Source organism: Grampus griseus (genome assembly GCF_964374135.1).
Source record: "Grampus griseus genome assembly, chromosome: 15".
NCBI lineage: Eukaryota > Metazoa > Chordata > Mammalia > Artiodactyla > Delphinidae > Grampus > Grampus griseus.
In genome coordinates, this window is record NC_139009.1 from 70,815,056 (window position 1) to 70,887,144 (window position 72,089).

Here is a 72,089-nt window from a genome sequence, read left to right on the forward strand (position 1 = left end):
AACAAGATATAGTTTGGTATTTTTATTTGAATTCATTCTAACAACCTCTGTCTTTTGATTGGTGCATTTAGACAATTCTCATTAAAATTGATTATTCATGTACTTGGATTGTATCTAGCATGTTTGTAACTGTTTTCTGTTCACTGAACTTGTTCTTTGCTTCCTTTTTCTTCTTTTCCTTTTTTTATTCCTGCTGTTCTCTGGTTTTAGTTGAGAACTGTATTCGATTCCATTTTCTCTCACTTATCAGTGTATCAATTTCCTGTCTTTAAATATTGTTTTTTAGTGATTGCCCTGGATTTTGCAACATATATTTACAGCTGGCCTAACTCTCCAATCAAATAAAACTACTATATATAAGTGTTAGTGTAAATATTGTATCATATAGGAGAGTTTCTTATTTTTTTCTCAGTCATCACTTAAAACATTTCTACCATTTATTTCACCTATACATTGTTAAGAGAACTGAGGCATTTTTTTCCTTGTTATTTACTGTGGGAGCCTTGTGAGATTTATGGAGATAAAAAAGACCCATAAAATTGTGCAGAATGTTCTAAACTTCTGTGAGGAGTGGTTTCTTACTACCATAGTAATCTACACTCAGCCTCCAGGACTTTGCAAAAATTATTATTTATATGCTCCTACCAGTTTTAATCCAGGTAAGATTATCTCAGTTGTGACTGTCTGTATTTGTCTGTCTCTCCAGGTTTGAAGGTGTTGGTTCACCCTGCAACTTCAGTCTCTGACGGATCCAAGAAAATTCATTGATTTTTAGTTTGTTCTGTATTTTTCTTGTTGTGAGGACAGGAGTGATGACTTCTTAGTTCTTTTCATGGCAAAGCTGAAACCAAATGTTCCCTAAATATTATTTTTATAGATAATTTTTTTCATTTTAATAAATTCCATAAAATAAATGTATCACCATTATGAAAATTGGTAAATATATGTATTATAAAAAACAAAATTAAAAAATCTGCCATCACATCATTTAAAAATAACCGATGTTTTCTAAGGGTGGATTAGATTGTTAGAGGTCACCTGTCTACTAAAAACAATTTTTTTGATTGTTTATTTGTCTTAATTGTTTGAAGGAATAAAGAGATACATAGGTAGTGAGAATTTTGGGCATTAAAACCTCAGAGAAAGAAGAAGGTCAAGACAGGTGTGGCAGGCATTTGGGAATGCATTTCACATCCCCAGAGAACAGCAGAAAAAAAAAAAGAAAAAAGAACAAGTTCAGTGAACAGAAAACAGTTGCAAACCTGGTAGGTACAATCCAAGTATACAAATAATCACTTTTAATGTGAATTGTCTAAGTGCACCAATTAAAAGACAGAGATTATCAGAGTGAATTCAAATAAAAATACCCAACTATATTTTATTGACTAAAAAACACCTATAAATTTATAAATACTCAGGTTAAAGTAAAGAGATGGTGAAAGATATAACATATTAACACTAATAAAATAAATAAATAAATAACAACTGGAGTGGTTAGATTAAAAACAAAACAGATTTCAGAATAAGTTAAAGAACCAAGGATAATAAGGACAAAATACAATGATAAAGGATAAATTATTCTAGAAGACATGGCAATCCTTAACGTGTTTGCAACTGAAAATAATGTTTCAAAATATATGACACGAAAACTGACAGAACGGCAGGAAGAAATATACAAATCTGGTGTTATAGTTAGAAACTTCAATACCCTTCTTTCAATAACTGATAGTTCAAGAAAGCAATGTATTACTGAGAGTATATTTGAACAGCAGTATTAATCAGCTTGATCTAATTGGTAGTTATAGAATACTCCATCCAACAACATCAGATTACATATCTTCAAGCTTACATGGAGTGCTCACCAAAAGCAGTCACATTCTAGGGCATAAAGCATACTTTAATCAATTTAAAATAATAAAAATCATATAAAATCTGTCCCATACCACAATGAAATTAAACTAGATATGATAATAAGAAGATATTATGAAAAAATTCAAAATTTTTGGAGATTAAACAATATACTTCTGAAAAACAAATGGGACAAAGAATTCTCAACTGAAATTTAAAATACAGTTTAAATGAATATGAAAATACAACCAATCAAAATTTGTGGACTGCAAGTAATTCAATGTTTAGAGGAAAATGAATAGCATGAAATGCATATATTAGATGCACATTATCAATTTTATTCAAAAACTTCAAGGAAATAGAAGCAGATGGAATACTTCCTAATTTCTTCTCTGAGTCCAGGTGTATATTAATACTAAAACCAGATGAAGACATTATATGAAAGGAAAACTAAAACCACTCTCTCTCATGAGCACCAATGTAAATATTTCCAAAACAATATTAACAAATCAATCTAAAAATGTTTAAAAAGAAATATATTCCACAACAAAATGGAATTTTTTTCATGTATATAAGTCTTTCAAATTTTGAAAATCAATAAATGTAATTTACCACAATAATAAGCTAAATAATAAAAATCCTATGATTATACCAATTGATACAGATAAAGCATTTGAAAAACACATTTTATAAAATATCTCTGCAAACTAGGGATAGAGGGAACTTCCTCAACTTGATAAAGAACATCTAAAATACCTACATTTAACACTATACTTAATGGTGAAGAAATAAAATCTTTCCCCTGAGACTGGACAGTTGTCCAATCTCACAGAAAGGATATCCCCTCTCACCACTCATATTCAACACCTGATAGGAACTTCTAGCTAGTGTAACAAAGCAAGAAAATGAAATAAAAGCGATATAGATTTGGAAGGAATAAAAAAGGATTGTCTTTGCAGAAGACATGATTTTCTATGTAAAATAATCACAAAGGGAAAAAAAAAAACCTCCTGGAACTTATAAGTGATTATAGCAAAGTTTCAGGATACAATGTTAATATACAAATATTAATTGTTTTCCTATATATGCACAATAAACAATTGTAATTTGATTTTTTTTTTAAATTTAATACTATTTATGTAACACCAAAAAACCCCACAATGCAATATTTGGGTATAATTCTAACAAAGAATGTACAGGATGTAATGTAGAAAACTGAAAAATTATTAGGAAATATATCAAAGATGATCTAGATACATGGAAAAATTTTCCACATCCATGGATTTGCAGACTCAAAATTGAGATCTAAATTTTTCCAATTTGATCTATAGATTCAACACAACCACAGTAAAAATCCTAATGAGTTATTTTGTAACTATTAGTAAATTGACTCTCAAATTTATATGGAAAGGCAAAAGACCCAAAATAGTCAACACAATACCAAAGAAGAAAAATACCATTTCAGGACTGACATTACCTGACTTCAAGACTTACTCTAATGCTCTAGAAATCAAGACAGAATGGAATTAGTGAAAAGATAGATATAAAGATCAGTGGAACAGAATAGAGAGCACCTTTGCAAAATATTAGCCCCAAATGTAACATAGGCCTAAATATAATATAAAATGTAAAACTATAGATCCTCTAGAAAATAATAAAAGAGAAAATCTGTGTCACCTTAAGTTTGGAGATAAGTTTTAAAATTCAATGCCATGAAAATTTTAAAAATGTTAAACTTTATTAGAATTTTCCTTTCTGGAAAAGATATTTTTAAGAGAATGAAAATATAAGCCATGGTCTGGGATAAAATATTGACAAAACATATATCTGAAAAATATACAAAGAATGCTTAAACCTCAACAACAACAAAACAAATAATCAAATTAAAAGAATGGGTAAAATTCTGAATAGACACTTCTTCAAAGAAGATATACAGATGACAAATAAGCTTATTATGAAAAGATGCTTATTATGAAAAGTCAGGTAACGTCAGATGGATATCATCTGTCATTAGAGAAGTGCCAATTAAAAGAACAGTAATGTACCACTACCCATTCATCACAATGTTCAAATCCCACAACTTACAACACCAACTGCTGGCAAGAATGTGGTATCTCATTGAAATCTCATTTCTTTGTTGGCACAATTACTAAATGATACATCCGTTGCAGGTGACTGTTTGATATGTTCTTTATAAAAATCAAGGCTTGTCTTACCATATGATCTAGCAATCACACTACTAGGTATTTTATCCAACTGACATAAAAACTTATGCCCACAAAAAATGCATGTGAATATTTAAAGCAGCTTTATTTATAAGTTCCAAATACTAGATGTAACTAAGATGTACTTCAATAGGTGAATGGATGAACAAAGTGTGGTACATCCATTCAATGGACTATTATTCTACAATTAAAAGAAATAAGCTAGGAAGCAAAGAAAAAAAAAAAGAATGACTCAAATGCATATTGATAAGTAAAACAAGCCAGTCTTAAAAGGCTACATACTCTATGATTTCAATTATATGATATTCTGGCAAAGGTAAAACTATATAAGGGATAAACAGATCAGTGGTTGTCAGAGGCTCAGCAGAGGTGGGTGTTGAAAGATAAATGGTGAAACAAAGAAAACTTTGTATAGTGATGAACTTTTACTATATAATACAATAATGTTGAATATAAGACATTAAGCATTTGCCAAAATCTATAGATCTATACTGCACAAAGATTAAACCTTAATATACTCAAAAGTTTTTAAAGATTATTTAAGAAGTCAGAGGATCCCACAATGTAATGCAGAATATGACTGATGAATCTAAATATGTTACACCTGTGTGAAACATCACTGAAGCATGATAGGAATAAGGTATTGGCCTAAGTAACTTTGGGAATGAATGGAGTCAATGATGAAAAGCGGATGGATCTGTACATAAGCAATATACCCTAGTTGATACAATTATTTTCCATGGGGGTATGAACTAATAATAATGGAACCATTATACCTGCATAGTGGAATTGTACAATTAAGTAAATGGAGGGCAGATGGTAGGAGGAGGTTTCTCATCGTTGGAGGGAGAGTTTAGATGGGAGGAAGCTAGAATGTTCCATGTGGTGATGGATGAGAGTTGGAGACATGAACTCATGTTTAGCTTAATAAAGACATAGATGGTTACATATAGAACTTTTTGTGGATATTTACATATACATGGATTAGCATACACACATCATACTCATCATTCCTTTAAATGCCAGCTGACAGTGTCTATAAAGAATAATACTTCAGTAGTAATGAGCACACGAAGCACCCAGATATTGATTTCTCATACCATCCTCTGATGAAAATTGGGAAAATGGCTGATTCTAGGGTTGAGGTAGGACTTATACAAGATGGATCTGAAATATTTTGTAGTGCCAGAAAGTAAGGAAGTACTCAAAAGCAGAAAAATAAACTGCATATTGATAGGGATGTGTCACAGGGACACAAAAATCAACTGAAAATTCTCCCAAAGCTAGAAACATTTGAGCAACAAAAAAAATGACATAATATTGGATTATACCTCAAAATAGCCAATACTATATAAATATTCATACTGATATAAATAAGTACCCATATTAACATAAATAAATGATCAAATATTTATGACAAATGAGAAAGAAGAGACAAATCTGTAAAAAATTCCAAATAATATACATAAAGATACCACTCTTAAAGAAGGGGAACATAATTCTCCACTCCTTAGCACAGGTGATGCATAGTGACTTCCTTCCAAGGAATACAGTATGGAAGGACATTACAGAAAGGAAGGGGAAAAGAGCAACTTTACAGTGGGGAAACCTGACAACACTACCTCAACCAGGTGATCAAGATTAAGATTTATCACATTGATAGTACATATGATATGATGTGATAAAAATGACCCTTCACCTGTGTGGTCTCCCTCAAAACCCATGTCTCTGGTCCAATTGTGAGAAAAAACATCAGACAAATTCCGACAGAGGGGCATCCTACAAAATACCTGACCAGTACACCTTAAAAACTCATCAAAAACAAGGAAAATTTGAGAAATTGTCTTAGCCAAAATGAGCCTAAGCGGACATTACAACTAAATGTGATGTGGTATCCTGGGACAAAACAAAAGGACAGTAGGTAAAAACCAATGAAATCTGAATATTATCACTTTAGTTAATAAAAGTGTTGATATGGGTTAACTATGAAAACAACTTTAAGAAATGTACCATACTAATGCCAGATGTTTCTAAAAAAGGAGGCAACTGGGTATTGGGTATATGTGAACCACACTAGAGAAACATGAGCTCACCAGGTGTAGGTGTGGAAGCGATCATATTTGGCAGACGTCACTGCTCTTTGAGAAGCTGCTTTCTAAACTTGTTCCTGATGATCCCTTCTTTCTTGAATGGGATGCTTTAAGTGTTAAAAACTTGCAGCAGGAGTGTTGGGATTTATAGGTTCAAATGGTTTTGTGTAGAATTATTTATTTCTAAGAATCTTCCCTGAAATCATATCATGTTTTTTTTAAACCAGAGTTTTAAAAGTGGATACCTGTACCCATCTGTATGAAAAATACCTTTTATACTTGTTAAAAGGCAAGGTCCTTGGTCTTCCTAGAGTTTTTCTGAATCAGAATCTCCAGGGGTTCTCTTTTAAAACACTGGATATTATCTTAGTCTGTACATTAGTCTACAGAGATTTTAAAATAGGAATGGCTGGGCCCCACCCAAGAGAGTCTGATTTAATTAGACTGGAAAGTGACCTGAGCTTGAATTTTTTAAACACTCCACAGATGATAATAATGTGCAGCTAAGGTTAAGAGCCACTTTTTGAAACAGCTCCCCAGGTGGTTCTCACACATGTAAAATTTGGGAACCATTGCTTTTAATCAAGTTCTAAGCTGCCTTTCCTGAACCAGGTGACGTTGACAAATCTGCTCCATCAGAACTCTGATTTTCAAAAGGTAGGTAACTGTCTAGATTTAATTATTAGTGCTGGAATACAAACTACTTGATTTAGTCAAATGTGTTTCTTCATGTTTAAAGAGTCTGATTGAGTACAACTATTCATTTAGACAGACTCTAGCTAATGACAGCTAATATATCTCACTACCATCCTTTTTCAGCTCTCTAGCTCTGTCTTCAACTGACTCTCTTATCTGGCATTCATTCATATCATCTACTGGTTCCCTGACCCATACTCTGGATTCCATTCAGCTCTAGCTCTTTGCACTTGGTTGAGTCACTATAGCATTTTTTGTTACTATCAGTGTTCTCCATCTCTCTGAAGTCAGGCAACACATCCCTTATGGCCCTTTCCTCCTCACCCTTTTGAGATCTGCTTTCAGAAAAAAGATCTTAATATGGGTCATTTATAACTGATAAGGGTTGCAAGTCAAAGTCTGTTCACTCTTCCAGAAGAAGTGATATTTTTAACATCATCTCACAATATGGAATGAAGGGTTTTATAAGTTAACAAGTATCAATCAATAATGAGCATATGGGAAAGAAATATTTTTGTATTAAAGAAGCTTACCCAATTTCTAGAAATCACAGCTTACCTTGTTTATATGGACAAATGTATCAACAGTAAAAATATGTTCCACACTAGGTTTCAGCAACTTCCTACCTCTGTGCCACTTTAGAATCAGTCCTGAAAATACTGGGTAGCTCAAATGAACCTGCCAGGTGCCAAGAAGACCATTGCACTGGATCATAGCATTCCATTCATCTCTCACAGCCATACTCAGTATCAAAGTGACTGTGTTACTAGATAGAAGTTAAGTTTACCAAATGTCTAATATCATGAACTGATTTATCACTATACAGTATCTATTATTCTATTAAGAGCTGAAAATCAAGCATTAAGAAAGGTTAAAATCCATGGAACAACTTATAATAACTGACTACTAATTGAATCTGGGTTTGAGTCAAGACAGTCATTCTAGTCCTATGGTATGTGTGATGGAAAGTTTGAATGTCTATTTTTTTAACTAGAGGAAAAATGTTTCCAGTTAGTAAAATTTATTATCATGCATGAGCAGAATTTGAGCTCCTTTGGTCCTAAATGGAAACCAATCTCTTTGGGTACTTAATATATTTTGAGTCCTCATAACACATTCTTTTAAGGACTTTGCATATTTTGTCTCACCCAATCTTCAATATAACAAGATGGAAGTACTCTTACTATCATTATTTTATAAAGAAAGCAACTGAGGTGCAAAGACTTTGACAAACTTTCACAATTCAGTGGAGGTAGAATAGGAACCCAGGTAGCATCTATTTTCTCATCAGGACACTCATGGTAGAGTTATGCTCCTTATTACTCTATACTTTTACTTATAGTTTTTTGAGTATGTAACATTTCTCTACAACACTACAAGTAATCTTGAGATCCAGACACATCTTTGTTCCACCTTTTATTATGTCAGAGTACCCAATATTTAAAGCCTTTCAAAGAGTAAGTTTTTAAAGATAATGAACACATGAAAAATATATATATATATAAATAAAAGAATTAGTGAATATGAGAAACAGTTATTATCAGTTCCTATGAAAACTTTATGTAAATAATGGACTTGGACCAGAAAAAAAACATACAGCTGCTGGTTGGCCGAGAGTGTCTCTGGCTACTTGTCCTGCTCTGACATTTAGTGAAATGCACTGCAGATGCCTGGTGAACCAGATGTGACACCGTGAAATTCTTGGCTTCCTTTATTGAATTAATTCTACATCAAGCACGTGGGATCACCACAATGCGCTTGTTTATCATTTTTGGAAACTTTGACATGAGTAATAGTGTAAATTCAAAATGAAATAAACAAACCAGATGTGTTTTGAATGTCTGTTAAGATAAACTTTATTAATAATATATTCTAAAATCACTGAGTTTCCATTATTTCCCATTTCCAACAAATTTTGCCATCTATGCATCCAAAAATCACAGGAGAGTGAATGTCAATTGAATTTAAGCCAGTGTATGGCAGTGTACTTTATGTAATTTCCAAGTCAGAGCATTAGTTTCTTACTGTATATCATTCATTCATTCATTTTTTTATGGACAATTTTAAGCATTGAGGTGGAGCATAGAGGTGACATGGTCAGACAGCTTACAAAAGTATGACAGCTAAGTGAATGGAGCAGGTAACTGACAGGCAAACTTCAGTAGCAGGTAATGGGTTGTAATTCAAAGTTTCTAAAGCAGGGGAGTTGTACTTTGAAATATACACTTTAGCTCTCAGCTTCCCAGGACAGACTTTTCAGAAAGAGTGTGAAGGCAACAGAAAAAATTACTGATGCAAACATGATGTATATGTATTATGAAGTTTTTAAAATATATTTTTCTTCCTTGAAATGAAGTGCCTAACTTTCCAACAATTGTAAATAATTTTAGGCTCAGCAGTGCTCTCCACAGTGAACATGAAGCAGCCCACATTGCAGCATTGTAGAGGCCAAAGGAGAGCAATTTATCACTTACTGATCTAAGAGGTAAATAGAGGTTATAATCAATCTGTACCTTTCAGAACACTTCAGGACATTAGAATTCATCCCTAAAGGGAATACACTGCAGGTGACTGTTCTTTAAACAATCATGAGGTAGAATTCCATCTGGAAATAAAAGTAACTGCAAAAAGGGTGGGGAGTAATTGTAAGGATAAATTTATTTCATTTATAACAGTGTGCATGTATTTATGTGTACATACATATTTTACTATAGAATAATACACAGAGGAATTGGTTTTATTTCCTGAAAAATAAGATAATTTCATAATCCATGACAAAGACTAATAAGAGGGGGTAATTTGGATGACATTCATGAAAGTCCTCAAGTTCTCCTCTACATGTAAAACTTCTATGTAGTTATACATATAGTTATAGATATACACTGAGAATATTGACGTAAGAAAACATTCATCATACAATTTTTATCATTTTCTTTCACTGGGTCTCATGTCTTAGAGTATACCGTGAATTCATTTTTTCAAAATCCTGTTTTGATCTTCTTTCACACTTTTTTTTTCCACATCATTTTTTGGCTCTTCCTTTTCTTTTATCTATTTCATCCACTCTCCCAACACACACACTTAAAAAAATCTTCTGGACTATTTTTAAAAATAAAGAGGCCCCGGAATTGTATGGAGGAGGAGGGTTAGAATGAATCAGAGAGGACATCCGACATGAAGGTTGGTCAGAGATAGAAGTCTACAGAACATCCAATACAGAAGAGCTGGCAGAGCAGCAAAGCTTCCAAAGGAGGTAAGAGGAGTAATCTTAGCACCAATATAGAACCTGAAAGTCACACAGAGGAAAGACTAACTGGGTCAGAAAATAAAGGACTCAGGAGAGCAATCATTCTTGGCAGGCATCAGGAAGAAGCATTAGCAAATGAGTTCCACAGAGCTCTGACCTCAACATTTCTAGTTTTGAATGGGTACATACCTGATTTCTGCTTTAGAGCTGTCTCTAGTAAGGTAAACAGGGGGACAACAATAAAACCCTTTGGGATAGTGTGTCTTGAACTTTAATGTGAATGTCAACTTTCCTGGAAAACTTGGTAAAGTGCACATTCAGATTCATTATAAGTCAAGCAGTAATTGAGAGTCTGAATATCCAACAGTTTCCCAAGGCAAAACCACAGGAGTACATTTTGAGTAACAAGGCTCTAAGAAGATGAATTTCCTTTTCAGGGTTTTAATAAAGAAGTAGATAATATATACTAAAGCTCAGTCATCAAACCATTTCTTAACATTTTCAAAAAAATAATTGAAAATCTATTTAAATATTTATTTGCCTTCAGTTTGTCCAAGTAGGAGGAAAATTAATCTTTATTGATACTATGTTATACTAGGGAATGTAAGCACATTGTTTTACATAATATACACAAAAACACTCTGAAGGTTTGCTTATTTTACTGGTGAAGGAAATAGATATTCAGTAAGATTCTGGCACCAGATAAGGCAACCAAAGTATATCTATCAGGAGAAACTTACTAGTCCCTTTAACTTGCACATCTGGTGACACACTCATCTCCAGCATTAATCAGTTTCTGGTGAGAGTCTCCAAGAAGAAGAAAAGCTAGCTGAGGATTTAAGGGAAAAAAATGCCTTTCATTCTTTCTTCAAAACAAGGCTGCATTTAGAATCAGACTGTTAAAGAAGACTGTAATTTTTCAGATGCCTATTCATAATTCATAAAATGTTCCCTTACACAGGAGGAGTAGAGTTTGATGGCCAACAGAATATTATCATTAAGGTATGTTTGAGAGGTAAAGACTCAATGAATCATGGTTCATGTCACAAACTTAAAGGAGGGGCAATATAATTTTATTATTTTTATACATAAATATATTCTTATATATTTTAAATGCAAAATAAATTTACAATTTGGCCACTGATTCAGGTTAATATTTTTTCATAGCTCTGGTAGGATTATGTAATAGCTAATATTTTACATGCAACATAAGATATTTGGGATAAAGTTTAAAAACAAATAAAGTTATTCTTAAAATTTGAGACCCTTAATGCTGGTGTTTTCATGGTATTTTTACCATCACAAGTGATATTCCTATCTCCAATCCACATCATAGAATGTTAGGAGTTGTTCAATTGGCTATATGCAGTAGTATTAAATATTTCATTTCATATTGAGAATGTTTAGAGACAACAAATAAAGCAGTTGCAAAACTACTGCATAGAATACAGAAAGAACATGTAAAAATATAGAATATAAAAAGAACATGTAAAACATGAACTATCTTTGAAATACCAAAAGATCAAGAAAACAATAAAAAAAAGTTGACTTCAATGTACAGATTCCAGAAAAAACAACTTTTAATTTTTATTGATAATGAGAGAAAAATGAATATTTGGGATAACTTAAGATATACATACACACAAAGTTTTTGGATATGAAATATCTAGAAAGTAAAATAATAGCTGTTTTTGTGCATTATTAAACTTCATATTTATGTATTTTTTTACATCTTTATTGGAGAATAATTGCTTTACAATGTTGTGTTAGTTTCTGCTGTACAGAAAAGTGAATCAGCTATATGTATACATATATCCCCATATCCCCTCCCTCTTGAGCCTGCCTCCCATCGTCCCTATCCCACCCCTCTAGATCATCACAAAGCACTGAGCTGATCTCCCTGTGATATGCAGCAGCTCCACACTAGCCATCCATTTTACAACTGGTAGTGTATATATGTCAGTGTTACTCTCTCACTTTATCCCAGCTTCCCACCCCCCTGCATGTCTTTAAGTCCATTCTCTACATCTGCATCTTTATTCCTGCCCCGCAACTAGGTTCATCAATACCGTTTATTTTACATTCTGTATATATGCATTAGCATATGGTACTTGCTTTTCTCTTTGTAACTTACTTCATTCCATATGAGAGACTCTAGGTCTATCCACATCTCTACAAAAAACTCAATTTTGTTCCTTTTTATGGCTGAGTAATATTCCATTGTATATATGTGCCAACTCTTCTTTATCCATTCATCTGTCAATGGACATTTAGGTGGCTTCCATGTGCTGGCTATTATAAATAGTGCTGCAGTGAACATTGTGGTGCATGTTTCTTTTTGAATTATGGCTTTCTCAAGATATATGTCAAGTAGTGGCATTGCTGGGTCATATGGTAGTTTTATTTTTAGTTTTTTAAGAACCTCCATACTGTTCTTCACAGTGTCTGTATCAATTTACATTCCCAACAGTGCAGGAGGGTTCTCTTTTCTGCAAACCTCTCCAGCATTTATTGCTTGTAGATTTTCTGATGATGGCCATTCTGACCGGTGTGAGATGATACCACATTTTAGTTTTGATTTGCATTTATCTAATGATTAGTGATGTTGAGCGTATTTTCATGTGTTTGTTGGCCATCTCTATGTCTTCTTTGGAGAAATATCTATTTAGGTCCTCTTCCCAGTTTTGGATTGTATTGTTTGTTGTTTTGATATTGAGCTGCATGAGCTACTTGTATATTTTGGAGATTAGTCCTTTGTCAGTTGCTTTGTTTGAAAATATTTTCTCCCATTCTGTGGGTTGTCTTTTTGTCTTGTTTAAGGTTTCCTTTGCTGTGCAAAAGCTTTTAAGTTTCATTAGGACACATTTGTTTATTTTTGTTATTTCCATTTCTTTAGGAGGTGGGTCAAAAAGGATCTTGCTGTGATTTAGGTCATAGAGTGTTCTGCCTATGTTTTCCTCTAAGGTTTTTTATAGTGTCTGGCCTTACATTTAGGTCTTTGATCCATTTTGAGTTTATTTTTGTGTATGGTGTTAGGAAGTGTTCTAATTTCATTCTGTTACATGTAGTTGTCCAGTTTTCCCAGCACCACTTATTGAAGAAGCTGTCTTTTCTCCATGGTATATTTTTGTCTCCTTTGTCAAAGATAAGATTACCATATGTGCGTAGGTTTATCTCTGGGCTTTCTATCCTGTTATATTGATCCATATATCTGTTTTTGTGCCAGGACAACAACGCCTTGATTAATGTAGCTTTGTAGTATAGTCTGATGTCAGGGCGCCTGATTCCTCCAGCTGTTTTTCTTTCTCAAGATGGTTTTTCTATTTAGGGGCTTTTGTGTTTCCAAACAAATTGTAAAATTTCTTGTTCTAATTCTGTGAAAAATGCCATTGGTAATTTGATATGGATTGCAATGAATCTGTGGCTGGCTTTGGGTAGTATAGGCATTTTCACAATATTGATTCTTCCAATCCAAGAACATGGTATATCTCTCCATCTGTTTGTAACATCTTTGATTTCTTTCATTAGTGTCTTATAGTTTTCTGGATACAGGTCTTTTGCCTCCTTAGGTAAGTTTTTTTCTAGGTATTTCATTCTTTTTGTTGCAATGGAAAATGGGAGTGTTTCCTTAATTTCACTTTCTGATTTTTTGTTGTTAGTATATAGGAGTGCAAGAGAGTTCTGTGCATTAATTTTTTAATGTGCAAATTTACCAAATTCATTGATTAACTCCAGTAGTTTTCTGGTGCCATATTTAGGCTTCTCTATGTATAATACCATGCCATCTGCAAACAGTGACAATTTTACTTCCTCTCTTCCAATTTTGGTTCCTTTTATTTATTTTTCTTGTCTGTTTGCTGTGGCTAAAATTTCCAAAACTATGTTGAACAATAATGGAGAGAGTTGGCACCCTTGTCTTGTTCCTGATCTTAGATGAAATGCTTTAAGTTTTCACCATTGAGAATGACGTTAGCTGTGGGTTTGTAAAATATGGATTTTATTACGTTGAAGTAGGTTCCCTCTGTGCCCACTTTCTGGAGAGTTATTACATAAATTGGTGTTGAATTTTGTCAAAAGCTTTTTCTGCATCTATTGAGATTATCATATGGATTTTATCCTTCAATTTGTTAATATGGTGTATCACATTGATTGATTTGCATATATTGAAGAATCCTACCTTTCCTGGGTAAACCCTATTTGAACATAGTGTATGATCCTTTAAATGTGCTGATGGATTCTGTTTACTAGTATTTTGTTGAGGATTTTAGCAGTGTTATTAGCCTGTAGATTTCATTTTTGGTGACATCTTTGTCTGGTTTTGGTATCAGGGTGATGGTGGTCTTGTAGAATGAGTTTGGGAGTGTCCATCCTTCTGCTATATTTTGGAAGAGTTTGAGACAGATAGACGAAGTCTATCTGTGAAGTCATCTGTCTCCAGGCTTTTGTTTGTTGGAAGATTTTAATCACAGTTTCAACTTCAGTGCTTGTGATTGGTCAGTCCGTATTTTCTATTTATTCCTGGTTCAGTCTTGGAAGCTTGTACTTTTCTAAGAATTTGTCTGTTTCTTGGTGGTTGTCCATTTTATTGGCATATAGTTGCTTGTAGTAATCTCTCATGATCCTTTGTATTTCTGCAGTGTCAGTGGTTACTTCTCCTTTTTCATTTCTAATTCTATTGATTTGAGTCTTCTCCCTTTTTTTCCTGATGAGTCTGGCTAATGATTTATCAATTTTGTTTATCTTTTCAAAGAACCAGCTTTTAGTTTTATTGATCTTTGTTATTGTTTCCTTCATTTCTTTTTTCATTTATTTCTGATCTGATCTTTATGATTTCTTTCCTTCTGCTAACTTTGGGATTTTTTATTCTTCTTTCTCTAATTGCTTTAGGTGTGAGGTTAGGTTGTTTATTTGAGATTTTTCTTGTTTCTTGTGGTAGGTTTGTATTGCTATAAACTTCCATTGTAGAACTGCTTTTGTTGCATCCCATACGTTTGGGGTCATCTTTTTCTAGGTATTTCTTTTATTTCCTCTTTGATTTCTTCAGTGATCTCTTTGTTGTTTAGTAGCATAGGCTTTAGCTTCCATATGTTTGTATTTTTACAGTATTTTTTTCCTATAATTGATATCTAGTCTCATAGTGTTGTGGTCCGAAAACATGCTTGATATGATTTCAATTTTCATAAATTTACCAAGGCTTGATTTGTGACCCAAGGTGTGATCTATCCTGGAGAATATTCTGTGTGCTCTGTGTGCACTTGAGAAGAAAGTTTTTTTCTGTTAATTTTGGATAGAATGTCCTATAAATATTAATTAAGTCTATCTGGTCTAATGTGTCATATAAAGCTTATGTTTCCTTATTTATTTTCATTTTGGATGATCTGTCCATTGGAGAAAGTGGGGTGTTATAAGTCCCCTACAATTATTTTGTTACTGTCTATGTCTCCTTTTATGGCTGTTAACATTTGCCTTATGTATTGAAGTGCTCCAATATTAGGTGCATAAATATTTACAATTGTTATATTTTCTTCTTGGATTGATCCCTTGATCATTATGTAGTGTCCTTCTTTGTCTCTTGTAATAGTCTTTATTTTAAAGTCTATTTTGTCTCATATAAGAATTGCTACTCCAGCTTCCTTTTGATTTACATTTGTATGGAATACCTTTTTCCATCCCCTCACTTTCATTCTGTATGTGCTCCTAGGTCTGAAGTGGGTCTCTTGTAGACAGCATATATACAGGTTGGTTTTTGCATCCATTCAGCCAGTCTGTGTCTCTTGGTTGCAGCAGTTAATCCATTCTCATTTAAGGTAATTATTGATAAGTATGTTCCTATTACTGTTTTCCTCATTTTTTTGGTTTTGTTTTTGTAGGTCTTTTCCCACTCTTGTGTTTCCTGCCTAGAGAAGTTTCTTTAGCATTTGCTGTAAAACTGGTTTGGTGGTGCCAAATTTTCTTAACTTTTGTTTGTCTGTAAAGGTTTTGATTTCTCCGTCAAATCTGAATGAGATCCTTGCTGTAGAGTAATCTTGGTAATCCTTTTTCCTTTTCATCACTTTTGTCCTTTAGAGTTTCTGTTGAAAGATTAGCTGTTAACCTTATGGGGATTCCTTTGTATGTTATTTGTTGCTTTCCCCTTGCTGCTTTTAATATTTTTTCTTCATGTTTAATTTTTTTTAGTTTGATTAATATGTATCTCTGCATGTTTCTCCTTGGGTTTTCCTGTATGGGACTCTCTGTGTTTCCTGGACTTGATTGACTATTTCCTTTCCCATGTTGGAAATGTTTTAGACTATAATTTCTTCAAATATTTTCTCAAACCCTTTCATTTTTTTTCTTCTTCTGGGACACCTATAATTCAAATGTTGGTGCATTTAATATTGTCCCAGAGGTCTCTGAGACTGTCTTCCATTCTTTTCCTTTTATTCTGCTCTGCGACAGTTATTTCCTCTATTCTGTCTTCCAGCTCACTTATCCGTTCTTCTTCCTAAGTTATTCTGTTATTGATTCCTTCTAGTGTATTGTTAGCTTCATTTATTGGATTGTTCATTACTGTTTGTTTGCTCATTAGTTCTTCTATGTCTTTGTTAAGTGTTTCTTATATTTTCTCTATTCTGTTTCTGAGATTTTGGATCATCTCTACCATCATTACTATAAATTCTTTTTTCAGGTAGTTTCCCTATTTCCTCTTTATTTATTTGGTTTTGTGGGTTTTTACCTTGCTCATTTGCCTGCAAGTTATTTCTCTGTCTTCTCTTTTTGTCTAATTTACAGTTTTTAATGTCTCCTTTCCCTCGGCTGCAGAGTCATAGTTCCTGTTGCTTCTGTTTTCTGCCCCCTGTTGTGAGGTTTGTCCAGTGGCTTGTGTAGGCTTCCTGATAGGAGGGCCTGACACCTGTGTTCTAATGGGTGGAGTTGAGTGTGTTCCTTCTGATGAGCAGGGCATTCAGTGTCAGTCACTGTTAGACTGAAGAACAAGTCCTGAGAGCAGGTGAGGGGATTAAAAAGAGACAGGGTCTGGAGGGTGGTGTATAAGCACACACACACTTTATTTCCCATCAAACCTTTTTTTATATATTGCAGTAGACAATACATGTTTTTGTTAAAATCACCAGACGGAATCATCAGACAGTATTTCCTTAATGTTGAAGTTATAGTACAAAACAGTCTGTGAACTGGGATATAAACATGCGTGAGAACAGACTGTGACTATCGAAGCATGCCAAGGACAAACTATAGTTAGAGAGACCACAAGCGACCTCACAGGCCAGGACTCATATCTTCTCTAATAACTCTTTTGGGTCCTGTCAAGAATTAAGCAGGACTTTGCCATGCTTTAAGCTGTAAGAACTGTGTCAGCTTGCAGCTGGTTCCCGACATGTCCCCCTTCCTTATATTTTAATGTGAGGTGGTAGAGTCTGACTCGGAGTTCTGCAATTGCTCATAAGCCAGTTCGCAGGAGGACTGGAAAACAACAAATACATAACAATATTAAAACATCAATAGCAATTATAGGATAAAGGAGGTTAATAAGAGAACTTGGGGCAAAAGTATATGTAATCTGGGTAAATATGTCTCAAGCAATTTCCACTTCATTTACATCTAGGGGAGCTGCATACTGGATATTTGTGGTATCCTCATGTAAGCAAACAATATCAAGGTATAGATTGGAATGAGACCAAATTCCCAATAAATGATTCTTAATCTGAGGCCAAGGTCACTGCGAATGATTATATGGCTTAGTGGTTATACAGATTGCAGAAAATTCTGCATGACAACACATAGAAAAGGCAGTTTTTAAAGCAGCTAATTGGTCTCCAAGAATAAGAGCAACTTCTTCCAATGCATAAACACAACTTTCTAATTTTCTATCAATAGATTCCTGAGTTTCCAAAGCATTAGAGACATTAGTGGCTAAGTTATTCACAAATGTGGCAGTATGGATACTTTGAGTCAGCACAGTAGTGGAAATAGCTACAGAAGCACTGACTGCAATGAGCGCTATAATTCCAGCTATAAGTAGCCCCCAAAATCGTTTGGGCCATTGTAAAGGAAGGGAAAGTTCATGCATGACCTGCAAACCTGAATTAGAATACCAAGGACCTGTAACATTTACAGGGAGCATAACAAAGGGAGGCTGATGAACAAGAATAAATCCCTGATTGGACTCCCCCATGGTTATACAATTTGTCAAATTACAATTATCACAACGTATGTCATAAAACCCTTCTTTTTGGAAAACATACACAGAACCAGTAAGAATAGCATAGGGTGATGGAACACAAGCCATAACAAAAGTGGTTAAGTTCCTAACCGGGTTTTGTTGAGTCACATTCTCTTCATATGGCGGGGGAGGGAATTCACCATCAAGTCCGGATCCATATTGGGGGAAAGGGAATTCACCATCTGGTCCGGATCCATAGAATCTCACGAGGTGCTCAGGTATCCAACAAGGATCTTCAGCGTCCCTAGGAAACACACAAACATGCTCTTGTCCCCATATTAGTACAGGATCTGGACCATTCCATTGATTAGTAAGAGGATCCCACCAACAGACTTCAGCAAAAGGCAAGCCACGATGATGCCAAAATCTTTCTGCAGCTGTCTGTCCTTGCTTATCTATGTTCAAAAAGTTTAAAGTATATAAAGAGTGTCACAATAAATTGTGTGGGGTAGTGGTATATTCCCCCTTCTTTATTTTAAATCCCAAAGAAGATACATCTTCCCCCTGCTTAGAAGCTTGAAATAAAGCAGTTTAGAGTGGAGAAGAAAGACTCAAAGGCAGAGAGGAAGCAGAAGAAACAGGCATAGAACCCTGATCTGCTGAGAGAGGCTCATCAAAAACATTCACTGGCACAGAAGAAACAGAAGAATGTGCATTAGGGGCTAGGGAAGCATCTTGAGTAACAACATGTAAATGTTTTACCCAAGTTAAAGCTTGGGCTAAAGCAGTAAATGAAGTTTTATCTAATATAAGGAAGTTTTCAGATACCGCTGGTGCATTCTTAAGGGCTGCAAAAATGCCATCATCAAAATCAGGATTGTGATATCGTTCAGCCTCTTCCTCCAATTTAGTCTCATCCTCTGGGGATAATTTATCATCAACCTCCAGGGACTCTGAAGATGGCATGGTCACCAACAAGGGAGGCACAGTAAGGGAAACAGGTTCCTGAGGCAAATTTTGTAACTGAGTAGCAGAAGGAGAGCAGTGTAAGGACGCTGCTTTAAATAACTTCTGAATCTCATGAGTTGGGTCAAGACAGTCCCTTATCAAATTCCAAAGTGAAAAAGTATCTACAGGAACCTTAGAAGGTCCATGAAGGGAATAGAAAGTTTTCAATTGCTGACCTATTTTTTCCCATGTTTGAATATTAACAGTTCCTGCCTCCGGGAACCATGGACAAATTTCCTGTACAAAATGGAGAAAACGATCAAGCTGTTTCTGTGTAACCTTAATGCCCTGAGTGGATAACAGAGTACAGTAGCTGAACGAAACGTTGTCGTTCCTTAGATCCAGTTTGCCCCATTTTTACTCCTGATGAGAACAAAACAGACAGAAAAACTACATCTAAAACGTCCCCTGGAACAATCTCACTTACATTATGCGTGCATGTGAAGTACCTCCGGGGTCCCTCTCAACAGCTCATGTACTCAGGTCCCTGTTTGGGCACCACTTGTCGGTTGCTGTTAGACTGAGGAACAAGTCCTGAGAGCAGGTGAGGGGATTAAAAAGAGATGGGGTCAGGAGGGTGGTGTACAAGTACACACACACTTTATTTCCCAGCAAACCTCTTTTTATATATTGCAGTAGACAATACATGTTTTTGTTAAAATCACCAGACAGAATCATCAGACAGTATTTCCTTAATGTTAAAGTTATAGTACAAAACATTCTGCGAACCAGGATATAAACATGTGTGAGAACAGACTGTGACTATCGAAGCATGCCAAGGACAAACTATAGTTAGAGAAACTGCAAGCGACCTCACAGGCCAAGACTCATATCTTCTCTAATAACTCTTTTGGGTCCTGTCAAGAATTAAGCAGGACTTTGCCATGCTTTAAGCTGCAAGAACTGTGTCAGCTTGCAGCTTGTTCCCGATAATTCAGGGTGTGTTTTTTGAGGTGTCTATTAGCTTATTATGGCTTTACGTAGTCTGTGTGCTGATGGTTGTGTTTGTGTTCCTGTATTGTTTTTTGTTTGGTGTGAGGCATCTAGCACTGGGAACTGATGGCAGTCAGGTGGACCTGGGTCTTGTATTCAGAAAGAGGCCTCCGTGAGAGCTCTCAGTGATTAATCTTCCCTGGGGACGAGAATTGTCTTGTGGTCCAGGATCCTGAACTCTGTGCTCTCACCCCAGAGCCTCACGCCTGATTTCGTCAAAGAACAAAGACCCCACTAGTAGCTCGTCCTGGCAATAAAGGGGATTAAATAAAAAAAGGCTAATAAAACCCCAGAGAATTGGTAAAAATTAAACTCAAACAAACAAAAACAGAAACAAGGAAACATGCCCACACACAAAACAAACAAAAACAGAACCAAATAAAACAAAAAGCAAGAGAACAACCAGAGAAACAAAAGAACCCAAGAACAAAATCAAACAATTAAAAAGAAAACAAAATCACAAAACCAAAGACAACACCAAAGCTGAGGGCCGACTGAAGAATGAAGCAAAGAAACAAAACAAACCAACAAAAATGATCAAAAAAAGGGAAAGGGGAAAGAGAAAGAACAACAGAAAAGCAACGTAGAAACTGAAATATTATATATATATATTAAAGAAAAAAATACAAACAAACCCCCAGAGAAATGTTAAAAACACAATCAAACAAAAACAGAAATAAGGAAACTCACACACACATAAAAGAAATGAAACAGAATCAAATCAAAAAGAGAAAACAACCAGACAAATAGAACTCAAAAATGAAATTAAACAATTAGGATCAAAACTGACAAAAACAAAAAACCTAAAAACAAAATCAAAGCAATGTGCCAAGTGAAAAATAAAGCAAGGAAACAGAAGAAACTAATAAAAATGATTTAAGAAAATAATAAAGTGAAATAAAATAAAATAAAAAAGGGCAAAAATGCAAGACAACAGAAAAGGAAAGTAGAAATGGAAATATAGAAAAAATTTTTTTTTAAATTAAAGGAAAATAAGAAGAAAAAGTAAGTGAAAAGAACACAGAACAACAGAAAAGCAAAGTAAAAATAGTAATATATAAAAAAATAAAAATATATTGAAAAATAATTTTTAAAAAGTTATAAAACATGAAGATCTCAAAAGACTAAAAAAAAATAATAAATAAAACAACAAACAAAAATTAGAAAGAAAATAAAACAAACAAACTAAACAGCTGGAACCAATAACAGAAAAAATCAAAACATAATAAAATTAATAGTAATAATTATGTTTCCCTGGAGTGTCAGCTGTAAGTTTCCTTGCACATGTCATGAGTCACAGCCTACCTCAGCCTCCCCAAGAGGCCCTCTTCTGCCTCTTGTTTGTAGACATGCTGTGGGCCCTGTGGGAAAACTCAGACTTTGATCTGGCCCAATTTCTACATATGCATGCCCCCAAAGTCCATAGCTGCCAGAGCTAGACTGGTCTTCTTTGTGGGAGCACTCATTGTCTACTTGGGTATTCCATAGACGCAGGGTCTACCTGGCTCATCTCTGGGATTTAATATACAGCTTGTAGAGCTGATGGATAGATTTTTGATCTTCTTCCTTAGTCGCCCCATACCAGGGGTTCAGCTTTGGTTTTATCCCTGCCTCTGTGTGTGGTTTACCCACAGGAGTCTGGTCCTGAGGCTACTTTGGAGCTCTTGGGTCTGCCCCATTGAGGACAGGGAGCAGAGGTGGTATGACTGCTTGGATAGTGGGATCCCTGGTGGCGCCAAATGTTCAGAAAAGCTGGCAAACACAGCACAAGAGCTATGGCCTTAGTGAGGGCCTCTTCTGGCTCCCAGCAACAGGCATGTGAGTGCCAGCCCTGAGGGGGCTTCCTGTATTACCCATTGTCAAGCGCCAACATGTGGGGAGAGAGAGGCTACAATAGTGGCTCCTTCCCATGCGTGTGACTCAGCAGTAGTGTTCCGCTTCCATGGCAGTCCCTTCTTCCTCTGTAGGCATTCCCTGCTATGGATTTCCTCCCTCCCATCCCCTCAGTCCGTCTCTCCACAGCCAATGGCAGTTCCTGGTCCGGGCCTGTGCTGCAATCCCCATGCTCCAGCTCCCAGCCCCCTTGCACACCTGTGAACACACATTGCAGGTCCAGGGCATGTAGGGCCATAGTATGGACCATCTGTGTATTTCTGACTCTGTCTCATCTTCAGTGGCTTGGTTCCTTCACCTTTTTCCAAGAGCCTCAAATGCTTCCCTTCTGTCCCAGTTGATTTCCCCATAAGAGAGAGGGTTTCCCTTTCAGAGAGGGAGTTTCCCATACTTGGGAATCTCTCCTCTGCTTCAGCTTCCCTGCCTCAGGGTGCAGGTCCTGTCCTGCTTCCTCTCCTCCTCCTTCTCCCTTCTTTTTTACATCCTACCCAGTTATGCAGGGATCTTTATAGTACTTTCCAGTGTCCAAGGTCTTCTGCTAGTGTTCAGTCAGTGGTCTGTGAGAATTGTTGCATCTATAGATGTATTCCTGATGCATCTGTGGAGAGAGATGAATTCCATGTCCTCCTACCCCTCTGCCAACTCCCTTAACTTTTTCTCTACTAGTAAACTTTTATTCAAAGTGTCCTCATTTATGGAATTGTGAGCAGCAATTATAGGAATAATTAAAAGAAATTTACCTCTTAGATGGTGGAGTAGAAGGACGTGCTCTCACTCCATCTTGTGAGAACATTGGAATCACAATTAACTGCTGAACAATCATCGACAGGAAGACACTGGACCTCACCAAAAAAAGATACCCCACATCCAAAGACACTGGACCTCACCAAAAAAAGATACCCCACATCCAAAGACAGTAGGAGGGGCACAATAACAATAAAATCAAATTCCATAATTGCTGGGTGGGTGACTCACAAACTGGAGAACACTTATACCACAGAAGTCCACTCACTGGAGTGAAGGTTCTGAGCCTCACGTCAGGCTTCTGAACCTGGGGGTCCAGCAATGGGAGGAGGAATTCCTAGAGAATCACACTTAGAAGGCTAGCAGGATTTGATTGCAGGATTTCAACAGGACTGGAGGAAATAGAGACTACTCTTGGAGGGCACACACAAAGTATTTTGTGCATCGGGACACAGGGGAAGGAGCAGTAAGCAACATAGAGACTGAACAAGACCTAGCTGCTAGTGTTGGGGGGTCTACTGCAGAGGTGGGGGTGGCTCTGTCTCACTGTGAGGACAAGGACACGGGCAGCATAAGTTCTGGGAAATAATCCTTGGTGTGAGCCCTCCCAGAGCCCAGGTACACGCCAGTGTTGGGTTGCCTCAGGCAAAACAACCAAAAGGGAGGGGGCCCAGCCCACCCATCAGCAGGCAAGCAGATTAAAGTTTTACTGAGCTCTGCCCACCAGAGCAACAGCCAGCTTTATCCACCACCAGCCCATCCCATCAGGAAATTGCACAAGCCTCTTAGATAGCCTCATCCACCAGAGGGCAGACAGCAGAAACAAGAAGAACTACAATCCTGCAGCCTGTGGAACAAAAACCACATTCACAGAAAGATAGACAAGATGAAAAGGCAGAGGGCTATGTATCAGATGAATGAACAAGATAAAACCCAGAAAAACAACTAAATGAAGTGGAGATAGGCAACCTTCCAGAAAAAGAATTCAGAATGATAATAGTGAAGGTGATCCAGGAACTCAGAAAAAAAATGGAGGCAAAGATCAAGAACATGCAAGAAATGTTTAATAAAGGCCTAGAAGAATTAAAGAACAAACAAACAGATATAAACAATACAATAATTGAAATGAAAAATACACTAGAAGGAATCAATAGCAGAATAACTGAGGTAGAAGAATGGATAAGTGACCTGGAAGACAGAATGGTGGAATTCACGGTTGCAGAACAGATTAAAGAAAAAAGAGTGAAAAGAAATTAAGACAGCCTAAGAGACCTCTGGAACAATATTAAACACAACAACATTCACATTATAGGAGTCTTAGAAGGAGAAGAGCGAGAGAAAGCCCCAAGAAAATATTTGAAGAGATTATAGTCAAAAACGTCCCTAACATGGGAAAGGAAATAGTCACCCAAGTGCAGGAAGCACAGAGAGTCTCATACAGGATAAACCCAAGGAGAAACATGCCAAGATACATAGTAATCAAATTGACAAAAATTAAAGACAAAGAAAAATTATTGAAAGCAGTAAGGGAAAAATGACAAATAACATACAAGGGAACTCCCATAAGGTTAACAGCTGATTTCTCAGCAGAAATTCTACAAGCCAAAAAGGAGTGGCATAATATACTTAAAGTGATGAAAGGGAAAAACCTACAACCAAGATCACTCTACCCAGCAAGGATCTCATTCAGATTCAATGGAGAAATCAAAAGCTTTACAGACAATCAAAAGCTAAGAGAAATCAGCACCAAAAAACCAGCTCTACAACAAACGCTAAAGGACCTTCTCTAAAGGGGAAACACAAGAGAAGAAAAGGACCTACAAAAACAAACACAAAATGATTAAGAAACTGGTAATAGGAACATACATATCGATAATTACCTTAAACATGAATAGATTAAATGCTCCAAACAAAAGATGCAGGCATGCTGAATGGATACAAAAACAAGACCCATCTATATGTTGTCTACAAGAGACCCACTTCAGACCTAGTGACACAAACAGACTGAAAGTGAGGGGATGGAAAAAGATATTCCATGCAAATGGAGATCAAAAGAAAGCTGGAGTAGCAATACTCATATCAGATAAAATACACTTTAAAATAAAGAATGTTACAAGAGACAAGGAAGGACACTATATAATGATCAGGGGATCAATCCAAGAAGAAGATATAACAATTATAAACATATATGCACCCAACATAGGAGCACTTCAATACCTAAGGCAACTGCTAAACAGCTATAGAAGAGGAAATTGACAGTGAAACAATAATAGTGGGGGATTTTAACACCTCACTTCCACCAATGGACAGGTCATCCAAACAGAAAATTAATAAGGAAACACAACCTTTAAATGACACAAAAGACCACATAGATTTAATTGATATTTATAGGACATTCCATCCAAAAACAGCAGATTACACTTTCGTCTCAAGTGCACACGCAACATTCTCCAGGATAGATCACATTGTGAGTCACAAATCAAGCCTCAGTAAATTTAAGAAAATTGAAACGATATCAAGCATCTTTTCTGACCACAACACTATGAGATTAGAAATCAACCACAGGGAATAAAACGTAAACCCCACAAGCATGTAGAGGCTAAAAAATACGTTACTAAATAACCAAGTGATCACTGAAGAAATCACAGAGGAAGTCAAAAACTACCTAAAGACAAATGACAATGATAACATGATGATCCAAAACCTACGGGATGCAGCAAAAGCAGTTCTAAGAGGGAAGTTTATAGCTATACAAGCCTACCTCAAGAAACAAGAAAAATCTCAAATAAACAGTCTAACCTTTCACCTAAAGGAACTAGAGAAAGAAGAAAAAACAAAACCCAAAGTTAGCAGAATGAAAGAGATCATAAAGATCAGAGCAGAAATAAATGAAATAGAAACAAAGAAAACAATAGCAAAGATCAATAAACTAAAAGCTGTTTCTTTGAGAAGATTAAAAAAAATTGATAAACCATTAGCCAGACTCATCAAGAAAAAGAAGAAGAGGACTCAAATCAATAAAATTAGACATGAAAAAGGAGAAGTTACAACAGACACCACAGAAATACAAAGCATCTTAAGAGATTACTACAAGCAACTCTATGCCAATAAAATGGACAAGCTGGAAGAAATGGACAAATTCTTAGAAAGGTATAACCTCCCAAGACTGAATGAGGAAGAAATAGAAAATATGAAGAAACCAATCACAAGTAATGAAATTGAAACTGTGATCAAAAATCTTCCAACAAACAAAAGTCCAAGACCAGATGATTTACAGGTGAATTCTATCAAACATTTAGAGAAGAGCTAACACCCACCCTTCTCAAGCTCTTCCAAAAAATTACAGAGGAACACTCCCAACATAATTCTATGAGACCACCATCACGATGATACCAAAACCAGGCAAAGATACTACAAAAAAAGAAAATTACAGACCAATATCACTGATGAATATAGATGCAAAAATCCTCCACAAACTAGCAAACAGAATCCAACAGCACATTAGAAGGATCATACACCATGATCAAATGAGATTTATCCCAGGGATGCAAGGATTCTTCAATATGTGCAAATCAATCAATGTGATACATCATATTAACAAATTGAAGAATAAAAGCCATATAATCATCTCAATAGATGCAGAAAAAGCTTTTGACAAAATTCAACACCTATTTATGACAAAAACTCTTCAGAAAGTGGGCATAGAGGGAACCTACCTCAACATAATAAAGGCCATATACAACAAACCCACAGCAAACATCATTCTCAATGGTGAAAAACTGAAAGCATGTCCTCTAAGATCAGGAACAAGACAAGGATGTCCACGCTCACCACTATTATTCAACATAGTTTTGAAGTCCTAGCCATGGCAATCAGAGAAGAAGAAGGAATGAAAGGAATACAAATTGGAAAAGAGGAAGTAAAACTGTCATTGTTTGTAGTTGACATGATACTATACATAGATAATCCTAAAGATGCCACCAGAAAATTATTAGAGCTAATCAATGAATTTGGCAAATTTGCAGGATACAAAAATTAATGCACAGAAATCTCTTGCATTCCTATACATTAATGATGAAAAATCTGAAAGAGAAATTAAGGAAACATTCCCATTTACCATTGCAACAAAAAGAATAAATACTTAGGAATAAACCTACCTAGGGAGAAAAAAGACCTGTATGCAGAAAACAATTAGACACTGATGAAAGAAATTAAAGATGATACCAACAGATGGAGAGATATACCATGTTCTTGGATTAGAAGAATCAATATTGTGAAAATGACTATAGTACCCAAAGCAATCAACAGATTCAATGCAATCCCTATCAAGTTACCAATGGCATTTTTTTACAGAACTAGATCAAAAAATCTTAAAATTTGTATGGAGACACAATAGACTCCAAATAGCCAAAGCAGTCTTGAGGGGAAAAAAAGACGGAGCTGGAGGAATCAGACTCCTTGACTTCAGACTATACTACAAAGCTACAGTAATCAAGACAATATGGTTCTGGCCCAAAAACAGAAACATAAATCAATGGAACAGGATATAAAGCCCAGAGATAAACCCACACACATATGGTCAACTAATCTATGACAAAGGAAGCAAGGATGCAGAAAAGACAGTCACTTCAATAAGTGGTTCTGGGAAAACTTGACAGCTACATGTAAAAGAATGAAATTAGAACACTCCTTAACACCATACACAAAAATAAACTCAAAATGGATTAGAGACCTAAATGTAAGATCAGACACTATAAATCTCTTAGAGGAAAATATAGGAAGAATACTCTTTGACATAAATCACAGCAAGATCTTTTTTGATCTACCTCCTAAAGTAATGAAAATAAAAACAAAAATAAACAAATGGGACCTAATGAAACTTAAAAGCTTTTGCACAGCAAAGGAAACCATAAACAAGACCAAAAGACAACCCTCAAAATGGGAGGAAACACTTGCAAATGATTCAACGTACAAAGGATTAATCTCCAAAATACATAAACAGCTCATGCAGCTCAATAATAAAGAAACAAACAACCCAATGCAAAAATGGACAGAAGAACTAAATAGACATTTCTAGAAAGAAGACATACAGATGGCCAAGAAGCACATGAAAAGCTGCTCAACATCACTAATTATTAGAGAAATGCAAATCAAAACTACAATAAGGTATCACCTCACACCAATTAGAATGGGCATCATCAGAAAATCTACCTACAACAAATGCTGGAGAGGTTGTGGAGAAAAGGGAACCCTCTTGCACTGTTGGTAGGAATGTAAATTGATACAGCCACTATGGAGAAAAGTATGGAGGTTCCTTAAAAATCTAAAAATATAATTGCCATATGACCCAGCAATCCCACTACTGGGTATATACCTAGAGAAAGTCATAATTCAGAAAGACACATGCACCCCAATGTTCATTGCAGCACTGTTTACGATAGCCAGGTCATGGAAGCAACCTAAATACCCATCAACAGATGAATGGATAAAGAAGATGTGGTACATATATACAATGGAATATTACTCAGCCATAAAAAAGGAATGAAATTGGGTCATTTGTAGAGACGTGGATGGATCTAGAGATGGTCATACAGAGTGAAGTAAGGCAGAAGGAGGAAAACAAATGTCCTATATTAACGCATATGTGTGGAACCTAGAAAAATGGTACAGATAACCCAGGTTGCAGGACAGAAATTGAGACACAGATGTAGAGAACAAACGTATGGACACTAAGCGGGGAAAGTGGCAGGGGGTGGTGGTGGTGGTGTGATGAATTGGGAGATTGGAATTGACGTGTATACACTGATGTGTATAAAATGGATGACTAATAAGAACCTGCTGTATAAAAAATTAAATAAAATTAAATTTTGAAAAATGAAGAAATTTACCTCAATAATTGCTGGACTATAAAAAGGGCTATTCCCTGCCCCACTTGCATTGTCTAATCCCTGTTCATTTTGTCACCTCTGCCTTCTCCACTTCTTCCCCAAGTTCATTCAAGACCTCTACCTAGATTCTCTGCCCTGCCCCTCTGTAGAAGCCAGAGATAGAGAAAGAAGTAGAGTACAGCCTCAGCTTCTCACTGCACAGAACTTAGCACTCCTTATCCAACTTATTCCTCAAGATAGGAATAGAATCTGGTCCATGGTAAGTGATCAATAAACATTTGTTGAAAGAATAAATGATTTTTTTCCCAGCATCATTTTGTTTTTGAGTATCCTTTTCTACCGATTAGACCTGGAGTCCTCCAATGCCCTCAAACTGACTTCCAGCCTCCCATGTTGCTCCCAAATCAGAGTTTTCCATCTCGCCTGCCTTGGCTTGGGCATGAAACTCACAGTCAAACCCACTAGTATGACTGCTTGCTCTCCCATCTCAAGATATCAATGGCTGAATCAACCCTTTCATGTTATTTTATATTTTTTGCTTCCTCTTTCACCCCATCAGAGTCATCCTCAGGAGATTGAACAGTTTATCTTCAATTTCTCTTCCAACCTGATTTTTTTTTCATCTTGGTCTATACCATACTTTGATCTTAGTCCTTATTAACAAGCCTGGGACAAGGAAGAGTAGGAAAGGTAAATTGCATCAAATTGTCCACAGATTTCAAAACCATCAACATACACATGTGAAATATTGAGGTTTTGTGGTTATGTGAAGGAAATGGGCAAATAAAAAATCATAAGTCAAATGGAGCAAAACCCAACAAAAACTTTACAACTTATGGAGAAACACATTAAAATCAAATGTATTAATTCCATTTGAAAATCTTATTAAATTTTTTTTAGTGCAGATAACCTTTATTAGGCCAGAGAGAGATGTGAAAATCTATGAGAAGTGCATGGTTCTTTGTCACTTCTTTTTCTTTTATATTTAAGCTCTTTGAGATGTTTTTTACTAAATCTCTCCCATGAAAGACAGGCCAAGTTTTCCATCACTGCCTTTTATTCAACGATCAGTTATTTTCCAGCTTGTTCACCCTCTCCATTTCAGTGTTATCACTGTTGAGTAAATTTTCCTAAGGCAACAGTCTGTAATTCACCAAAGACAACTCAGCCCTCTCCGACTTTTATAGGGAATAGCCATAGCACTATAGAATGTAATTTGAGAAGTGACATCCTGGGACCCTGAAATCTTTCATTCACTTCACATGTTAAGTAATTTCTCTGGAAGTGGTTTTGTCATCATTGCATTGCATTGTGGCAGAGAGCCAAGGGCAGATCCTTTGAACTAGTTGAGGTCACTTGGCAAGCTGGCTGAAAATTCCTGGCCATGGTGAGATTCACTCCAGTGAAAAAGTAAATCTTCATTTGGCAAAATAAAGACATTTAGCCCTGTTGTCTGGGAGGTATTAAAACATCCTTATTATCCATACTGAGTTCTATTATAAGATACATTTAATTTTTTCTATATCCAAATAAGCTACCATAGAATGATCATATAAATATTAAATGAAAATTCACTAAATCATTTATTCTATAGCACTCCACTGATATAAAGGGAGAAAACTAACAAATTAGTATGAGACAGATTTCTTGCCTATCAAGAGTTACTTAAGATATTTGAAGGGCTATTTAACAAGAAATACAAAAGAATATCTATGAAAATATTTAAGTACAGGTCAGCGAGGATCCATGCTCCAGAATCTTAAAATATATGCTTAATGGGTATTTGGAAGAATTAAGTTGTAAAACAGGAGATGTTGCTGAAGACATACTGGGAGAAATATTTGCCAAGTCCTATACACTAGTTAGAGTGAGTGAGTGGGAGAGAGGGAGAAAGAATAAATAAGTAAGAATGAGTAAGATCAGATGGCTGATATAGCTAGACATCTTCAGTTTCACTCTACCTGAAGACATGAACAATCTAAACAAAAGGTGGTTGAGAAGATATCACTTGGTTAGAAGTTAGACAAATCTTGATAAGTCAACACACTTCCCATTTGGAAAAGTTGTTTTGCCTCCATGAAATTCACTTTCCTGACTTACAAAATAGTGATAAGTTGTTATGAAGATTAAATAAGACCATATATGTGGAGCTCTGTGTTCCTAACAGATCCCAGGCAAACATTAGAAGCTTCTCCAGTTCCCCTGAATGCAGAGGGTTTCAGAGGCAATAATCAATGCAATGCAAGGGAATCAGAGGCAGATGAAAGGAGTGAGATAGTGAAAAGATTAGATTTCAAGGCAATGTGGCAAAAAGGGATAAACTCAGGCTTTAGAGAGACAGACAGACCTCATTGATTTCCCTAATCCACAGCTTACTGACAATGTGATCTCAAGAAGAACTATCAACCTTTTTCAAGCCTTAGATCTCATCTATAAAATAAGGATACTATTATCCATATCAGAGGCCTGCTATAAATTATCAAAATATGACAATAGATGTAAAATCTATCTTGCAATGCCCAGTACCTAGACCTTCAGTGAACCGTAATGCTATAAATTAACAGAAATTGGCAATCGATCACAGTTGACAGTAAATAGCTTAGAAATGTCAAAGATATCTTCAAAATTTTATTTTAGATTTATACGAGATTCCTCAAAAGTTCATGATATAGCTATCAAGGATCTCCCTCCACAGTTATAAGTAATTTATCTGGCTTCAAGTTCCTGTCTTTGCCACATTCTAGCCCTATAGACTTGAAAATTCACCTAATTTTTCTGGTTATTATATGTGGCATACACACATGCACACAAACACACACACACATATATTATTTTTTTCATTGACTAGTTGATAAATAGCGTACAGAATACTTACATTCTTAAACTTTTCTTGAGGACTAGATTTTAGTGTTTAGCATACCAAACAAACAAACCCAAAACAACAAAATAATTCACTCTGTAAAGAAACTTTCAATTATTTCCAACATAAAATAGGTGATAAGGTTCTTATATATTGCCTGACTGAATGGTATAGAATTAAAATCTAGGTAATGCTCAGACAAGGGAGATTTCATTGTGTGATGCGTATTCCCATGGGCAAGTTCATGGAGGATGTGGGATTTGAGAAGTAGTGTACAGTAGGATTTATTTGATGGGATTCTTGAATAGGAATCAGAAAAGTTTTTGCAATATTCCTACTTGTTCCATCAGAGTGTAAATGCCTTGTCTGTGATAACCCCCACCCCCCACCCCCCGGAGTCTCTTCCCTTTCCAAATTCACAAGTTAAGTCTTCTTACTGCTTGGAGATCCTGATGACAGAGATTTGCATGTTAAGGTGTAAAATGGGACCAAGAATTTTCCAGGAGGAGCCACCCGGCACCAAGTTATAAAAATGTATTGAATGATGACAACTTAGAAGACCTAATGATCCAAGCTAACTGGAAAATAAACCTAAATGAGTGCAGAACCATTCTCAAAAAATGTCGACTTTGAAGAGAATTCATTTTGCATGCCACATTGGTCCTCTCTGAAGATGATTTTAAAAAAAGAGAGGCAAACTGAGGGCATTCTGTGCTCCCCATGCAGCCCATAGTAAAATATGAGAATACCGTTGCTCAAATTGGAACTTCCATAATGACTAGGGAATATATATCCATATGGCTTGGGAATGTCCCTCAGCCAATAACTCTTAGAAGGAAATGACAAGTGCACTAAGGAACATTATTAACAGTACTATTCTCTTAACCTTACAGCAGTGTATTTAAGTTTATGGAACTTCTACTATCATTTAAAGACATTAGGGGAAAGTACTGAATGTGGGTTTAATCACCATGGTTAAAGATGTGAATGCCCAGGATGGTAAAACTGTTTCTGAAAGCATGCATCTTCTTTTAGTTTCAACAGGTGTTGGAAAAATAGATCTGTATGGGATATCAATGCCCTTGTATAAATATATCTATCCAGTAAAGAAAATGAAAGGGGATTCTGTAAGAATCCATTACCAATATGAGCACATTAAGAAAACTAAATTGTTAGTTGCTAGCATAAAATCAGTTGTGCTTTGTTAGGGAAAGTTAAATCCACAAGACTGTTGTGGAGATATCCACAGGACTATAGGTACTTTGGAGCTAGAACAGCTCAAGCTAACACATTTTTATGAGAGGTAGATGTGATTCAATCATTTGCTGGTAAGTAACATTCCCTTTCCTCCCTCTGCTTATGAAACTGTTGCCTTAGCAACACAGATTCCCAGATGACTCATCAGGCATATTGGTTTGTCATGAGAGGTTTGAAAAAAAAAGAAAAGAAAAGAAAAGAGAGAGAGAGACTTTAGAAAATGCTTTGAGGACATTCATCAAGAAAAGACCTTAGGAAAGTGGAGTTTTAGACACTTTCTCCCCGACCACCGTGCATTTATTTGTGTTGTTGTGATGTGTTATGTGGGCATCCTTCCTGCTCCTCTGTGAAGTTTCCCTGGCACCATGCTAAGTCAAATCTCTACTGCCCCTGAAGTTTTGTAACAATTCATATGTGGATCCTTCATTTGGCTGCCTTGTTCTGTGATTATTCTTTTTTGCATGATAATTCTGAATAGGTAGGGCTACGATAGGAATAAGCACAGTATTTCAAATGACCCAGTTGACTCAAACCTCACCCTGTGCCCTGGAAGAGCTATCTTAGGAGGAAGGAAACAAGCCATTAATGTAGGTGAGCACTGCTCACTTACATGAGCAAAAGATGATCATTTTGATAATTTTCCTTGCTAGCAGACAGAAATGGTATCTGAAGTATAGGCACATATGTCTAAATAATTTCAGCAGAAGTTATTGCCACAGAAGGACTATGGGGTCTGGATTTTACTTGTACTTTCTATGTACACAGATGAAATTAACTGATTTATTGTCCTGCACATACTTTTCAAAGATCCTACACGTAACAGAGATATACATTATTTCTTTCTCACAAACGTGCTGCAGTTTTAAATATGGCAATGTCCTATGCTTTTTCTCATTAGCAACATATTGTCCTAACCATGCCCCTCACTCCCCACTGCCCTATGACTGCATCATCCCCAGAGGGCAGTTAATCTTCACCACGGCAGTATGATGTTATTTGTTGATCATATTAAGTACATTATGTCTCAAACATAGCACTTTTGTATATAATAAATGTCTAATGACACAACTGTTAAGCATTATGTAGGGTTTATGGACAGAGGACACTGCTACACACCAAATCACATAGAGTAAATGGCTTTCTGTGTGGCACCAAGCTCTCTGTGACTAACCTGGTGGTACGGGTGAAGAAACATCAATTGGTTAAGGCCAGCTCTTCTTAGGGGAATGGAAATCTGCATGTTTCTGTCTTTTTCTCCCTAAAAAGGATTACTCCTCTTACATGGACTGTGTGAACTGCCCCCTCCCTGAACACTGCAACATCAACTCAGGATATTATGACTTGGGATACATTGCAAACTCACTTGTTAGAAGAGAGGGAAGTAGTGGAGCCTTTTAAATGCTTTCTTTTTTCTCATTAGTAAAGTTAACTGCATTGTGCAGAAACGATCATATGGATCTAGATCTCATTCCTTTGAAATTCAGGACCCATGTGATTCATAAATTTTCCATGAATCTGTTCTAGTAACACCTACAGAGAAACACAAACACTCTGCATAAATCAGCCTATGAAACAAACTTTTGTAGAAGACATTTTCTCAGTAAAAAAAAAAAAAAAAAATGGTGGCAGGTAGGGGCATACTACTCTATTACTGAATCTATTCCTTCTGAATGCCTGGGATTTCACTCCTTGTTCAATTTGTCACACTGTCTCCCCAACACTCATTTCTGGTATAGAAATTTCCACATAATTCTTACTGGGATTCTCTTCTGTGACTCTTTATAAGAGCTAAGAACATGTAATATTAGGAATGATCTGTGCACAACATCGAATCTCCTTGTTAGAAAGGCAGCTTCTTCCCCATCTTCTTTAAACTCCTTTCATTTATAGAGTAGAAAGACTTAGTTTGTGACTAGTCTATCTTTACTGTCTCTCTTTACTATTACTCACTAAACAAAACTCTAAATTGTAGTTTCCTTATCCTTAAAAAAGGGATAATAAAGGCTCCAACCTCAAGCAGTTGTCAGGATTAAATGTGGCATCACACCCACATAAAGTATTTAGAAAACAGAATGGCTCACATGATATATGCTCAGATTCAACTAGTCATTATTAACATCATTATTATATTCTGTTAAAATAAAAAAAAGTAGACTCCAGACTCAGAATTTTAGGCAGGCGTTCAAACATCAATTTCTTGCTAGAATTCAGAAACTTGCTTTGCTCTCACCTTATGTTATGGTTTCCTACTACTTAAGCATGTTTTCTGTTTGTAGATGGGCTACAGTGTTTTCTTTATGAATAAGTTTATTCAAGGAAAAAAGCAAGTCAGTATAAAGAAATGTTAACTAAATCATATTTCAGTTCATGCATTGACATAAAATCTCTGAAAAAAATGACTTACATTTGGGACTATGCAATGAACAGTGTGCAGGTTATCTTCATATTGTCACTGTCTACCAATCCTTGCCTTGCTTCTGTCAATCATGCTGCTCTCCTTCCTAAAACACTCCCATGTTCCCCCTCACAGTTTGATTCATTTTCTCCAAAAAAATATCTCCAATTACACTGATATGTAATTATCTTCATTTTTTTTCTGAGACCAATTTTGTTTTTATAAAAGAGATTTGTGGTCAAACAGCATGATGGCCACTCCTGACTTTGCTGAGGGTACGACTATGGGAGAGATACTCCACAATTTCCTCATTTTTAGTATAAAGAACATAAAAATAATGACTAGTATGTTAGTGTAAGCATTAAATGCCATAAAATATATGAAACTCTTAGACGAGCTGCTCAAATACAATAAGAGTTCAATGATATGATGTCTAAACTTGTATTTTAGAAATGCAACTCTTTTTGTTTTTCTTCCTTTTGCCTGCCTTCCTCCCTTCCTTCCTTCTTCTTCCTTTTGCAACTATTCTTTGAACCAGAGCTTTTTCTGACTACTATATCTGTAATACAGACAGGACAGTCTCTGTTCTCATCCCGAACTCTCTCACCAAAACCATGTTTATTCCTTTAATTTTTTGTTTATTGAAGCTTTAATTTACATCTCCCTTAAAAGTTTTTTTAGTTTGTTTATAATAAAAGACATTTAAAATAAGACCACTTAAATTTAAATGTTAAATTCAAATATTATATGGAGGGAATTGGTTATAAATATGCCAAATACTTCAGCTAGTAAAATTACTGTAATTGAACATAAATTCAACTGTGCAGTCTTGGCAGCCTGGGCATCAGGGAAAATTGTGACAAGTTATGAGTCTGATGAATATTTTCAGAGTTTTCTTAGACCTATCCCTCACACTGAAGGCTAAAATTTGCCTTCAACAAGTTAGATCAGGGATAGTGAGTCTATAAATTTATTTCCCTAAGTTTTTTTTTCTATTGGGGAATATCTGTCATATAAGCATGGTAGAATTCATTAAATATAACTAAGTCAAGCTACATGTTTTGCAGAACATTTGTCCAGTTTGCCACTGGTTTTGTTTTTCTTATAAAACATTCAACTATAAATTGGAATTTGATATATCTCCTACCAAGTGACCAAACTGAATGCATTATGCAGTATTTGGAGCTGAGGAATAATTTTTGGATAGCTGGTATATCAACAAACTAATTCTGTCCATTTGTTTAGTATTTTACAGTTTACAGAGTGCTTTGGAATATATTATCACTTTTGGAAACACAGCTGAAATATATTAGAAAGAGCTGTGGACTTGAAGCTAGATGATTTGTATTCAACTCTGCCCACTGCAGCCTTATAACTGTTCCCCTATTTTTAAACTTCCCCTTCCCATCTCTTCCCTCAAAAATGATTCTGAAGATAGGCATCTCCAAGTTAGCACTAATTTTTATCACTATTTTATTTCTATGAAGGAATGCTAGTATAGATCATTATAAAAAAGAAAACAATTGCATTTATAGCCAGCCATAAAAATGGTTGAAAACACATCTTATTCCCCTGGGTTTCTTTCCAGCTAATATTCCATTGACTTCAGATAGTGGGATGGAATTCCTTCATCTTCTGACTTTCTTTAGTCACCTCCCCTCTTGAAACTCTATCCCTCTGCACTGCTGGCAAGTGGAAAACTTCCATAGAGCCTGGTGCCCATTGTTACAAAGAAACAAATGATCAATGAATCAATGAACTCTGTTCTTTCAGATAATATTGGTCACTTCTTTTTTAGATAAGTTTAATGTCTTATTTTACTAAAACTTTTCTGTCCAGTTTTGCTGTATCACTAGTGATAACTTTCCCCCCTCCTGCACATAGTTAGAGTAGGAACACCAGGTATTAATAAAGTGGAAAGATATGCAAGTGCACCCAGTAGACAGGAGAGACCTTGGAGAAAGGACCACTGTTACTCAATGCTGTTGTTTTATCATCTAGGTAACTCCTTTTAAAATAGGTTCTCTATAACGTCCAATCAGTAAAAAAAAAAAAAAAAAAAAAAAAAAACAAAGAAAAAAAGAAAGAAAGAAATTCAATGAAACAATGAGAGGAGTCATATATTGGGTTGGCCAAAATGTTTGGTTTTTTTCTGTAAGATGGTTCTAATAATACTTAGTTGTCTTTAATTTCATTTGGAACAATTTTGTTAGATTGTGTGTGACAGCTATCATCAGCGTGCATTTAAAAAAAAAGACATCAAAATTGGTGAATTGGGCTTCCCTGGTGGCACAGTGGTTGAGAGTCCGCCTGCCGATGCAGGGGACATGGGTTCGTGTTCCGGTCCGGGACGATACCACATGCCGCGGAACGGCTGGCTCTGTGAGCCATGGCCACTAAGCCTGCGTGTCCAGAGCCTGTGCTCCGCAAAGGGAGAGGCCACCGTGGTGAGAAGCCCACGTACTGAAAAAAAAAAAAAAAAAAAAAAAATTGGTGAATTTTTGTGTACCCATTTTAATATTGAAGATGGAAAAAAAGCAACATTTTCAGCATATTATGAGTTGTAATTCCAAGAAAGGTAAAAAAACAACTGAAATGCACATAAAGATTTGTGCAGTGTATGGAGAAGGGGCTGTAACTGATTGAACTTGTCAAAAGTGGTTTGCGAGGTTTTGTGTTGGATATTTCTAGCTGGACAATGCTCCATGGTCGGGTAGACCACTTGAAGTTGATAGCGATCAAATCAAGACATTAATTAAGAACAGTCAACGTTATACCATGAGGCAGATAGCCAACCAAATTAAGCGTTGAAAATCATTTGCACTTGCTTGGTTATGCTAATAGTTTTGATGTTTGGGTTCCACATATGGTAAGCAAAAAAACCCTCTTCATCGTATTTAAACAGGAAATTCTCTACTGAAGCATAATGAAAAGTTCCGGTTTATTCATTTATTTATTTAAACATCTTTATTGGAGTATAATTGCTTTACAATGGTGTGTTAGTTTCTGCTGTATAAAAAAGTGAATCAGTTATACATATACATATATCCATATATCTCCTCCTTCCTGCATCTCCCTCCAATCCTCCCTATCCCACTCCTCTAGGTGGTCACAAAGCACTGAGCTGATCTCCCTGCGCTACGTAGCTGCTTCCCACTAGCTATCTATTTTACATTTGGGAGTGTAGATATGTCCATGATACTCTCACTTCGTCCCAGCTAAACCTTCCCCCTAGCCGTGTCCTCAAGCCCATTCTCTATGTCTGCGTCTTTATCCCTGTCCTGCCCCTAGGTTCTACAGACCTTTTTTTTTTTTTTTTTAAGATTCCATATATATGTGTTAGCATACAGTATTTGTTTTTCTCTTTCTGACTTACTTCACGCTGTATGAAGACTGTAGGTCCATCAACCTCACTACAAATAACTCAATTTTGTTTCTTTTTATTGCTGAGTAATATTCCATTATATATATGTGTCACATCTTCTTTATCCATTAATCAGTCGATGGACACTTAGGTTGCTTCCAGATCCTGGCTATTGTAAACAGAGCTGTAATGAACATTGTGGTACATGGCTCTTTATAGATCATGGTTTTCTCAGGGTATATACCCGGTAGTGGGAATGCTAGGTCATATGGTGGTTCTATTTATAGTTTTTTAAGGAACCTCCATACTGTTCTCCATACTGGCTGTATGAATTTACATTCCCACCAACAGTGCAGGAGGGTTCCCTTTTCTCCTCACCCTCTCAAGCATTTATTGTTTGTAGATTTTTTGATGATGGCCATTCTGACTGGTGTGAGGTGATACCTCATTGTAGTTTTGATTTGCATTTCTCTGATAATTAGTGATGTTGAGCATCCTTTCATGTATTTGTTGGCACTCTGTATATCTTCTTTGGAGAAAAATGTATTTAGATCTTCTGCCCATTTTTGGACTGGTTTGTTTGTTTCTTTGATACTGAGCTGCAAGAGCTGCTTGTAAATTTTGGAGATTAATCCTTTGTCAGTTGTTTCACTTGCAAAAATTTTCTCCCATTCTGAGAGTTGTCTTTTCGTCTTGTTTATGGTTTCCTTTGCTGTGCAAAAGCTTTTAAGTTTCATTCGGTCCCATTTGTTTATTTTTGCTTTTATTTTCATTGCTCTAGGAGGTAGGTCGAAAGGGACCATGCTGTGATTTATGTCATAGAGTATTCTGCCTATGTTTTCCTCTAAGAGATTTTTAGTGCCTGTCCTTACATTTAGGTCTTTAATCCATTTGGAGTTTATGTTTGTGTATGGTGTTAGGGAGTGTTCTAATTTCATTCTTTTACATGTAGCTATCCAGTTTTCCCAGCAACACTTATTGAAGAGGCTGTCTTTTCTCCACTGTATATTCTTGCCGCCTTTATCAAAAATAAGGTGACCATATATGCATGGGTTTATCTCTGGGCTTTCTATCCTGCTCCATTTATCCATATTTCCATTTCTGTGGAAGAACCATTCTGTCTTGATTACTGCAGCTTTGTAGTATAGACTGTAGTCCGGAAGTCTGACTCTTCCAGCTCCATTTTTCTTTCTCAAGATTGATTTGCCTATTTGGGGTCTTTTGAATTTCCATACAAATTGTGAATTGTTTTTGTTCTAGTTATGTGAAAAATGCCATTGGTAGTTTGACAGGGATTGCATTGAATCTGTAGATTGCTTTGGGTAGTATAGTTATTTGCACAATGTTGATTCTTCCAGTCCAAGAACATTGTATCTTCATCTGTTTGTATCATCTTTAATTTCTTTCATCAGTGTCTTATAGGTTCTGCATACAGGTCTTTTGTCTCATTAGGTAGGTTTATACCTAAGTATTTTATTCTTTTTGTTGCAATGGTAAATGGGAGTGTTTCCTTAATTTCTCTTTCAGCTATTTCATCATTAGTGTATAGGAATGCAAGAGATTTTGGTGCATTAATTTTGTATGCTGCTACTTTACCATATTCATTGATTCACTCTAGTAGTTTTCTGGTAGCATCTTTAGGATTCTCTATGTATAGCATCATGTCATCCACCAACAGTGATAGCGTTATTACTTCTTTTCCAATTTGGATTCCTTTTATTTCTTTTTCTTCTCTGATTGCTGTTTCTAAAACTTCCAAAACTTTGTTGAATAATAATGATGAGTGTGGACAACCTTATCTTGTTCCTTACCTTAGAGGAAATGGTTTCAGTTATTTGCCATTGAGAACAATGTTGGCTGTGGGTTCGTCATATATGGCCTTTATTAAGTTGAGGTAATTTCCCTCTATGCCTACTCTCTGGAGAGTTTGTATCATAAACAGGTGTTGAATTTTGTCAGAAGCTTTTTCTGCATCTATTGAGATTATCATATGTTTTTTATCCTTCAGATTGTTAATATGGTGTATCACATTGATTGATTTGCATATATCGAAGAATCCTTCCATTCCTCAGTTAAACCCCACTTGATCATGGTGTATGATCCTTTTAATGTGCTGTTGGAATCTGTTTGCTAGTATTTTGTTGAGGATTTTTGCATCTATGTTCATCAGTGATATTGGCCTGTAATTTTCTTCCTTTGTGACATGTTTGCCTGGTTTTGGTATCAGGGTGATGGTGGCCTCATAGAATTCATTTGGGAGTGTTATTTCCTCTGCAGTTTTTTGGAAGAGTTTGAGGAGGATGGGTGTTAGCACTTCTCTAAATGTTTGATAGAATTTGCCTGTAAAGCCATCTGGTCCTGGGCTTTTGTTTGTTGGAAGATTTTTAAACACAGTCTCAACATCAGTGCTTGTGATTGGTCTGTTCATATTTTCTATTTCTTCCTGGTTCATTCACGAATGTTGTGCTTTTCTAAGAATTTGTCCATTTCTTCCAGGCTGTCCATTTTATTGGCATAGAGTTGCTTGTAGTAATCTCTCATGATCTTTTGTATTTCTGCAGTGTCAGTTGTTACTTCTCCTTTTTCATTTCTAATTCTATTGATTTGAGTCTTCTCCCTTTATTTCTTGATGAGTATGGCTAATGGTTTATCAATTTTATTTATCTTCTCAAAGAGCAAGCTTTTAGTTTTATTGATGTTTGCTGTGTTTGCCTTCATTTCTTTTTCATTTATTTCTGATCTGATCTTTATGAGTCCCTTCCTTCTGCTAACTTTGGTTTTTGGGGGTTATTTTTCTTTTTTTTTCTAATTGTTTTAGGTGTAAGGTTAGGTAGTTTATTTGAGATGTTTCTTGTTTCTTGAGGTAGGTATGTATTACTATAAACTTCCCTCTTAGAACTGCTTTTGCTGCATCCCATAGATTTTGGGTTATCCTGTTTTCATTGTCCTTTGTTTCTAGGTATTATTTTGATTTCTTCTTTGACTTCTTCAGTGATCTCTTGGTTATTTACTAGTGTACTGTTTAGCCTCCATGTGTTTGTACTTTTTACAGATTTTTTCCTGTAATTGATATCTAGTCTCATAGCATTGTGGTCACAAAAGATACTTGATACAATTTCAATTATCTGAAAATTACCAAGGTTCGATTTGTGACCCAAGATATGATCTATCCAGGAGAATATTCCATGAGCACTTGAGAAGAAAGTGTGTTCTACTGTTTTTGGAAGGAATATCTTATAAATATCAATTAAGTCCATCTTGTGTAATGTATCATTTAAAGCTTGTGTTTCCTTATTTATTTTCATTTTGGATGATCTGTCCATTGGTGAAAGTGGGGTGTTAAAGTCCCCTACTATGATTGCATTACTGTTGATTTCCCCTCTTATGGCTCTTAGCATTTGTCTTATGTATTGAGGTGCTCCTATGTTGGGTGCATAAATATTTACAATTGTTATATCTTCTTCTTGGCTTGATCCCTTGCTCATTATGTAGTGTCCTTCTATTTTAAAGTTTATTTTGTCTGATATGAGAATTGCTACTCCAGCTTCCTTTGGATTTCCATTTGCATGGAATATCTTTTTCCATCCCCTCACTTTCAGTCTGTATGTATCCCTAGGTCTGAAGTGGGTCTCTTGTAGACAGCATATATATGGGTCTTGCTTTTGTATCCATTCAGCAAGTCTATGTCTTTTGGTTGGAGCATTTAATCCATTTATCTTTAAGGTAGCTATCAATATGTATGTTCCTTTTACCATTTTCTTAATTGTTTTGGGCTTGTTATTGTAGGTCTTTTTCTTCTCTTGTGTTTCCTGCCTAGAGAAGTTCCTTTAGTATTTGTTGTAAAGCTGGTTTTGTGGTACTGAATTCTCTTAGCTTTTGCTTGTCTGTAAAGGTTTTAATTTCTCTATCAAATCTGAATGAGATCCTTGCTGGGTAGAGTAATCTTGGTTGTAAGTTTTTCCCTTTCTTTACTTTAAACATGTCCTGCCACTCTCCTCTGGCTTGCAGAGTTTCTGCTGAAATATCAGCTGTTGACCTTATGGGGGTTCCCATGTATGTTATTTGTTTTTTTACCTTGCTGCTTTTAAGAGGTTTTTTGTATTCAATTTTTGATAGTTTGATTAATATGTGTCTTGGCGTGTTTCTCCTTGGATTTATCCTTTATGGGATTCTCAGTGATTCCTGAACTTAATTAACTATTTCCTTTCCCATATTAGGGAAGTTTTCAACTATAATCTCTTCAAATATTTTCTCCAGTCTCTTTCTTTTTCTCTTCTTCTTCTGGGACCCCTATCATTCGAATGTTGGTATGCTTAATGTTGTCCCAGAGGTCTATGAGACTTTCCTCACTTCTTTTCATTATTTTTTCTTTATTCTACTCTGCAATAGTTATTTCCACTATTTTATCTTCCAGGTCGCTTATCCATTCTTTTGCCTCAGTGTTTCTTCTATTGATTCCCTCTAGAGAATTTTTAATTTCATTTATTGTGTTGTTCATCATATTTTGTTTTCTCTTTAGTTCTTCTAGGTCCTTGTTAAACATTTCTTGTAGTTTCTCCATTCTATTTCTAAGATTTTTGATCATCTTTTCTATCATTACTATGAATACTTTTTTCAGGTAGACTGTGTATTTCCTCTTGATTTGTTTGGTCTGGTGGGTTTTTACCTTGCTCCTACATCTGCTCTGTGTTTCTTTGTCTTCTCATTTTGCTTAACTTATTGTGTTTGGGGTCTCCTTTTCACAGGCTGCATGTTCGTAGTTCCCTTTCTTTTGGTGTCTGCCGCCAGTGGCTAAAGTTGGTTCAGTGTGTTGTGTAGGTTTCCTGGTGGAGGGGACTGGTGCCCGTGTTCTGATGGATGAGGCTGTACCTTGTCTTTCTGGTGGGCAGTACCATGTCCAGTGCTGTGTTTTGGGGTGTCTGTGAACTTATTATGATGTTACGCAGCCTCTCTGTTAATGGGTGGGGTGTGTTCCTGTCTTGTTAGTTGTTTGGCACAGGGTGTTCAGCACCATAACTTGCTGGTCATTGAGTGGATCTGGGTCTTAGCATTGAGATGGAGATTTCTGGGAGAGCTTTTGCCATTTGATATTACATGGACCCAGGAGGACTCTCGTGGACCAATGTCCTGAACTCGGCTCTACCCCATCAGAGACACAGGCCTGACACCGCCTGGAGCATGAGTACCTTGTCCACTGCATGGCTCAGAAGAAAAGGGAGAAAAATAGAAAGAAAGAAAAAAATAGTCAAAATTAAAAAATTATTAAAAATAAAAAAATTAAAAGTAATAAAAAAAGTGAAAGCACGAAGGAAGAGGGGAACTAAAACAAAGCCACCAATAATAACAAGCACTAAAAACTCTACTAAAAAACAACAACAACAAAAAATTGGAGAGACAGAACCCTAGGACAAATGGTAAAAGCAAAGCTATACAGACAAAATCACACAAAGAAGCATAAACATACACACTCACAAAAAAGAGAAAAAGAAAAATATATATATATATATATAAAGGAAGAGATCAACCAAATCAATAAACAAATCTACCAATGATAATAAACTTAAATGCTAAACTAAGATAACCATAAGACCAGAAAGAAATTAGATGCAGAAAGAAAACCCCAAGTCTACAGATGCTCCCAAAGTCCACCACCTCAATTTTGGGTTGATTCACTGTCTATTCAGGTATTCTAGAGATGCAGGGTACATCAATTTGATTGTGGAGATTTAATCCACTGCTCCTGTGGCTGCTAGGAGAAATTTCCCTTTCTCTTCATTGTTCATACAACTCCTGGGGTTCAACTTTGGATTTGGCCCTGCCTTTGTGTGTAGGTCACCTGAGGGCATCTGTTCTTTGCTCAGACAGGATGGGATTAAAATAGCAGCTGATTAGGGGGCTCTGGTTCACTTAGGCCAGGGGGAGAGAGAGGTATGGAATGTGGAAAGAGCCTGTTGTGACAGAGGCCTGTGTGATGTTGCAATAGCCTAAGGTGTGCCGTGTATTCTCCCGGGAAAGTTGTCCCTGGTCATGCAACCCTGGCAGTGGTGGACTGTACAGGGTCCCAGGAGGAGAGGTGTGGAGAATGACCTGTGCTTGAACACAAGCTTCTTGGTGGCTGCAGCAACAGCCTCAGCATTTCATGCTTGTCTTTGGTGTCCACTCTGATAGCCATGGCTCACACCCATCTCTGGAGCTCATTTAGGTGGTGCTCCAAATCCCATCTCCTCACACACCCTGAAACAATTGTCTCTTGCCTCTTAGTCAGGTCCAAACTTTTTCCTGGACTCCCTCCTTGTTAGCTGTGGCACACTTGCCCTCTTCAGGCTGTGTTAATGCAACCAACCCCAGTCCTCTCCCTGGGATCTGACCTCCGAAGCTAGAGCCTCAGCTCCCAGACCCCACCCACACCGGCCAGTGAGCAGACAAGCCTCTCAGGCTGATGAGTGCTGGTTGGAACCAATCCTCTGTGCAGGAATCTCTCCATTTTGCCCTCTACACCCCGTTGCTGTGTTCTCCTCCATGGCTCCAAAGCTTTCCCACACCAACCTCCTGTCTCCGCCAGTGAAAGGGCTTCCTAGTGTGTGGAAACTTTTCCTCCTTCACAGCTCCGTCCCAGAGGTACAGGTCCTGTCCCTATTCTTTTGTCTCTGTTTTTTCCTTTTTTCTTTTACCCTACCCAGGTACATGGGGGAGATTCTTGCCTTTTGGGAAGTCTGAGGTCTTCTGCCAGTGTTCAGTAGGTGTTTTGTAGGAGTTGTTCCACATGTAGATGTATTTCTGATGTATTTGTTGGGAGGAAGGTTATCTCCACGTCTTACTCCTCCGCCATCTTGAAGGTCTCAAAATTTCCATTTTTAAAACAAATTGTAACAGGTGGTGAAAAGTGGATACTGTACAATAATGTGGAAAGGAAGAGATTGTGGGGCAAATGAAATGAACCACCACCAACCACACCAAAGCCTGGGCTTCATCCAAAGAAGGTGATGTTGTGTACATGTTGAGATTGGAAGGGAGTCCTCTATGATGAGCTCCTTCCGGAAAACCAAATGATTAATTCCAACAAGTACTGCTCCCAATTAGACCAACTGAAAGCAGCACTTGGTGAAAAGATTCCAGAATTAGTCAATGGAAAATGCATAATCTTTCATCTGGATAATGCAAGACCACATGTTTCTTTGATGACCAGGCAAAAACTGTTACAGCTTGACTGAGAAGTTCTGATTCATCTGCCGTATTCACTAGACATTAACTTTTGGATTTCCATTTATTTCAGTCTTTAGAAAATTCTCTTCATGGAAAATAATTCATTTCCCTGGAAGACTGTAAAAGGCAGCTGAAAGAGTTCTTTTCTCAAAATGATAAAAAGTTTTGGGAAGATGGAATTAAGAAGTTGCCTGAAAAAATGGCAGAAGATAGTGGAACAAAAGGGTGAATACATTGTTCAATAAAGTTCTTGGCGAAAATGAAAAATGTGTCTTTTCTTTTTACTTAAAAACCAAAGGCACTTTTTGGCCAACCCAATACTTCAGGAAGGGAAAAGTAGTTTTCTTGTCTCCTCATTCTAAGAGGATTTTTTGATTTCCCCTTCATGTACAAAACATTGATTTAATCATAATTTGCACCATGTGGTACACTATGTTCATAAGTATCTGATGCTAGTTCAGTCTTTATCTCTATCTACTAACTCCATCTCTATATCTTTATCTGTCTGTCTCTATTCGTATCTGTATCACTATCTTATCTCTATCTTTGTCTACTTTTTGATCTACCTCTCAGAACCCCACCCACATTCATCCCTGACACATACCTGTATAAGCACCAATTCATTCCATTGGATATTTGTAAAATATATGGCATTAATATTTTTGCTTACTTTACAGGAAGAATATTGTGCTATAAATCTTGTCTTCTTACTTTAGTCCTTCAATACATTTTACAAAAATGTATCTACGTTGCCCTATGTCTGTCAGGCTCATTTCTTTGCACTCTTCCACAAGATTCCATTCCATGCATTCCTGAATCCTATTTGCTATTCCACAGGTGATAGACATCTAGATTGCCTTCAATTCCTTGCTATATTAGGTGCCACATCCTTGCTTGCATATATCCATCACAAATTCCTATGTGAAAGTATTTCCTGTAACACACCTAAGGTTGAGACTTCTCTATCATGGTGTATACATACTCCTCATATGACAAAATGTCACCGGATATCACTACCATTAGCAATACACAAGTATTCCTGTTACTCCAAATTCTTGCCAATAGTTGGGTATATTGAACTTTCTAATGTTTGTCTCTAATGGGTATATAGTAATACCTCATGATCATTTTAACTTACAGTTATCTAATGATAAATTAAGTTGAATATTTTATATTCCTATTTTACATTTTATATTCCTCATGCCCAAAACTAATTTTTTAAAGACTATATTTTAGAGTTTTCAATTTACAATAAAATTGAGGTAAACCTAAAGGAATTTCCCATATACTCCCTTCCCCCACACATTCATAGCCTCTCCCCTTAACAACATCTCCCACCAGAGTGGTATGTTTGTTATAATTGATAAGCCTACACTGACACATCATTATCATCCAAAGTCCATGTATACATTATGGTTCACTTTTGGTTTTGTACAATTTATGTGTTTGGACAAATGTATAATGACATATATACATCATTATAATATCAAATAAGCTATTTTCGCTGTCCTAAAAATTCTCTGTGTTCTATCTATTCATTTCCCCCTTCCCCACCCACTGATCTTTTCATTGTCTCCATATTTTAGCCTTTTCCAGAGTGTCAAATAGTTGGAATCATACTATTTGACATGGAGCCTTTTCAAATCGACTCCTTTCACTTATTATTATGCGTTTAAGGTTTCTCCACGTCTTCATGGCTTCATATCTCATTTCATTTTAGTGCTGAATAATGTTCCATTATCTGGAATACCACACTGTCTCGATTACTGCAGCTTTATAGTAAGTCTTGAAGCTTGGTAGGATCAATCCTCTTACTTTGTTCTTGTCATTTAACATTGTATTGACTATTCTGGGTATTTTGCTTCTCCATATAAACTTTAGAATCAGTTTGTCAGTATCCATCCATAAAATAACTTGCTGAGGTTTTCATTGGGATTTCATTGAATCTACAGATCAAGTTGAAAAGAACCAACTTCTTGACAATATTGAGTCTTCCTATCCATGAACATGGAATATCCCCCCATTTATTTATTTCTTCCTTGATTTCATTCATCAGAATTTTGTAGTTTTCTTCATATAGGTCTTATATGATTTTGTCATATTTACAGCTAAATATTTAGTTTTTGGGAGGAGTGCTAATATAAGTGGTACTGTGTTTTTAATTTCAAATTCCTTATGTCAATGGTTGGTATACAGAAAATCAACTGACTTTTGTACATTAACTTTCTATCTTGCAACCTTGCTATAATTACTTATTAGTTCCATGAGGGTTACTTTTTTGTCAATTATTTTGCATTTTCTATTTGATGGACATGTCATTTATGAACAAAGACAGGTTTATGTCTTCCTTCCCAATATATATCTATATATGTGTGTGTGTATGTACACACACACACCTTTTATGGCAGACTACTTTTTTGTACCTTTTTTTTTTGAAGTATAGTTGATTTAAAATATTGTGTTAGTTTCAGATGTACAACAAAGTGATTCAGTTAGCTTTTCAGATCATATTCCATTATAAGTTATTACAAGATATTTAATCTAATTCCTTATGCCATACAATAAATCCTTGTTTCTTATCTATTTTATGTATAGTAGTTTGTATCTGTTAATCCCATACTCTAATTTGTAACAAATTAAGGGATGACAAATTACCCCTTTGGTAACCATAACTTTGTTTTCTATGTCTGGGAGTCTATTTCTGTTTTGTACATAGATTCATTTGTATTATTTTTAGATTCCACATATAATTGATATCATATAGTAGTTGTATTTCTCTGACTTACTTCACTAAGTATAATATTCTCTAGGTCCATCCCTTTTCCTGCAAATGGCAGTATTTCATCCTTTCAAGGCCAAGTAATATTCCTTTATGAATATCTTTCCAATGTTCAGAGCAGCACTATTTACAATAGTTAAGACATGGAAACAGCCCAAGTGCCCATCAACAGACTATTTTTTAATCAAGGTGACTAACACTATGAGGGCTGTTTATTTTCCCTTCTGTAAATTTCCCACTTAAACTCTTCCACTCTTTTCATATTGGATGTTTTATATTTCTTTCTTGTTGATTTTAGTAGTTTACTGTAAATTCTAGATGTTAATTTTTACTGGTTTTAGACACAAATATGTTCCTTTACTCTGTCAGTTGTCTGTAATTTTGTTTGTCATTTGTCAAAACGAAATCTTAACTTCACATGAATATTTATCTAGGCATTTAAACAAAATGGTAGATAATATTTTCAAAGTTTGTTTGGCAAAAAAGGGTATAAAAATTCTTCATATTCTTGATTCAAACATGAACCTTAAATATTGAAAACACAGAGCTAGGCTCTTCTTAAAAGAATGAACAGATTAAATTTGTTTGTTTTAATAGCTGATTGCTAGATTTCTTAACATGTCCACACCCATTGTCTAATCTATGATACTGTTTTTCTATAAGTGTAGTGATTGTTATAGTTTCTACTTCTTCAATAACTATGCCAAAACCCATAAAATAAAATCCATAAAATAATTATAAAATAGACAGAGCTGAAACTTAATAAGATCTATAAAGATAGCATGGGAAGTCATGAGAAGATACATGAAACCATAACCTAAGCTAAAACAAAGTCATCTTATTTCTAAAAAAATATTTTTTTCCCACAAAATTTGGTTGATAAATTAATCTTTAGAAGACAGAATATTGTTAGATAGTTTTAAGTTTTAGCCTTGAATTTTGCTTTCAAGTGGCCAATAAACAAAATTATCACTTTGGTCTTTCTGACTGTATGTTATTTTTTCCAATTCAATAATCTCCTTAATATTTGAAAAACTTAATTTACCACTTCCCTTGATGATTCCATGGCATGTAATATTCTACTCAAATTTTAAATCTTTTCAATGTTATGTTTCTCTTAGGCAGAAGTTCTGAAGAAGGAAATAGTCTCATCTCAGGAACCAATAGGGTAATATCCACATGTTGCCAAAATAATAGACTTATTTAAAAAATACTGGTGAAGAGTCTGTCAACCTGGATTTTAGTGTCATGTTAAACCCAGTAAATTATTAATGGTAAGTATCTAGATGATAACACAACAGTTCCATCAATTATTTGAAAAATTCTCAAGTACAGGAATTTGATTGCTCTGAATTGCCTCAGAGGAAAGAACTAAATACAGATAGTCAAATTTTAGCTTAATTTAATAAATTATATTCTAAAGCTGGAGACATTCAGCAATGCACTCATTCAAATGACACAGAGTCTGTTACAAAAATTAAACAGACCCTGGGATCTTAGCACTAGTACATGGAAAGGAGAAGAAATTGGTGATTGGAAAAGAAACAAAAACAGATACTTGGTAATTTCATTTTCCAAAGTGCAGCCTTTTTTTTTTTTTTTTTTTTTTTTTTTTAGAGGTAAAGAGGTAGGAGAAATTGAGTCTTGTTGAAAATCACACATAAAGCCAGGATCTCCATTTTCTTTACTTCTCCTGTTGTTTCTTCAAAATATAAGATACCTAGTGTCCTACACTCCATTCTCCCTTCTCCTTTCAGTTAATCCCATATTCATAAAATAATCTGAAATTAAATACACAAAGTTCTTTAAAAATAATTTCATTTTAACCAAGATGGAAGTTTCACATGAAATTAAGATAATGTACTGTTGAAATTTCTGTCATTGTTCATTGAGATTAGACTTATTAGAAGAACCCAAACCCAGAATTAAAGCTTAGAGCATATTAATAATGGAAGCACAGTTCTAAATTTTAACAAATTTAACCTACGTGGAATTGTATTTGTCCTTGTTAGGGCATGTTTGCACACTCCCTCAGCACATACATGAGGACACACACACATTCACACCCTATTCTCACAGAAATTCTGTGCTTTGTGTCTAATATATAGTTACCAAGGAATAAAAAAATAATATCTGGCCACAACTGCCTGTTTAAATTATTCAATTTCAGGGGTTTTTAATGGATCAGTATATACTCTTTGTCCACATCTCTCAAATAGAAAGGCTTGAGTCATGTCAGAACCTTCACTGTATCCAAATTTAAGATCCGTTATTAATATTGAAATATTGTTGCTTCTAAAGAGGCTTATATCTAATCTTTGTTTCCTTTGGCCTGTGGTGATTTGTCCCTTAATGTGATTTTGTTTCCAGAAAATCTAGTATTGGAAAACTAGAAAACTAGTTCATTTATACGAAGCAGTTTTGAGCTGTCTTTAAATCTATTTTCTGGTGTTAAATCCTGACAATATACTTTTGCTTAATAGGTCTCAGAATATCATCCTGAAAGTGTTATGGAACCAAATTTAGCTAAAGAAGGAGCTAATGTGAATTTGTGGGAAAGGGACTAAGATAGCTCTTACATACTTTAAAAAATCTCATGTCCAAATACGAGCCTAGACAACTTGAACCTAGGGAAAATATAAATCCAGTAGAGATGTAATCTAGGGGCAAGAAAAAATACAGGTTTGGGAATGCTAAAAGTTGATGGGACAATCAAGGTCCAACAGAAGAAAAACATTAGCAAAAAAACAAAGTACATATAATAAATAAAGAACCTAATCCATAGAAAAGATCTTAAATAGATAGGTGAAAATAGAGCACATAGACATTTGGCCATGTGTAGAGAAGAGCTTCCTCACAATACCAGTTTACAGAATGAGGGAACAGACAAAAGAACCTGGATTTCTAAGAGGCACAGGCTTAAAAAGTTCAGGTGGTAAGACCTGTCTTCAGCATGAGATACGCGGTGAAGACCTCCAGCAGACATTTCTTAAAGTACTCAAAGGAGATGTCCAGAAAGATTTTCTAATCAAGTACTGTCACCATGTGGGCTAATCACCACTCCTGGTTCCCAGAGTGGAAGGTTAGTCTGCAGGGCCTGGGTGCTCCTTGGACAGGCACAGGATGGATGTATACTGAGGAAAGTATATGTTCTCTTTGTGCTACTTTATTATACAGAAGTTATTTTCACAATCCTTATAAACTTATTTTCTTTACATATGTATTATTATAAATTATACCTCTGCTCTGTGTAACGAGAGTAACTATAGTTTTAATTAACCTTTTAATTTGTAGCTTATACAATCAACCCTATGTAATTTCATAGGGAAGAAAGCTTAAGCTTTGTCAGTAAGCCTTCTTATGTGTTCACCAGGTTTATAAACTGGAAAGAATAAAATTTCTTCTGGCCAACATTTCTTCCCTTTGACTCAGGGAAGTTGATACTACCCAATAGCTAAGAATCATTCAGTTTTTATTTAGTCACAAAATCAGCGAAACATTGATTTTGTCTTTTTTTCTCAAGACATAAAAAATGTTGCCATGGTCATCTTTTTAATTTTTTAAGCATTATCTAAACTGCCACCTATTCAAAATAAGTTGTGATCAGAAGTTTATAATCCTTAATTTTTCAGGATATATAAATCAACATAACACATTTGGGGAAGAATATTTTGAGACTGGAATTGCAAAATCTGGGAATATAACCGGTTAGAAATGGACAAGAAAGAAAGAAAAATAGAAACATTATAGATGAAACTTATTTTGAAACAGTAAATAAAAAAATAATTTTTTGTTGGCTTCCTTGGTCACCATGACTTTCACTCCCAAACAGATTCACTTATAAGCATAAATTTGTTGCTCTGTTGTCAACTTTGCTATGCTCTTCCAAAATTGGGAGCCCAATGCTTCTCAGGTGGACCTGAAAAGGAGATAATGAAAGGCTGAATCTAAATAATCTTCTTTGCATTTTGTTATTGTTAGTTCTGTTGTCAGGAGATGGTTTAGGGAGTAGTAATCACTCTGGTTCTTATTTCTACTAATGAGGCTTTTCTCCCTTTACCCAGAATCAATATTTTAGAGTCACCTTGATATCTCTTTCTTTCTCCTCTCTCCACATGCCAGCAAGTTGTATTTTTTGTTTTCCTTCAATAATCTCTCTCATAAATTGTCCCCCTTTCTCTCCACACCAAATAACAGAAATAATAATAAAATCATATTAACAATTAACTACTGAGCACTTGTTTAATGCCAGGCACATTGTTAAGTAATTCACATGCATTGTCTCAATGAATAATCATAGTAACATTGGTCTCTTCTGCATTTTACTAGTAAGAAAAATGAAGCTCAGAATAGTTAAACAAATTGCTCCAAATCACATAGCAAGAAAGTAGATTCAGATTTGAATCAAGAAAACCCTGAGCTTTTGAGCACTGCTCCACACTTCCTCTTTCTAGTTCACACCTTCTGCAGACACTTCCTAGTTTAAATTTTCCTCAATATTGCCACCTGATTGCCAATCTTTGTAATATGCTTTATTCATGCCAGTCTCCTTTGCAAGGATTTTTCCCATTTACTGCAGTGATTTAGATTCTGGGCTCTAGCAGTTGACTGGGTTTGAAATTTTGTTAAAGTACATCAAAACCACTAACATCCTCTTTGTTGGATTTTAAGTTCTTTAAGGTTAAGACTGAGTCTTACTGATCCACACATCTGTGATAAGTACCTGGTTCATAGTTTTACACACAGTACTCTACAAATATTCATAGGAATGAGCTTAACTGAACAGAGGTGAGCATTTTTTTTAAATATAATTTTGATTACATAAAAGAGGCTAATGTTACTACTTTTTGAATACTGGTGGCATTATTGAGGTAAGAGTATCAAGCTTTTTGCTATATGGTGTAAGAGAAGAATACAAATAACATATATGATGTAGTAAAATGGTCGCAAAGACATAAAATAAGGTCAATCTCTAATTTTGCTGAGAAGGAATATAGTTTGTTGGATAACTTAATGAGCTCCTGTGTCCTAATCAAGATCGTCATTTGAGCAGGATTTTCTCCATTTGAATACCCTATTTTCTAGCACCCTCTCATTCTAGCCTATGTTCCACTGTACTCATTCAGTCTAGCTTATGACTTCTAGGATCTTCTAAATCAGAAAATCTATTTTAGTTCTTCCAGAATCTTTTCTATTTTTTGGATTCTGGCAGTAAAGAGGAATTGTCTTATCCTTTTCCTCCAACAAAACTAGAAATTCTAACTGAAGAACAAGGATCATGAACATAGTCCTGTTTCACAGATTTGTCACACTGTGCCACCAGTAAAATTTCTTGAGACTAAGAAACCCCATGATGTACAATCTGGATAACTTATTTCTCTCATACAAAGTGTAGGACAAATTATTTCTTAAGAGAAATCTACTTTATATTCAAGAATGCATGAATGTTCTAGGAATCTTGCAAATGTTGAAATAATATTAATCTGCAAGCATGGGTCTGTGAACATATTTGCATAGCACTTAAATCCAAGGTACTGAAACTAGACTACTTCAGCTAAAATCATCAACTACCATTTACAATGTGTATGATATTGAAAACAAATATTTAATCTCTCTGTTCCTCCATCTGTAATTTGGAACTAATAACAGCACTCACGTGATAAAATTGTTTTCAAGGTTCATGAGAAATTAATTGGGAACAATATCTCCAAACACATAAAAAGAAGGCAATAGAATAAACATCATATGTTTAGTTTGTTTTTGTTATTATTAAAAAGTATTACCATGTTATTATTTTAAGCTTCACTCTACACAGAGTGAGTGAGGCTAAGACACTTCTAACAGGATTTTTAAAGATAGGAAAAAAACCTCTGCCTTCTATAACTAGTGCTAGTATAAGGTATTGGTTAGTTTAAGTTGTACAGAGGAAGCATCAGAAAGAAAGGAAAGATCTGGCTCACAGAGAAGATGTAGGGTGAAGTGTCATAAAGGAGGAATCATTTATGTAAATAATTTATTTAAATATATATATATATATATATATATAGAGAGAGAGAGAGAGAGAGAGAGAGGAAACCAAAAATGTGCCACATTTTATGCAAGATGCTGTGGGATTGTGTATTCACTATTAAACCATCCACCTTAGCATACTCAAGGAACATATATCCCCCTACTAGAGAAAGACAAGCAAGAAAGCAATTGCACAAGTACTCTGAAATATGTAAATGCAAGATCTGTAGAAAATGAACACCTGCTATTTTCAGGGAAAGTGAGAATGATTTGCAGGGAAGGTGACATTGTCTATATAAATCCATGCTTGAGAGTCATTTTGTCAGGCAAACAAAAGGAATCAGTATGTGTAGAGAAAACAGGAAAAGGCAAGAGATCTCTGGAGGTTCAAAAATAGTTTGGTTTAGCTAATATATATATGGTCTAGGGTGGGTGGAATCCAAGGGCTTTAGCAGGAGAAGAGACTGAAACTAGAAACTGAGATTCATTATTAGAGATTTTATACGGGAAGAAGTTTGTTCTTAATTCTGCCTGAGAATTTCAAGAAAGGGGCTGGTATTCTCAGAGTTCACAAGTTACTTCTGTCAGATAAGTATGAGGAGTGTCGGTGAGGGAAGAGAACAGAGCCTGGAGTTCTAGAGCAGCTGTTCTCCCAATGTGGTCCTCGGACCAGAAGTATGAGCATTACCTGGAAACTTGTTAGAAATGCAAATTCTCAGTCTCCACCTCAGAAACCCTGAATCAGAAACTCTAGGACAGAGCCCAGTCATGGGTTTTTGAACAAGGTCTCCGGGTAATTCAGGCATTCATGAGCAATTGAGAACTATGGTTGGAGATGAATCTGTTGTCTTCCTTCAGGGAGAGTTATGTGCTGTTTCTTATCAGCAGAGACAGCAAAAATAGAGCTTGGGAAGTAGTCCTGAGTTTAAAGTGGGCTATAATTGGGAATTCTCTGGTGGTCCAGTGGTTAGGAATCCACGCTCTCACTGCCGAGCGCTGGGGTTCAATCCCTAGTTGGGGAACTAAGATCCCACAAGCCATGTGTCACAGGCAAAATAAGAATAAATAAAGTGGGCTACAATTGAGTGACCAGGTGACACCAGTTGGCGACAAGGAGATGCTGAGAATGAATTTGGTTGGGGAATCAAGTCTATAAAGACTAAAAAGTGATAAAGAATATGGAATTAAGCAATGAGGCAATTCAGAGAGGGAAAGGAGATTTAGACTTGAAGTAGTAAAGTATTACAGTCAGAATCTTGAAGAAACAAGTACCTAACGCAGTCATTTGGATATAAAGGAGAAAAACAGCTTCATCTATGTCTTGGATTTGGTTTAATTTTATCTACATTCCTCATGAACTTCAATGGTTTTGGTATTAGTCTGTATGATAATAATGATTATAATTTTTAGTAGGGAAGGGCCAGAGCTGGAGAGAAATTTGTGGAACTATATTATATTCTCTGAAATCTTGGTACATAATAAACCCAATTTCCATTCTCTTTCCTACATCACTGCTAAAACTTTTTTGAATCCCCTGATCCACCAATTTATGCAAGCCCAGATATTTGTGAACTCCACATACTTCAGACTGAAGTTCTTCGTTTCTGCCTCTTAGGCCCTTGCAGGTTCTCATTTTGACAGTGTTCTTTTTCCAAGCAATTTGAACCAATTTTATGTGAAACTTCATGAGACACTTCATCAAATTCTTTGCTTCGGCCCAGATATGTAGCCTCCACTGCATACTCTCAGCCACTAATCTTATAATTCTATCTCACTGAGTTTGACTGGTATGGTGTGCTCTCTCCTCCAGTTTCATTTATACTCCCTGTGAAATCCTAGCCTCAGGAACAGTAGGGTAGTAGAATGGGGAGCAGGCAAAAGGAGCTGGAACAGTGAACAACAGGGGGACACAGCAGAATCCAGAGTAGCTATAAAGGGAAATATGCTAATTAATGGGTATGCAGAGTGGAGAAGGGAGGAAAGGATCTAGCACAGCTTCCACAAGGTGAATGAATACATAAGGAGTACATTTGTTTCTATGGTGAGCCCCGGGGATTATAATGGAAAGGTAGATTCTTGTTTTCAGTGATCTCTTTTTTTAGTTTCTTATTAGACAAGCTTATTTATTTATATTAACAAGAAAAATATGCGATTGTATCAAAGCTCTTAATGATCAGTGAATCACTGCCCTAGCCATTTTTCCTTCCTTTAATATATGTATTAAAATCGCTAATAAATGCACATATCAAGTGTACATACAGTGATTTTTGGTACAATAGGTTGGTGTATATTTTCTAATATGTTCCATTTTAAATAGTTTAATATATGCACACATTTTTTTTAAATGTTGGATACATATAAATTAACATGTTGGCCCTAAAATCAATAATGGTTTCAGGCTTTGCTATGACCTCATCAGCGATCGTCTTTAAGCCACAAGAATACAGGAGACATTTGTTTCTCCTTCACCACTTTGCCCTAAATGCTCATTGCAAAAATTTGTCACAAATTAGGCCCTCCTAAATGATTTGTGTCAATATATGAATGAATACACCTTCACAGATTCCCATCTCCATCTCCTCCTAGCCCTGGTATTCTACTTAATATCCACAACATCACTGTGATGTACATATTGCTTGCTGGATACTTCTGATAACCCATTATGTCACCCGGGGCTAGAAATCTTTCTGCTGCATCTGAAAGCTAGAACGAGACAGGTTGTTCATTCTAAAGTATGAGATGTTCAGTTATCTTCAAGTTATTCAAGAGAGAGCAATAAAGTCTACAGACTGCCAATGGTCATCATATTTCTCCAAAGAGACAGATAGTAAATATTTCAGTATTTGCAGTCCATACAATCTCTGTTGCAAAGACTTGATTCTGCAATTGTAGCACAAAAGCAACCACAGATAATATATAAACAAATAGACATGGTTGTGTCCCAATAAAACTTTATTTACAAAGACAGATACTGGAGCAGACTTAGCCCCAGGGCTGTAATTTGCCTGCCTCCAGGGATAGACAAAGTCTTTTTTGCCTCTGTACCTGAGCTGTTCTGACACTGTAGCAAGACTTATTATCAAAATATTGGTGTCCATTCTCCAAATGAATATTGAAATAAGCAGAAATCATTGAGGCTAAAGTATTGATTGGGAAAACATGAATTTGAAAGCTGGACTGTCTGTCTATATCCAGCTTTTCTATTTATTATATGCCCTTGGCCAGCAGACGTATGTTCTCTTGCCTCAGTTTTCCTGTCCGCAGAATGAGAAGAATTGTTTCCTCCAAAACAAAGAGGTTACTAAGCAGCTGAGGCTCAGTTTCAGGTCCCAGGAACCAGGGTGTCTGTGGTGTAGGGGAGAAACAAAATCTCCTCTACCTTCAGAATTTTTGACAGATGACGTTCCATATAACCACCATAATGTTTTCCATCTTGAAATGGTACAACTGTGCCCTGCAGTTTCAGAGATCAGAGAAATGTATTTGCCCTTTTTTGTGGCATGTACCAATACAATTGAATCTATTCCAGAAATATGGTGTGTTGATGGATGAAGATACCAATTTAATCACTTACAAAAATTTGTTACAATATTGTGCTGTCTTTCCAGCTAATGACCAATGTCACTCAGCATATCCTTTTGCTTTTTTACCATCTACTTTCACATTGGCTAATGGTATATCCCTGTGTTTCAATCATTTTATGAAAAAAGTTAATGGAACTTGAGTGGGGACAAACAAATTTGCTGAATCATCATGGAGCCGACAAACTGCATGCATTATTCTGTTCCCAGCATCACAATTACTCAGAATTCACTATCTAGTTCCTTTGTAACCCAACCTTCCAAGATATCTGCTGACAGATATCAATTTTGCTGAACAGAGTAATATGATGCACTGTGTGCATGGTCATATCGTAAGAGGTAAAATGCAATTAAGCCTGACACAGTGGCCAATTCATTGCCAAATGCAGTTGACCTGTTACATGCAACATACCTGATGCAAGACTGGAATGAGGGGAAAAAGACCTACTGTCAAATGGAAGAAAAGCAACTTTATTCACATAAGCTCATATTAAAATGTTTTTAAAAAGTGTTTTATGGAATCATCAGCTATTAAGAGTTAGCAGAGATTTGGCCTTATACATAACTGCAAAGCAGGTCATACACTTCCCAGTCTGTATTTTTTCCATTAAACAAGCCATCATAGAAATCATACACAACTAATACATGTACATACTTATTTGGTATAAGAATAATTTCAAACATTATTCATCCTCCATTGAATTATATCCACAAAAACCTAAATTAATGAATTATTCAAGATCATTTCTATATGTGCAAACTTGTTTAGTGTCGTAACAATAACACTTTGACTCTAAATATTGCTCACCCTCTTCATTTAACAAATGAACCATGTTCTCTCAGAGCCTTATGCTCCAAGACTGAGCTATTACCCTAGGAAGAAGATGGAAGTTTCCTCTAGAACAAAGAGGTTACTAAGCAGCTGACTTATTTGTCTGCTTTTAGGAAAATTATAGTTTGTTTTTTTTAATGCCAGCATTTTACAGTAAGAGAAAGTATACTAAATTTGAAGTGTACTTAATGCCACAAAACCCAGGCCATATTAAGCCTTGGAGTTTACACCTGCCAGAAAAGACAAGACCCAGGAGATGACATGGAATATATGAAGAATCTACTTTTACTAGGTCGGAGATTTGAGGGAAGAAGAAGGAGAGTTTGTTCCCCTTTCCCCTTGGGAAAGGGGAGAGGAAGATCGACATGGCTGGGGGAAGTCTGAGGCCAAATCACCCAAGTCTTAGACAAAGCCTGCTAGTGATTACTTCCAAGGAAGTGAGGAGCAGTGGCCTGGGCTCTAGATGTGAAATGCCTGTATAGGTGAGTCTGATGCCTTTTTCCTGGCTTTTCCTCAGCTGCCTAGGTAGTGCTGGGCCCCAGGTATTCCTACGTGTTTTGGTGAGTGCCAGTCTGAGGCTCAGTTTCTGGTCCCAGGAACCAGGGTGTCTGTGGTGTAGGGGAGAAACAAAACCTCCTCTACCTTCTTTAGGTCTCTTGGCTGTTCCCAAGAATTAAATTGATATAAGATAAATTAACAGGAAGAAAAGCATACAAATTATATCAAATCTTTACATACACGTGGGAGCCTTCACAAGAGAATGAAGATCCAGGGAAGTGACCAGAGCAGGAAGCTTTTACACCTTTTAGGCAAAGAAACAATAAATTTGTGAAGAACTGACAAAACAAAGAGGTTTGGGCTGGGGTAGTAAATGGTGGCAACTGTAAATAGGAAAACAAAGGTTAGCTTAGCAAACTTTGTACAGATTTCTTGGCCCCAAATTCCCTGTCTCTGGTGATAAGAATGTCTTCTACCTCCTGGTACAAAGAGCATACATTTCACACTAGAGTTTTATCTCCTGCTTTCAGAAAGACAAAGGAGGGTTTCTGACCCTTTCCTTCTTACACCTACTGTTTCTTAAGTGCTGTTATTTCAAAGTAATCAATATGCCAAAGTGACGTTTTGGGGTGACATATTCTGAACACCTTCAGTGGCTTAGCAAGCATGAGAAACTGCTTGGACCAAGTACTACAGCATTAGGTTCCAGCATGCCACCTTGCAATGTTACCTCAGCTATCACTTCTGAAAGAGGGCCTGAAGACACAGAAAACTTTGCATTCTTGTAAGAGCCCCTTCTCACAACTACAAAATATATTAAATCCCTGTGTATACTCAGATTCTATGCTTCCACAAAGGGGATTCAAAGAAGGCAGAACTCAGGGGTGAATTATTTTTCTAAATGCACTAAATCATCTATAAGAGATTATTTAAACTATGTATGATAAGGGACATTTCAATATTTAGAATATTATTAAATATTTAGAATATTTAGAAGGTAAATACTTAAACTGGTACGTTTAGATTGGGAAATATAACTTTCTCAGCTAGTCTGTGAGATAGGGTTCACAAGGAAGAGAAGATCAGATCTAGAGATAATTAAAAGAATGTGATAGGTTCTAGTAACTCAAAGGAAGCACATGAGCTTGATATAGTCATTTTGAAAGACTCTGGAGATTTCAAAAAACCTAACTGGTTCCATAAACTAAGACAGTTTAATCAGGGAAGGATAAAAGAGATAAAACTCACGACATCATTTCTATGGAATAGATAGTTAACATGCATTTTAAGTAATTAGATTATCATTACTATATTATCAATACATAGGAGGAAACTGAGTTCAAAGAGGTTAAACAATGTTATCAGTACCACCTATCAGAGGCTTGACTTATTTGACTGCCTAAGACAGTTGCAGAACATTTGACAGCATAAATCTCAAGAACTTCTCTAAGTCTCTGTTTCTGAGGAGTAGCCGCACCAACCAAAATAATCAATATACATTTGATTATGTATAATATACATTTATATTCATATATCAGAAGAAATTGGGTTTTAGGTTGTTCAATCTATCTGAGGTAATATAAGTGAATATATATATCAAACTAATACTGTGTCAATTTCTGAAAAGATTCTTCATGTTAAAAAATTGTTTGTGTGTGTGTGTGTGTGTGTGTGTGTGTGTGTGTGTGTGTGTGTGTGTTCTAATGCCCAAGAAAATGACAGGGGAATAAAATGATAGAACTCATCAATCAGCCTTCAAATGTAGCTCCAAAACCTCTAGGCTAACAGGTTTTTCAAAGACCTCAGATGTTTATGGATATTTCTTCTAAGGGAAAGTTCCAGAGATACTGGAAGAGGGAACCCATGGCCAACCAACTTCTTTGAAAACTTGCTGGAAGAAATTAGAAGTAGAAAATATGATAAGGTGATGATGATCACAGCTTAGTTTCTTTAAACACGGAGAAAATTTTGGGAGGAAAATAAACCTACTCCAGAATAGTAAAAGATAATCAAATTTAAAGGGAAATATTATACTTTAATTTACAAATTCTTTCAGGTAGCAAAACATTGAGGTCTTTATTAAGATCTTCTACTGTATCTCTTCAGACTTAGATTTAATTTTTCAACCCCAGGAAATACCAATTTATATTAATTCAATACAAATGTTACTCTTTTTTTGGGGGGGAGGTGTAGGGGGTAATCTCAAGGTTAGCAATTTGGAATTTCTGTATTAATTCATTATGATTTTTGTTTCTTGACCTCTACAGTAATACTATCATATTCTATATAGAATTCTTAATGAAAGGTCAAATATCCAGAAAACATACCTTTTAATTTACTTTTTATCTCTTTCATGAAATACTATTGACTGTTTATTCTTTATATTGTACTGACCACTTTGAATCAATATTCCGCCAGGTTGTTGTCCTATCATCTGATATTTACCATATACAAGATGTTCGCAAGTAAGAGCAAAATCTTCTTTGGAAAACATGTAATTGAATACTACAGAGAAGGTACCTGTTAATCTCATAAAAGGTATCCACATATATTAAAAGGATTATCACTATTCCATAATTAAATCTTTTGGTAGAAGCAAAGAAAAACAGTCAATTCCAGAGACACAAACAGAAAAAGGCCAATATCTGGTTTAATTTGCATATTTTAAAATAAATCAGGTTAATTATAATTATAAAATGCTGAATTCTATAAATGCCTTAACTTTTCAGGGTTTAAAAAATATTCCCCTCAATTGAGGTTTTTGTAATTATACTTTAAGAAGTTAATATCCACCTATTACAAGATATATATATAGATAGATAGATTACACACATTATGTTCTTTAGCTCATACCAGAAAAATGAATATTTGAAGGATAAGAAATAAAAGACTCAGTTATATGCTTAATCAAGCAAGGTATAAGGAAACAGTTGTTCCCCATGGACAGAATAGTTCACCTACCTTCTGAGATTTTAAGGCATGAATCAAAGAAATCCTATTTTTTAAAAATTGAAATCTGAGTCAATCAAGCAAAAATGTAATGGTGAACTTCCAAAAAAGCATGCACGTACTGGGAACAGAAGTACTTTTACAAGGCTATTTTTTTCTGCCTACTAGCTGTGTGACCTTGGACAATTTAATTAAGCTCTCTGGCTCTCAGCTTTGCCATGGATGAAGTTCTAAAAGTATAAAATATATTTTTTACTATAATAAAATGAAACAATGTAAATACCTATTTAATATGTTTTCAGTTAGTTTTAAAATACCTTTATATGGATTGCATTATTGTAATATTATATACATTATTAAATTACATGAATTATATGAATTGATTTCCCAGATTAGTTAATAAAAACATTTAACTTGTCATTCACTTACTCTGAGTTCTTTTTCTGTTTATCACTTATTCCCACACACTAAAATTTATGGTCCATTAGAGCAGGAACATTGTGGGTTTTACTCACTGTTTTTTCTTTTGTACAGACTGGTATATAAAATACTGTTAATGAGTGAGATATGTCATTCAGAATTCCCTAAGTTATGCTACAGTAACTAAAACTCTCAAAACTTAGTCACTCAACATGCACAAGAGTGTACTAAAGTTTTGTTCACACTACCTGTCCATGATGAGTAAGCAAGTGGGTTTGCCTAAAGGTAGTGTTATGGGCTGTGCTGTGTCCCCTTCAAATTCATATGCTGAAGTACTAAACCTCAGCACCTCAGAGTGCAACTGTATTTGAAGATAGAGGCTTTAAAGAGACTATCTTCCTTCTTAAATTTTTTTTTTCTATACACTGGCAATGAACAATCCAAAAATAGAATTAAGAAAATAAACCTATGTATAAGAGCATCAGAAAGAATAATGCACTTAGGTATAAATTTAACAACAAAGAAAAAAGTGCAAGACTTATGCATTGAAAAACACAAAACATTATTAAAGGAAACTGAATAAGACCTAAATAAATGGAAAAAAAACCACCCTGTATTCATGGAGTGAAAGCCTTAACTTTTAGGATGATATATTCCCTTAATTGATTTATAGACTCAGTTCAATTCTATCAAAATCCCAGCTACAATTTCTTCCAAGAAATTTATAAGCTGATTCTAAAATTTGTATAGGGGACCTGGAAGAGCCTAAACAATCTTGGAAAGAACAAAGCTGGAGGACTCTCACTTCTCAATTCCAAAACTTACTAAAAAGTTATAGTAATCAAAACAATGTAGTACTGGCATATGGATAGACATATAGAACAACAGAATAGAATTGAAAGTCTAGAAGTAAACATGTACATTTTTGTTTAACAATGTTGTCAAGAAAATTTACTATCCATTGAATGTTTGTGTCTCCTAAAAAATTTATATGTTGAAACTTATGTCCAATGTGAAGGCATTTGGCAGTGTGGTCTTTGGGAAATGATTAAATCCTGAGGATGGAACCCTCATGAATGGGATCAGTGCACTTATTAAAGAGACCCTAGAGACCTCTCTTGCCCTTTCTACCGTATGATGTTACAGGAGACAATGGCCATCTATGAAGAGGAAACTGCCTCTCATCAGACACTGAATCTGCTACACTCTAACTTTAGACTTCCCAGCCTCCAGCATTGTGAGTAATACATTTCTCTTGTTATTATGCCACCCAGTCTATGGTATTCTGTCATAGCAGTCCAAACAGCCTAAGACCAAATTTAACGGCAAAAATAGTCTTTTTAACAAATGTATGTTAGGACACCTGGATATCCACATGCAAAAGAATGAAGTTGGACTCCTTTCTCACAACCCACACAGTTCAAATAAAAGTGAATCAAAGAGCTACATTTAAGAGATAAAACTATGAAACTCTTAGAAGAACACATATATATCTTCATGAATTTGGATTATGCAGTAGCCTCTTATATATAACATAAAAAAATCAACCAAAGAAAAAAATAGATAAATTAGACTTAATCACATTGAAAGTCTTTTGTTCTTCAAAAGACAATATAAAGAGAGTGAAAAGACAACTTCAGGAATTGAAGAAATATTTGCAAATCACATATCTGATAAGGATCTGGCATCCATAGTATATAAAGAAGTGTTACAACACAATAACAAAAAGATAAATAACCCAATGTAAAATGGATTTGAATACCCATTTTTCCAACAAAGATACACAGATGGCAAATAAGTACATTAAAAGATGTTCAATATCATTAGTCATTAGGGAAATATAAATCAAAAGTGCAATGTTATACCACTTCACATACACTGGGATGGTTGTTACAAAAGGCAAACAATTAGAAATCTTGGGTATAGATAAATTGGAGCCTTAACATATTGTTGGTGGGCCTGTAAAATGATGCATCCATTCTGGAAAACAGTCTGATAATTCCTCAGAAGATTAAACCAAGTTACCATATGACCCAGCAATTCTATTCCTAGGTACATACACGAGATATGAAAGCATATGCACACCAAAAAACTTTACTTGGAGAGACTTTCAAGATGGTGGAGGAGTAAGAAATGGAGATCACCTTCTTCCCTACAGATGGATCAAAAATGCATCTACACGTGGAAAAACTCCTACAGAACACCTACTGAATGTTGGCAGAAGACCACAAACTTCCGAAAAGGCAGGAAAATCCCCACGTACCTGGGTAGGGCAAAAGAAAACAGGAAAAACAGAGACAAAAGAATAGGGACGGGACCTGCACCAGTGGGAGGGAGCAGTGAAGGAGGAAAGGTTTCCACACACTAGGAAGCCCCTTCTCTGGCAGGGATGGGGCGGAGCTTTGGAGCCACAGAGGAGAGCATAGCGACAAGGGTGCAGAGGGCAAAGCAGAGAGATTCCCACACAGAGGATTGGTGCTGACCAGCACTCACCAGCCTGATATGCTTGTCTGCTCACCCATCAGGGCAGGAGGGGGCTGGGAGCTGAAGCTTGGGCTTCAGAGATCAGACTCCAGGGAGAAGACTGGGGTTGGCTGCGTGAAGACAGCCTGAGGGGGCTAGAGCGCCACAGCTAGCCAGGAGGGAGTATGGGAAAAAGTCTGGACCTGCTGGAAAAGCAAGAGACCATTGTCTCAGGGTGCATGAGGAGTGTGGCTTCCTGCTCCACGTGCCCACAGACGATAGAGCACCACCTAAGCAATCTCCAGAGATGGACATGAACTGTGGCTATCATCTTGGACCCCAGAGGCGGGCATGGACCGCTATCGCTGCCGCCACATCCACCAAGGATCCTGTGTGCAAGTGCAGGTCACTACCCACAACCTCCCGGGAGCCTGTGCATCACACCACGGCCAGGGTCCCATGATCCAGGGACAACTTCCCCTGGAGAACACACGGTATGCCTCAGCCTGTTGCAAATTCACGCCGGCCTCTGCCACCACAGGCACACCCCGCATTCCAACTGTGACTACCGTACCCCTCCCTCTCCTTAGCCAGAGTGAGCAAGAGAGCCCTAATCAGCCGCTGTTTTAACCTTCTCCTGTCTGGGCAGGGAACAGATGTCTGAGGGCAGCCTACATGCAGAGACAGGGCCAAAACGAAAGCTGAGCCCCAGGAGCTGTGCAAACAAATAAGAGAAAGGGAAATTTCTCCATGCAGCCTTAGGAGCAGGAGACTAAATCCCCGCAATTGGCTTGGTAAACCCTGCATCTGTGGAATACCTGAATAGACAACAAGTGTTCCCAAAATTGAGGTGGGGGATTTGGGGAGCAACTGTGGACTTGGGGTTTGCTTTCGGCATTTGATTTGTTTTTAGTTTTATATTTATCCTAGTTTAGTTTTTAGTGCTTGTTTTCATTTGTGGGTTTGTTTACTGGTTGGGTTGCTCTTTTCCTTTTTCTCTTTTGTCTGTTTAGTTTGCTTTAACCAATTTTGGGGGGGGTTGTGTCTGTTCATTTTTTTTTTCTTTTCTTCCTTTTCTTCTGAGCCATGCGGCTGGCAGAGTCTTTGTGCTCTGGCCAGGTGTCAGGCCTGAACCTCCAAAGTAGGAGAGCTGAGTCCAGAGACCTCCCAGCTCCAGGTAATGTTAATTGGCAAGAGCTCTCCCAGAGATCTCCATCTCAACACTAAGACCCAGCTCCATCCAATGGCCAGCAAGATCTAGTGATGGACACCGCATGCCAAACAACTAGCAAGACAGGAACACAACCCCACACGTTACCAGAGAGGCTACCTAAAATCATACTAAGTTCACAGACACCCCAAAACCCACCACCAGATGCAGCTCTGCCCACCAGAAGGACAAGATACAGTCTCACCCACCAGAACACAGGCATCAGTCCTCCCCACCAGGAAGCCTATACAAGACACTGATCCAACCTCACCCACTGGGGGCAGACACCAGAAATAAGAGGAACTATGAACCTGCAGGCTGCAAAACGGAAACCCCAAGCACAGTAAGTTAAACAAAATGAGAAAACAGAGAAATACACAGAAGATGAAGGAGGAAGGTAAATCTCCAAAATTTACAAGCATCCCATGCAACTCAATATCAAAAAAACAAACAACCCAATCCACAATTGGACAGAAGACCTAAATAGACATTTCTCCAAAGAAGACATACAGATGGCCAACAAACACATGAAAAGGTGCTCAATATCACTAATTGTTAGAGAAATGCAAATCAAAACCACAATGAGGTATCAACTCACACCAGTCAGAATGGCCATCATCAAAAAATCTATAAGCAATAAATGCTGGAGAGGGTGTGGAGAAAAGGGAACCCTCTTGCACTGTTGGTGGGAATGTAAATTGATACAGCCACTCTGGAGAACAGCATGGAGGTTCCTTAAAAAATGAAAAATAGAACTACCATATGACCCAGCAATCCCACTGTTGGGTATATACCCTGAGAAAACCATAATTCAAAAAGATACATGTACCACAATGTTCATTGCAGCTCTGTTTACAATAGCCAGGACATGGAAGCAACCTAAGTGTCCATCGACAGATGAATGGATAAAGAAGATGTGGCACATATATACAGTGGAATATTACTCAGCCATAACAAAAAATGAAATTGAGTTATTTGTAGTGAGGTGGATGGACCTAGAGTGTCATACAGAGTGAAGTAAGTCAGAAAGAGAAAAACAAATACCATATGGGATGGTTGCTCAAGAGGGAGGGGTTATGGTGATATATGTATACATATAGCTGATTCACTTTGTTATACAGAAGAAACTAACACAATATTGTAAAGCAATTATACCCCAATAAAGATGTAAAAAAAAATTACTTGAAAGTTCATAAGAGCATTACTCTTAATATCCAAAATGTGGAAACAGCTCAGATGTTCAACTGCTGAATGGCTAAATGAATGTGTGGAATATTACTCAGCTATACAAAGGTGAATAAAATACTGATTCATGCTAGAATGTGGATGGACCTTTAAAGACTTATGCACAGTGAAAGAAGCCCAACAAAAATGGCCACATACTGTGTGGCTCCAATTATATGAAATGTATAATATAGGAAAATGCATAGAAAGAGCTAATAATTATCTGTATATTGTCTTTCTATCATTATAAAATGAACAATGATCAGGAAGTGTCACTATTGGAGGTTTTGAACTCAGAAGTCTCATGGAGACATGTCAAATAAGGTGCTTTACTTATATATTTAAGTTGTGTTGTGGAAATTTGAAGAGGAAATGGGAAATATTTCAGATGAAGATGATAGTACATTCAAAGAACACAAAAGGAACTAGATTAGTGGGGATTCTCAATTTTTAGTTAATTGCCTAGTTACCTCAGATATTGGAAGTTTAAAAAATGCAGGTGTCTAAACTTAACTCATACAGAGTGAAGTAAGTCAGAAAGAGAAAAACAAATACCATATGCTAACACATATATATGGAATCTAAAAAAAAAAAAAGGTTATGAGGAACCTAGGGGCAGGACAGGAATAAAGACGCAGATGCAGAGAATGGACTTGAGGACACAGGGAAGGGGAAGGGTAAGCTGGGACGAAGCGAGAGAGTGGCATGGACATATATACATTACCAAACGTAAAATAGATAGCTAGTGGGAAGCAGCTGCATAGCACAGGGAGATCAGCTCAGTGCTTTGTGACTACCTAGAGGGGTGGGATAGGGAAGGTGGGAGGGAGACACAACAGGGAGAAGATATGGCGATATATGTATATGTATAGATGATTCACTTTGTTATAAAGCAGAATCTAACATACCATTGTAAAGCAATTACACTACAATAAAGATGTTAAAAAATGAAAAATGGTTAATGAATTACAACCTATGTAAGAATTTATGATGGGAGGGTCCTTGGGTTCTCTATTTGTGAAAATGCTTCTCAGGTATGTCTAATGTGCAATGACCTATAGGAATCACTCCTATAACCTGTCTTCTAGAGGGCAGGAACCAGGCTGTACTTATATGTTTATCTTTCAAACCAAGTCCAGAGTAGTTTTTCAAGAGAATATAAACCGAAGTTCACACCATAACAATATACACATGGACAGGTAAAAGTGACCTTCCCATTATTTAAGCAGGAGGGTCAATTTATATCAAAGATTTTGACCAGAAATAACTCCTTAATACTCAAGTTACTAAATGGATAGCCAATTGCAAAATTCCTACTGATCCTGTCATATGGCTTTATTTTTAACCAGTAAACTCCACTGATTTGGCTTTCTTTTTTTTTTTTCAGATCTGAGTCTGAGCATCTGTATACCTTATTAATGCCATTACTTTCCATATTTCAATGCATTTTATGGAAACCTGTCATTAACAGTATAAAAAACTAATTGCAAGTTTCATGCCACATTAATTTCCCCCATAAACAAACATCTGAGAATTAAGACATATGCTAATAGAGAACTGGTAATTTTATCCACATACCTACCAAGACAGATGGAAGTCACCTCAGACAGAATTTTGATAAGGAGGACTGAAAGCCAAAACCTTCTTTTGCAAGGTCTTGACAAGTTCTATGTGATCTGTTGTCATAGTTACAACTTCAGGTGCCAGTTTCCTACAGCTTACCTTTATTTTTGAACTCATATTTTCTGATGAAATATGGATATTTTAAGTAAAGAACAGGCCTTTGTGATGACTTCAATCTAACTCAAACACATGGCTTTGATTCTTATACTCATGGGCTAATGGTTGTCTGAAGACATCACCAGTCCTTCCTCCTGGCTCACACTGGTGAAAGTCTATGTCAGCTGGAACAAATCACTCTCTCTACTCTTCAGTTAATTAAAATATACATTCTTTGAGTATTCTTTTGGAGGGTTCTCCAAGAATGAATGTCATATACAACCTGACTCAGATAAAGGTATTTTCTGTTAAGTGAGTACCCACATATATTTTCTAGTCCACTTTAGAGCAAACAGAATGATACATTTCTTTGTTGATGAAAAAGGAGAACAATAGTTAGGCATGTCACTGTTTTCATTTTTATCATTGGAAACCTAAAGAAGGTACTATGAGGATAAATCTATACACATTTTTAGGTTGACAAATTTGACTATTATTTCCCTTTCAAATAACTATTTACAGTTTTGAATGATTTTTTCCCCCCAACAGGATTGAACAATTTAGGGAAAAATGGCTGAACTGGCTTTTGGTAGATACATAAATTTGCAAGGGTGAAAGATAAAGAAGAACAAAGGAACTTTACAGATTCTATTTAACCATTCTAAAATACCTGCAGTTGAAAAGAAATATCCAAACTGTAAGTAATGATTGAAAGCTGGTTTGATTTAGTTGAATGTTACAGAATATGCATATATCCATACACTGCTTGCCAAACATACATGTGCCTTTCCCTCAAAGCCCAGTATTCTTGCACTGGCATGTTCATGTGTCCAGTTCTTGCCAACTGACTCAGGAAAAAATGACAAGTATCTATCCTAGGACAGAACATAGAGAATAGGTGTGATTTCTCTCAGCATTTTCTTCTCTTCCTCTTGTCACTCTGGAAACACACACACACACAGTGAGACTGCAAGACCCTGAATGGTGCATGAAATAAACATCATGTGCTGAGCTCCTGAGATTGGGGCATTAATTTTTTACTCAGCATAACCTCATTTATCTAGATTGGCACAAATATATGTTAAATTTGGAATAAAAAATACCTGAGTTTGGGCTTCCCTGGTGGCACAGTGGTTGAGAATCTGCCTGCTAATGCAGGGGACACGGGTTCGAGCCCTGGTCTGGGAAGATCCCACATGCTGCGGAGCAACTGGGTCCGTGAGCCACAACTACTGAGCCTGCGCATCTGGAGCCTGTGCTCCACAACAAGAGAGGCCGCGATAGTGAGAGGCCTGCGCGCCACAATGAAGAGTGGCCCCCGCTTGCCACAACTAGAGAAAGCCCTAGCACAGAAACGAAGACCCAACACAGCCAAAAATAAATAAAATAAAAATAAATAAATAAGAAGACCGCAAGATCACTATTAAAAACACAAACAAACAAACAAAGACCTGAGTTTGAGTCTCAACTCCCTTATAATCTTTATGATCTTCACAGTGCCAGGTAACTCAGGTGAACAACTTCTCAATGAAGTTAATGCTCACTAAATATCTACTTCTTCTCATATATCTCAGCCTAAATTGTACTTAGTTTGTGGTCATATGACTAATTCTGGTTAATGGACTGAGAACAGCAATGGCATGCATTCCTTACCATCAGAGGTAATAAAGAACTGCTATTCCTCCTTCATTTCTCTTTCCCTCTGTCATGAGGATCCATAAGCCAAAAGTTTCAGAAGGTATGAGCTCTAAGATAGAGCACCATGGCTTGAACCACAATGGGCTCTGAATGATTGAGAAATCATCATTAGAAATTAGTTTAAGCCATTGGGATTTTATGGTTTATTTTTAAGCTCAGCATAGACTGGCCTATCCTCATTAATTAAATGGTCTTTTTTTAATGTCATTCTTTGATTCCCTTAATCACTACCATATTTTCTACAGCAGTGGCTCTCTAAGTGTGATCTGCAGACTTGGATTGAATCAAAAAATGTGTGTTACCAGTTAGCAATTAGATAAATATAGAAACTGAGTGTAAGACTGTAGACATTTTTTATAGCAACTGAATATTTCCATGACACCTAAATATGTGTGATCATGGTTTCAGCTACTCATTTATATTGTATTTCACATGTTTTGTTATGGTTCATTCTATTGTATTAGTCCATGACAGGTTTAAGGAATAATAAGGAAACTGGCCTCTATAACATATCAGACATTTGGAACTGTTGAATGAATGAATTAAAATGCCCGTGTTCCTCATATACAGAGATATAGTTTAGCATGATTTAAAATGAGATTTATCATTTCTGGTAAATGTGATATATACTGAAATAATGTAAATAGCATACCAGAAAGCACAGAGAAGATAGAAAAACAAAGACAGAAAGAAATAAAAAGTCACCAAACTTTCATTGTAATTAACATTTTAGTGAATTCTTGATATCTACTAACACACACACACACACACACACACACACACACATACAGCCTTCAAGTATTAACTTAGTTGTACTATAGTAGACAATTTATGC